A 59829-nucleotide genomic window follows, 5' to 3' on the forward strand; every position below is an offset into this window, starting at 1 on the left:
CATACAGAAAAAAGCTGCTAGCGTGTTATCGCACATAGCATAGCCTCGAGCGTACCCATAGAGACGAGGGGGAAAACTACCTGATGTCCTTATTTGGTCTCGGTGAGCCGAGGCAGACCCGACTTCCTGTGTGTGTGTGTGTGTGTGTGTGTGTGTGTGTGTGTGTGTGTGTGTGTGTGTGTGTGTGTGTGTACAGGCCTATATTAGTCACAGGGTTAGTCCTGATGAGTAAAACACGCTGAGTCGTCTTCTGCTTCATTCTTGTAATAACTGCCTTTACAACCGATGATGTCATGATGTGGTTTTAAAGGCGACACACCTTCACCCAGTCACTTCAGTGCCTTCAGTGTGAAGCAAGGCTGAGGTGTTTAATATAGAACTCATTGTCATCAGTCACCTGAGCCTGTTCCTACAAATGCACACAACTTTCTATCCTCACACAAATGAATAGGGAAGCCAGCAGCAATACTAAAGTATGGGAAGGTATGTTTTGTCCCTGCCCTCTGGCTCCTTGTTGGATTGGCACACATTGTCAGAGCTGGTCACTTTTGCCCTAATTCCACATGATTGTATAGTCTCAAAAAATAACATTTTATGGTGAGAGAGAGCTGGTGTTGTTGTTTCCAGCCTAAATGAAGGTGTGGGGCACTGGGGCTTGGGTTAAACCTCTGCTAAATGCATCCAGCTGTGTTTAACCCTAGAACACTATCGCTCACATTCATAACACCATACACTCCATAAAAAGTACTTCATCAAAATCTATCAAAACATGACAATACATGACTTTTGTATTAAACTGTGTCATGTCTGACAAAATGAAAGAAAAGCATCATGAAAGGACCAGATAAAAATGCTCCAAAATTAAGAATTTGGGAACAAAAATTTCCTAAAAATCAAAATAATGAAGATGGAAACTTGGTTTTTGGTCCATTCATTCCTGGGATATGTGACTTCTCTGGCTGAGTGTCCTTGGCACAAACAGCCACAAGAGAGAGAAACAAAATATGATATATTTTGAATGGGTATAAATGACTAGCTGACTAAAATAACTTTTGTGTTACTCACTTAATGTGAAGCCAGAGACACCGACTCTGCGACTGGAGTAAAGCTGTAGTGGAAGTCGCAAAATAAATGTGGCGGCCCTGAATGTCAACCTGGAAAGGGGCCAAGGTTGCCTGATTAAATACACTAACCTTACCCTACCTTCTATCACTATCGCTGGGTGAAAATCACCCGAACATGTGCCTGTAGGAGAAAGTGTGTTTTGGATTAGGAAAACACCCAGGCCATCAAAGATGTCAAAGACAAAGCTGAAGCCTAGAGACCCAGGACACTCAGTTAAAGCAGCATAACGAAAATCACATAAATGTATTTGCTCCGGTGAAAAACACCCGGCAACAGTGTTCTAGGATTAAGGTGCATTATGCAACTTTTTACGTGTAAACAAAAAGTTGATATTTGTGAGTATTTGACTTTGCAGTGACCCAGCGGCTGTGTGAGTGGTCAGCATGGCGTCTTTACTTTTGATCACAGTGGTCTCCAGGACACTCCAGGATGAATTGTTCAGAAGGTTTTCACAGCTGACGGAGCCTCTCACCAGAAAACCTACCAAACAATTGATCCTGGAGCGTCCTGGAAAGCACTGTGATCAAACGTAAAGACGCCATGCTGACCATTCATACAGACGCTGGGTTACTACAAGGTCAAATACACACAAACATTTTTTTTTTTTTCGCATAAAAGGTTGCATAATGCACCTTTAACCACTGGTTACTGACCCTTGATAATCTTGAATATGCAACCCTTGATTAAAAATGTTTGGACAGCCCTGCATTAACATATTATAAGACGACTGGATGTGATTCCGACCCCACAAGAAGCAGAAATTTAACTGAATTTGAGTGAGCATTTAGCTCAGAGGACACTTTTTTAATGCTAATTTGTATCTTTGCATCTTTTTTCTAACTAGGCCTAAATGTGGTCGATGGGTTCACAACAGCTGAAAACATCTGGTTCATTCATAGTCCGCTGTGTTTGATGGCTAATGCTAACGGCTATAGGAAAAATATATTGAGCAGGCTAACCGTCCGGATACGTCATGATCAAACACTGCTTCTCCTTTTTATTTCCTAGGTTTCCCCTGTTTAAATCCACACATCTATGTCGCAAAACTCTTTCAAATGATCCACCAAAATAAAGCATTTGGAAGAGGATCTACAGTAATGTCCTTTAATCTCACGTTGAGCGACCCGCAGTCAAAGCAGAGCATTTTAAGTATTTCACAATAACAGAAAGATATATTATGACATGAAGGCTTGGATTCATTGGGTCGATAGAGAGGACACTGAAATTTAAAGAACAAAAAGAGCAAAAGAATCCGGATTTTGACAGTTGAGAGGCTAATTCTACCAAAGCATTCATGAACTTCTCAAAAGGACATCATTTCGTCACAAACGACTGTAAAAGTCTCGTGAAATGTGACAGCAGTGACTCGGCAGGGCGGCTTTCGGACAAAACTTCCTGTATGACATAATCCTTTTGTCACCAATTGGTTGCTAGCGGACTGTTAATAGTTACAGGACAATCGGTGAACTTTCAACTGCAGTATGTGACTCACAGATATGGAGGGGTGACGACAGGGTTAGGTTAAGGTAAGGCCCGCTATATTCAGGACAGCACACGTTTATGGCCAGGACTATGGACTGTAAGCTGGAGGGTTTGCTGGAGGGTTAGCGTAAACACAGCAGGGAGCACAGCAGGCATTGAAAGTCATTAAAGGGGCTAGATGAAAGTTAGTCATTTTATGCTCACTACTGCCACCCCAGGTCTTATGCATAACTGCAGCTTCTATATTAAGGACCGAATTAACAACTTTTTGAGTGACAGTGCAGGATTTTAGAGGCAGTTGTGGTGAACAGGCAGGTCTGGGCTCATTCTACACATTAGGCCATGGCTGGGACTTGTAGGGGGAGGAAAGTACTTAGTTTTAACATTTTTAAACTCCATATAGTCCCTTTAAATGAATTGTGCCTATATCAAAAAGCATTCAGAACGATTCCAATAGACATTATTATATCTAAATGTCGGTGAAAAGTTGGGCATGCTTTCTGATGCTTTTTTTTTCTTTTCTTAATCCATTACATCAATTAACCTCTTAACCCCTACCTGAGTCGACCAGTTTGGCATTACCCAAATCTAAAAGCAACAATAAAGTGACAAAACAGCGGCAATCAGGTGACAAAAGAAAAGCTACAAAAGACCAACAAAAATGTGACCAAAAAATGCCACAAAAAAAGCCACAAAAAAGTAACAAAAAAGTGACAGTAAAGCAATGAAAATTTGGAGGAAAATGAAACTTCCCGTCTCCGGTTTTTCAAACAAGCTCCCTCTGAAGAACCTACTGGACATGAATGTTCTGAATAAACCAGCCCTGTGCCTCTAATAAAGCACCTCCACACAGAGAAACACTGAGACTTATTATACACAAAACATTATACACAAAACATTATAAATATTGGCTGTGCATATCGGCATCAGCCAATAATTACACCGGAAAGTAACGCACAACAACGATGGACTGTCACGCACGACCTGGCAGCTCGCTGTGGACTATATTTCTGGGAGGAAAAGGGATGAATTGTGAAGGAACTACCTGCTCTGGAGAACTGAACTAATGCTGAGACCAAGAAGAAAAGCTAATTCATAATAAATGTATGAACTATTACTGGAGTAATTCTCTTCCTCCTGAGAGGAGGTTTGAGAGGTGGACGTCTTATCTCTCCAACGCCGTCAACACTTTTCTTCAAGGCCAAGCCACGAACCTAAACCAGATAAGGACTGAGCTCTCTGGGTCATATTTTGCATAACACAGACTTTCAGACTGTAAATGACCGCACACACACATACCCCTCCCTAACCACGCCCCCGTCATTCTGCGTCTGGTTCAACACGTTTCTTCAGCCCCGCCCCCCTGGTCAATGGCCGGTCATCGTGTATTTCCCATGTGTTGATTTTTCTATGTGCTTTATCTTAAAATGATTGTAATTTCGCATTATCTTCTTTTATAAGGTGCATTGAGTTGCCTTGTGTATGAAATACGTGGTGTAAATAACGTTGCCTTGCCAGTGACCACTAAACAGATCTTAATGATAAAGAAACCACAAAAATCTATCAAATGCCATGAAAAAGACAAAACATTTGTTAGTATGGGTGCCAGGCTTCCCTATTCATTTGTACGGGGATGGAACGTTCAATTTCATTCGTGTCCAGGATTTATCTTTTAACAAAATGTGCATTTGTGAGAACAGACTCATTTCTGTGATTTCTAATGTATTTATTTGATTGGGAGAGTGCATGTTAATGAACAAACATGGAATACATGCTTGTGAACATGCCGGATTGTAGCCAGAAGCTAATTTACATCCGTAGTCCCACGGGTTAGGGTCACACAGGGGTTACGTGTTAGTTCACAACTGAAGCCTCACTCTATACCGCCATCTGCTGCTGATTTGAATGGATTACAATTAATAAAGGAAGTTCATTCTCTTTTTTCTGGTCATATGATTTCGCTTTGAAGCAAACAGGGGCTTGGGACTCTCGTTCGAAATTGGCCCGAAAATCACACAACACAAGCCCAGCTCTAGTGCCTGCCGGGTGAAAAATTTGATGCTGAATGATAAACTGAATCTTGAGGTGGAAGCGGAAATGTTGAGCACCGCCATATTCAAGAACTGAGAGGTAAACTGCTTCAATTACATGTACTTTTTTTTTTTTTTATATACTTTGCTTTCATCAAGTATTTATATTCCGTCACTCATGTCCAGTCAGCTTTTTCCTCTAGTGACTTAGCTATCACTGACAGCATTATATTAAACAAAGTAGCCTACACATTTGGCATACTTAAGCACAGTTTTATTCGGCCATACACAGGGGGAGGTGCAGTCATGCAGTCCAGCTCTTGTTCACATCCACCAGCTCCATGCCGTCACAGTAGGAGCGCGTCCGAGTCACCCTGACCTGTTCGAACACACACAAAAGCAAAATGTAACAGCAGTGTGGGAAGATAGATGTGCCATTGTCTCCCTCTGGTGGCTAAAGGGAGTAAAGCAGAGTAACGCTTCACCAACCCCAGTGTTATGATGGTCCAGGTCCAGATAAGGGGAACATATAACCTCTTACCCCCCACCTTAAGTGCATTTTCTCCAGTATGGTAGAGCAGAGAGAGAAATGTAACCCAGGTCTAAACCAAGACCTATGTAGAAACAACACTGTTTACTGTAAAGCGCTATACAAATAAAGTTTACTTACTCCATGTTGTTTGAGGCTCGCGGCGGAGCTGAGGAACGGAGGATTCAGGGATTAAAGCCATTATAAAGTCAGTAGATTATGCAGATCATGCACCGCGCTGGCGCTGTGATGTCATCGTTTTAGGATTGTTGTTTGGATTGGATGATATGGATGTTTGATCAAATATTTTTGCGTCAAGCCTGAGCCTGTCCTTTGTGTGTAAAGGGCCTCTGTTTATTGCTGGCATGAATCAAATGTAGCAAGCACTTAATCAGGTCTAACCAGATCTAAACCAGATTTATAAAACTGGTTTAACTAGACCTAAAGCATATGAAACCGGATTAGCCAGGTCTTAACCAGAACTATCAAACTTCCTTAAACAAGTCTAAACTCGTATAACGTTCAACCAGGAAAAGCCACACTGTTAACGCCCAGAGGAGCAGACTTACAGCTGGGGGGCGCTGTAGGGCCAGCTGCTGCAGCAGGGGGAAGGGGCTCCACTGGATGGGCTCCCGGGGCCAGCTGCACACCGACAGGTCACTGGCCTTCCCCGAGTCCAGGACACCGTCACCCACGCTCAGCTCACTGCCCCGCCACGCATACTGAGAGCTGCAACAGGCAGAAAGTACTTTATAAATCCTGAATACGTGTGGTTAGATGGGGCGTACCTGTGTGGGGAGACGGGGCGTACCTGTGTGGGGAGATGGGGCGTACCTGTGTGGGGAGACGGGGCTTACCTGTGTGGGGAGACGGGGCTTACCTGTGTGGGGAGACGGGGCGTACCTATGTGGGTAGATGGGGCGTACCTGTGTGGGGAGACGGGGCGTACCTGTGTGGGGCGACGGGGCGTATCTATGTGGGGAGACGGGGCGTACCTATGTGGGTAGATGGGGCGTACCTGTGTGGGTAGTTGGGGCTTACCTGTGTGGGTAGATGGGGCGTACCTGTGTGGGTAGATGGGGCGTACATCTGTGGGTAGATGGGGGGTACCTGTGTGGGTAGACGGGCGTACCTGTGTGGGTAGACGGGGCGTACCTGTGTGGGGAGACAAGGCGTACCTGTGTGGGGAGATGGGGCGTACCTGTGTGGGTAGTTGGGGCTTTCCTGTGTGGGTAGATGAGGCGTACATCTGTGGGTAGATGGGGTGTACCTGTGTGGGTAGACGGGGCGTACCTGTGTGGGTAGATGGGGCGTACCTGTGTGGGTAGATGGGGCGTACCTGTGTGGGTAGATGGGGCTTTCCTGTGTGGGGAGATGGGGCGTACCTGTGTGGGTAGACGGGGCGTACCTGTGTGGGGAGACAAGGCGTACCTGTGTGGGGAGACGGGGCGTACCTGTGTGGATAGTTGGGGCTTTCCTGTGTGGGTAGATGGGGCGTACATCTGTGGGTAGATGGGGTGTACCTGTGTGGGTAGATGGGGCGTACCTGTGTGGGGAGACGGGGCGTACCTGTGTGGGTAGATGGGGCGTACCTGTGTGGATAGATGAGGGGTACCTGTGTGGTTAGATGAGGGGTACCTGTGTGGGTAGATGAGGGGTACCTGTGTGGGTAGAGGAGGGGTACCTGTGTGGGTAGATGGGGCATACCTGTGTGGGAAAATGGGGCGTACCTGTTTGGGTAGATGGGGCGTACCTGTGTGGGGGGGGCGTACCTGTGTGGGTAGATGGGGCGTACCTGTGTGGGGGCGCGTACCTGTGTGGGTAGATGGTGCGGATGTGGGTGGCTGGGCTGGGGTTGGTGGAAGGCAGGGACAGGCTGTCGTCATGGTAACAGCAGGGCCTCTCCAGCGCCCTCAGCTGGAGAATCTCGTCAGAGCGGGAGAAGGCGGGGTTATCCAGGGAGTCCGCAGAGCCCGCCCACGAGCGCAGCCAGAAACGCGCGGACAGCTCGTCAAAATGGTTGAACCTGCGGTAGCTGACCACATGCATTTATTAAATCCATTTCAGAATTCATAATATCCTCTTGGACATTTTTTTCACTCATGGGAGTATCTTAAAAGTTATTTGTGTGAAAGCATCTTGTTCTTTTCTTCTTTGAATCAGCAAATCAAACAGCCCTCCCTACAGTCTGGAGTCTCGCGGCCACCTGAATGAGCTGTAGCAGTGAACTCTCTGAAGGATGAATGAATGATGAATTTATACTTTTTGGTCCTTTCTACTTGAGACCACTGTGGAACTTCTTTGTAATTCTATTGTACACTGTGCAATGACAATAAAGGGATATAGAGATCCCAAGGAGGCCTTTAAATATTAACAATGCTAAATGTTTAAAAGATTTTGAAAAGTTTTGCCGCCTACACTTGTACTCATAATCCAATGTCTGCGTACTGTGGTGTATGAATGAGAGAGTGAATGGGTGAGTGGTTCCTTTCCTGTAAAGTGCTTTGGGCCTGATGAAGGTAGAAAAGTGCTATATAAGTTAAGACGATTTACTATTTACACTTAAAAACACATAACAGTGACAGCGGGCTAAATATTGATTTAAGGTAGCACATATATACATTTAATTGCAAACTCAATATTCCCCCATGTACCTATTTGGGGCCCCCACTGTAGTGCCTCTTAAGCTGTTCTCGTTTTTTTTTCTTGTTTGCTTCTTTTGGGTCACTTTAATCCATTTTTTTTTTTTATTTAAGTATACACACCCACATGATTTATTTATTTTTCTCTCAGAATAAAGACCGGTCAGATTTTTTATTACTATTATTTCCAAAAGTTATTTAATTTCATAAATAAATGCAATATATGTAATATATGTAATAAAGCAAAATAATCAACGTTTGGACCTAAATAGTTTAGTGCCACCTAGTGGGCTTAGCACACTCCTACAATTAAAAAAAATATTTTTCCAGATTCACAACATATATTAAAGTAACAGTTGCTTACTTTAACTTATTTTGAATACCACTACTATGTACCACTACAATTGGCTATGTGCACAATATGAGAAGATATAACATGCACATTATTTTAAAAGCTGTTAAGCATCTAAATTTAATTTCAGTTTTCAGGTTAAGCACGAGGATTCAATCAACCACTGAACCAAGACACTCTCCCAAATCAATTGTGTTATTAACACTGGGAAATGGAGAAAATGTTGCTCATTACACAGCATCTTAAAACATTAGTGCGTTCCCACCTGCTGCGTGTCTGGTCCACTTTGGCCTGGAGAAGGAGAGCCCGGTACCTCCTCACAGCCATACAGGCCAGGACACCCACCACCCCCACCACCACCAGCAGGACGCCCAGACAGGAGAGGACCAGGCGAGCTCGGGTCATCCGCACCTCACACCTCTGCCCCATGTACCAGAAGTCCTGTCCCGCCACACACCTGCCCAACGACACACAAGTCTGTCAGAGTCCAGTCCCAATGCACACAGGCCTTTAGATACGTTGGCACACTTTGTATTTGGAACAGATAGATGTTTTTTTTTCATAAAGTTACTTTATAAGGCCCGATTCTAGAATTTCAAAATGTTTTCCCTAGTTTTCACAAGGGCTGAGAAAAGTAGCACGTTAACCCCTGAACGCCCACCTGAACCGAGCACATTTTATCCAGTTCGGCTTTATCCAAATCTAAAAGCTTCTTGAGAAAAGCGCCAAAATCGCAACAAAAGCAACACATAAATGAGGACGAAAACGTAACAAAAAGCATCAAAATAGCAACAAAAACGCAACAGAAAAGTTACAAAAACGCTTCAAAAAAGGCAACATAAGAGTGATGGAAAAAAAAACCCAAAAAGCATAAAAAAGGCGAATAAAAAAGCAACAAAAATGTGATAAAAAAAAAGTGTCACAAATGCATAAAATATGTGACAATAGAGTGAAATCTTTGACCAGTTTTGTGGGCTTTAGCTTTCAAATGAGGTGTTACTCTGGCCTGTAGGCTGTGAGCTGCAGGAGCTTTTAGATTTGGGAAAAGCTGAACTGAAGAAAATGTTCTCGGTTAAGGCGGATGATAATTGTCAAATTGTCAAATCAATTGCAGTGATTAATTGCATTAAATGTATAAGAGGAAGCTCTTATAGATTTTCTGCATTTTCAATAGTAAACACATTTTGTTGAGGTAACTTTGTATACTTTTACATTTTATAAACCCCTTTGTTGCACTTTCCTGACTTTTTTTTAATCACTTTTATCTTGCATTTTGGTCACATTTTGGCCACTTTTTCTTTCTTTCCCTCGTTTCTGTTCAAGAAGCTTTTAGATTTGGGCAAAGCCAAACTGGAAAAAATGCATTCAGTTCAGGTGGGGGTTAAGAAGTAAAAGAGAGAGTTGGTCTGTCATAATGTAATAGGTAAAAATGGTCTTTACTCCTTATCCTATACTCATGTTGACATACAGGAGAGTCATTTAAACTGCTCCTCAGTAGTGCCAGCAGAGGGCGCTTGCCGCGGGTGCGTTGGGCGTGGCGTACCGGCACACTGGGGGCTGGGCCGGGTGGTGCGTGCACAGGCCGTGGTGCAGGCAGTGGTCGGAGTGGCACACGGACGTGCAGCTGTAGTTGGAGGAGCGAGAATCCAACGCACACGTGAATCCGGACGGGCACTGCAGCAGCCAGCCACACGGCTCCTGGACACCTGAGGACAAGACCAGGAAGGAATGGCTCAGGTCAGAGGGTCAGGAAAAATGTGTCACAACTTTGCTTCTATTTAATGCCTTCTTTTTAGCTTTGGTTTTCAAAAGTGCCTCTCATTGAGTTAAGTTGTTTACGTGCAGCTTCACACTGGAAGTCCCCTGCAACACGAATGAGAGCCGTGCTGTTGGCCATTGTCAAACAGAGGATCATCTGTAGAACGAGCGACCAAAATGTGAACTAAACCAACTAAACTAAAAAACATTCAAGCTACAATGCTCTGGGGTTCTGGGATGGTGGTAAAGAATGTCCCAGGTTTGATTCCCAGACTGGGGAGCTGTGCCTTTTGCCTGAAGTCGGCTGGGTAAAGGTAAATGATTAGGAGCCAGGGCTGGACTGGGAGAAAAAAGTCATACCATATAGACCAGGGGTGCCCAAACTTTTTGTCTCCGAGGGCCAAAATTAAAAAGCGCCTGTGAGTCGGGGGCCAAACACGGCGATGTCAAGCATGAAAAACACTTATAACTGCAAATTATAAAGCTACTTTTTTATTTACTTAACATGCTATATTAAAACAAATGGTAACTATGGCAAAAGCCTAATTTTAATAAAACAAAATCAACAACTGTAGCAATGTAGTGCAACAGCACCTACAGTGACTCAAAGAAAATGCCACATTAGATTATTTTGAAAGTGTCAGTTCAGCATCAATTCTTTTATAAGTCAATGTTTAACATGTACTGTTGTTGATCTCAACAACCTTTGCAATAAAAGTTGGAAAACTGTGAAAGTTGATGCTACAACGCTCTGTAATTGATAAATACCAAGACACCGCAACAGTGTTTCCTTAACTTTGCGAAAGGAGTGAAACAGCGCCCCCAATTTGACGCTGGTGGCCAAAAGGTGTACTGCATCCATATTTACCATGGAGAATGAATGGAAGAGAGTTAGTGTGAACCACACAGCGCAAGTAGGTCACTCTCTGGGCCAAATTTGGCCCGCGGGCCCCACTTTGGGCACCACTGATATAGACGCTGCTTTATGTTCTTCCCAGTGGGTAGGGATCAGGATTGATCTCACAAACTCGTGGATATGAGCCCGGTGCTCTACCCATGGAGCTAAACAAACGGAGCATGGACCCGCCGCCGCACGTACATGAACCGCCCTGCGCTCGTGTTTTCGCAGAAGGGCAAATTCGCCTGGGTGCTGACTGAGGTACCATGCTGACCACCACGTCACTAAAATGTCAAATACTCACTAATAAGGAATCAAAAGTTCCATAATGCACCTTTAACTACTTTTAATTCAGTTTTAGTCTGATTGTAGTCGGCAAAAAATATCAAACTTTCACTTCTCTTACCGAGTGCATTTTCTCCAGTTCAGTTTAAAGATTTTTGAACGAAGCGTAAAAAAAATGACAAAAGCGCAACAAAAGGTTGTCAGAAAAGCAACAAAAACACAAAAAAGCGACAAAAACACAACTAAAAAGTGCTGAAAAAGCCACAAAGGAGTTTCAAAAAAGTGACAAAAAACCTCCACAAATACCGCAACAATAACACAATGAAACACAACAAAAAGACTTGTGACAGAAAAGAGACAAAAATGTGACAAAAACACGACGACAACACAACGAAAAAGTTACGATCCGTTTTGTAGGCCTTAGCTTTCAAATGGGGCGTTGCTCTGGCCTATAGGCTGTCAACTCAAGTCAAGAAGCTTTTAGATTTGGGTAAAGCCAAACTGGAGAAAATGCGCAATTATATCATTATGGTTATTGTAATGGTTATTATGTTACAGTAGTATCAATAGCTTAACAAATTAATATTACTACATGGGGAGAGAAGAGAGGGGTGCAGTAAAAATCAACAAAACAAAGCATCCCAGTAAATAAATAACAAACAAAACGAAAAAAGATAAGACATATTAGACAGTATTAATGAAAGGGAAAAAGGGAAATAAAAATAACAATAATAAAAAAATAAAAATACTATATAGTCCAGTGGCCTGACCAATTCCATCCCTGTGACTTTTTAATGCACCACATGCAGCGATGTTTTTAACACACAAGCACTTAGGAAACAGGACAGAGGCGGATGGAAGGGGCGGGGCTTGCTGGATCTGAAATGTACATAGAAAGGAAATTATATAATGCCTCCCTCACAAACTCGACCCTAATAATTTTTCATATTTATAATATACATACATTAAATACTTAGTATTATTAGAATTGATACAACTGAATTACTATGATTATTGCTATACAATTTAATGTATAAATATATATAGCATATATAACATAGGTCCCTTCTTATATTATATTAAATTATATAGTTTTTCCATCTTATTCATCTTTTTACTATTATTCTTATGAATCCTATTATTACTATGAATGTTGGTTTGTTGTGATGATTATGTCTCCATTTTTTGTTTCTCTTCGCTCTGAAGGTTTTCTTTAGTTTGGTTAGAATGTCTATCTTTGTATTGTTACTGATCAGTTCCATTTATTTTTATATATACTTTTTTGTTATATATTGTTGTTATTTTCTTCTCCTGTCTTTCCCCACTATCTTATGACTATGTATCACAATGCATCCACGCACACATTCACCCAACACACCCCAATATTTCACACACAAAACACTCAACTGTTTGTACATCCTGTTCCATCTACCTCTTGTTATTCGTGACCTCATGTGTTCCCCCTCTGCCTATGTGTTGCATGAATGTATTTGTCCTGTATGTCAATTAAAGCAAAAAAATAAAATAAAAATTACCGCTGTATTCAAGGTTGCCAAAAAACATTTTGCTTTTCCTGGGCATGATGCAGTTTGTGGCATGCTAGGTGTGTGGTTAGCATTCTTGCCCAACAGCAAGAAGATCCCAGGTTGGACTCCCCGAGAATTCAACATTACTGCTGTCAAATCGTAATCACAAATGTTCTTTCGAAATGGTTTCCAGAGGAGCACCAAAGTGTAGCTCATGTTAGCATTCAGCCTGACACTGACCTCCGAGTGTGATGTTGGTGACCGTGGCGGCCCTGAAGCTCAGCCCCTCCCGCACAGCCTGCTTCAGTCCTGTTCTCTCCAGCAGAGAGGAGGCTCCTGTGTGGGGCAGCCACTGGAGCGCCCCCCCTGTGTCGAACTGCACCAGGCACTGCACGGCGTGGCCACTGTCGGAGCACAAAACAAAAACCATGGAGGAATATGGCCATAGTTGTTCATCCTACAATCAAATCGTTTAAAATCCATCCCCCTCCCCCCCGCCCACTCATTTGGTCATTAGTTGTTTGTTAAACTAAAATTTGAACTGAACATGATTACTTACTATCTGACAACTATACAAAAACGCACACAAGAACGTTTAGGCGTTTGAACTCTTTCTGGGCTGTGTCTCACCTGGTCCACACTCCGAGGAGCTCCTTGAACCCCGGAGCCCTCTGAAGATAAGGCTCCAACTGAAGAAAAAAATACAGATCAGTTATTGTCTTCATGTGTTATGTAAATATGTTATACTTACCCAGTGAGATACTTCTTCCTCCAAATCTGCAGTCCACGCTGATGTGGATTTGTCTACCATGATTTGCAGCAGCAACTCAATGGACTCCACTGGGTGAGGAATTTACAAGGACAAAATGAGTGCAAGAGAAGTTTGTGACAAGAGGGTGTCTTGTCCACTGACATTACTGTATATTTATATATGTTTAAAAAAAAATCATAAAAAGCAATATGTTTGTAAAGATGAATTCAGAAACCCCCTCTCTATGATTCAGGTTCTAATGTATGATATGATAAAAAAAACAAAAAAAACAAAAACAAAGCATAAGACAGTAATAAAGACTGTTTATTGTGTTCCGTCTATGCCAAGGGTAGCCAACGTCAGGCCCGGGGGTCTAATTCCGGCCCTCCAGCACAGAACCCCTGGCCCCTAACTTGATTTTGAGAAATGTTATTTTGCAAATAAGAGGTCAAATACCTGTTAAACTACTGTAAAAATGCAAGAAATAGTGTCAGCATTTTGTGTGTATGTAGAACATACCACTTCACATATAATGCCAAACAGTGATTCTCAACTGGTGGGACGGGACTCAAAAGTGGGTCGCGAATCTATAGGGAAGTTTTATTCAATATTCTCCATCGGAAACTGCACGGAAACACTAGCAGAGTCAGTTAAAATTAATGTAATTGGGTTGTTTTGATCGTAATTTCAGTCTTAAAGGCAAATCTTCTGCTCGTTCAACAAAAACGTGTGTGGAAAATACAATATTTTATACGATATATGATAAATTACAGTTTTATTTGGGTCGCGGTTATAAAGATAATGTTGGCTCCCCAAGCCAGACCACCTGAGAACCACTGATGTAAAACATTGGCATTTGCATAAAGTAGTTCGGCCCTTGGTGTTTTGGCGATGATGAAAATGGACCCTTCACGACGCATACTTGCCTACCCCTGGTCTATGCTATATACTCCAGGAAGTACAGATTGGAGCAATTCAACGATAGAAAACAGAAATTACCAATGAGAAATGACGTTTTCCCTCGAAACTGTGTGAATGAACTGAAATACTACTCCAGTTATGTTTTTGATGAAGGAACATTAGGAAATGGTTAAAAGCTCAGAAATGATCATTTTAATTGACATGTCTCCTTTAAAAAGCTTCAATTGCGCGCAATATAGGACATATAGATACAGACGGCATCTTTGGAACTGCCCATTATATGGTCATGTTCGAAACAGCCAGAGGGGAAAAAACAAACTTTCTCCAATTACTCCACAATTAATAACAAATGCTGAATCATTAATATATTTTTTTTTACTAAAGAAAGTTTAAGAGACCGAGAGGAGTAAACAGCCCATAAATACTTACAAAAACAGAAAATGCTAACAAGGAAGCTAACTTTGGCTTCATGCTACATGCTAACGTTTGCAATGAGCGCCGTTTCTCACTTCTAATGAACAATTTGCTGTGAAAAAAACATCCATATGGACCCGATTTTGGCTTGACTCTATCTGTGTGAGATAAATATGTTTATAGTCCGCCAGAAAACGGCCAATAACAGTGAAAAATTGTGATTCCCATCCTATGCTAGCTTTCTTCCCCCTCGGCTAGGCCACACCCCCTTAAATGATCTCATGACCTCATCTGTATTTCTAACAAAAGCCATTACCTCGTATGATCACTGGCTCATCTGGGACAACGTAGTACTTTGGTTTCTGCCGAACTGTGGAGCTGTCAATTTGCATCGTGCTAGAATACGGCTGAGCGGAGGTCGTTGCGCGGTCGACAGGTCCAGTAGTCCAGGATGTCGTACGCCGTGACACTGTGGCTGTAGTAGCACCTTTCGCCCCTTTTTGTCCAGTCACCGTTGTTGCTGAGGACAGACTTGTATATCTACTAGATCGTGCTTGATATGGGATTTGCGATACTTGTGACGCTGTTGACGCCGCAACAGTTTGAGTACTTGGCGTCATATGTCTTGAAGATATAGTTTCTGGAACCATTTCACTATTTACAGTGGTCATTTTTAATGTTTGTTGTGCTGACATCGTGTTGGGCGACGCGGTTGACAAGCCGTCCGCTGATCCGCCATTGGAATGCACTGCACTGCTTTCTCCTGGTGACGGAGTTGACACAGGCTGATTAGGGAAACTTGTAAGTTCATTGCTTGTCACGTGGCCTCTGAAGTAAGAACTAGTCGTCAATAAATCCATGACATTTCTCGGTGATGTTTTCGCTTCCTCTTTTCTGCGTTCTCCAAATGCTGAGTCAGTAGATGTCAAACTTGGAGTGGTAGAAGTCGCCAAATCTTTGTTCAAAGTGTTTGGCTCAAGGCTCGGAGATGATGATGTTCCTAGAGAGGCCAACTGCCTTCTAAGAACGCTTTCAGTGCTCACGGTTTCCTGTATAGACTCTTTGGAGTTCTCTGATGGGTCCAAAGACGTAGACATAGCCTGACTGGAGTCTTGTGTGCCTACACTAAGCAAAGTTTCTGTATGCGTTGCTCCACTTTTTAATGTAACAAGCGGTATTTCAGTCGATCCAATTGCTGATAGGTATTCTCCCAGCTCCAACAAACTGCTAGTAGAATGCAAATAGTTTCTTGGCGTGTTGCCTTCTTCAGTTCGCTCGGTATTTTGCGTCCTAAGACTGTTAGCGATATCCGTACCACTACTTTCCCAATTTTCTGTCGAGATATGATTTGTTTTAGACACTGTTGCACTTTGCGGGAACACGGTTGAACTTATCTCCAAAAGAGGAGCATTACTAGACACGACTAAGCTTTTCTTGTCTTCGTATCTCAAAGTTTGGCTGTTCGTGTACGGTTCAGTGGTAGAAGAAATTCCTCCGCTATTTGCCCCTTCATTTGACACAGAAACTGTTTGGGATTCTGCATTTTGTGATGTGTACAATCCAGAATGTGTGCTCTCCGACTGTTGTGCGCGAAAAAAGTTGAGCCTCCCAGGAATATCAGCGCGATGCAGAGCCCCAGATGCATCCGGCCCATTGTTTGACTCTTCCCCAGGAAATAAAGAAGCTTCCCTATCGCCGCTCGCAGAGGTGGAGGGAGGAGTGGTGGGTTGTGTCAGTCCTGCATAGTTAGTTGAAGGATCCAGAAAACCTTCAGAATGGGGGCCTTCTTCGGTGGAGTTGGTGGCTGGGTTTGGGGAGGCGATGTCGGGGTGTGAGTGTGGGATGGAGGAGGTCTCAGTGGAGCTTGACTCTTCTTCCTGGACTGGACACGACAGAAGGGGAAAGAGATAACAGTCAGGCGATTGCAAAACAACCACTGACCACAGAAAACTTTCCACAAAACAGATTTGTGACGTGGACAAACCAAAACAGTTTTTTTCTTCCATAATAGACAAGAACGGAAACCTAGTATGTCCAGCCATGACTATCTTTTTTCCAGTGTTCTGTTCCAGGCGTTCTTTCTAAAACCTCCCCTTTGTCCAAAACTACTGCACCCACAAAGGTTTTTCATTGATAAAAAACTAATCTTAAGGCCACTCACTTATTTCTGACAAATAAACAGTAATCTGAGTGGTTTAGGCACCAATATACTTCTTTTTACTTCTCAATTTGCACAAATAATAACGTACACACCCATCCGTCCATCCTTCTGCCCTAGTTTCTGTCAATTAGTCCCAGGCTACAGGCTTAAAATGTGACAGAGGAGTGAAAGAACAATGTAATGAAAATAATTTGGGGCATCTTAAGGCAATATACGCACTTATTGTTAAAGATTTAGAAGAATATGTTAAGCAACTATGTACTAAACACACTGTTTTTATAGTTCATTGATCTGTCAATCTGGGGTGTTTTGCCACAGAACAATTAAGTACGTCATCCTTTTGTGTTTTGACTTTGGTCATTTATCATGACCTGGATAGACATGAACCGATAGACTAGTTTTAGAAGAATGTGTGCTTGTTAACATTTTCTAAACTAACAAAGCTTCAGAGGTTTTAGCCTGTTGCAATGTTGATTCTTCTCTAAAGACTTATTTTTCTAACGGCCCCTCTGTCAACGAGCCTTCCATCGTCACGTCAAAATTCCTCAGCGAGGCCGTGTTCCTGAACGCAAGTCGATTTTATTTTGGATGGTTGTCATAGGGGAAACGGCGAAGATCTCCAGAAGAAAGAAAGGACCAAAGAGGACCGCTACAACTCCAGAAAATGTTGAGCCAGTTAGTTTGTCTATCTATGCTGCGCCCTCCCGAGGCTTCTGCTCGGAAACATGCAGTTATCCTTGACATGTTGGAACGTTCTCTTCATCCAGTTCTTCACAATGAACTCCAAGAGAACCCGAGGGGGACGTAAACTGGCCTGCGTACTCGCCTGATTTAGCTTGTGATTTTTTTCCTGTAGGGTGATCTAAAATCCCTGGTTTAAACGATCGTCCGCAGACCTGAAGACCTACAGAATAACTTCAGAACTCAAATCGCCAATTATACGGGTCAACATGCCTGAAAGAGTGGACCAGAACTTTAAAAATCGTCCAAATCAGTGTATTGACGTTCGAGGCTGACATCTTAAAAATCTTATTTTCAAAACTGAGTAAAATTAAACTCCTATGTTGTGTGATGTCCCACCCTGTACCTGCAAAAAGCATAGTACCCACTCTTTAAGGGGGTAAACCCCCGCCTTAAGGGGGCTAGATGCAAGTTAGCCATTTTATACTCACTACTGCCACCTCAGGTCATATATGTAACTGCAGCTTCTATATTAAAGGAATAGGCCACCGTTTTTACATACTGAGATATGCTCTTACCTCACTTTAGACGAGTTAATATATCCCCGTCTGGTCTTTGTCCGTGCGCTCTGTCACGCAAACGGAGCACATACATTATTGACGGAAGTGAGCGGGGGAAGTCTTTAGGAGTTACTGCGCGGACGTTTTGCTCCTCGTATCATTACGCCTCACAATATAGTCCCCCTTTTTATTTGCTTATAAAATCGACATGTTACATTTCTGTGTAAATATACTTCGCATGAAAACACTTCACGTAACTTTATTTAAATAGGGAACACGTGGAAGAGCTTGGTAGCTTCTATCGTGAGCTTTTTTGGAGCTATGTGACATGTGGGAGAGGCTGCGTATGTGCTCCGTTTGCGTGACAGAGCGCACGGACAAAGACCAGACGGGGATATATTAACTTGTCTAAAGTGAGGTAAGAGCATATCTCAGTATGTAAAAACGGTGGCCTATTCCTTTAAGCTCGTGCATGACGGCACTTTGGACCCGAATTAACATTTCTGAGTGACAGTGCAGGATTTTAGAGGCAGTTCATTCTACACATTAGGACATTGTTGGAACATGTAGGGGGAGGATAATACTTAATTTTAACATTTTTAAACTCTGCATAGTCCCTTTAACCAAGTGCAGTCTGGCTTTATCCAAATCTTAAAGGTCACAGCCTACAGGCCAGTGTAACGCCTCATTTGAAAGACCTACAAAACTCATCTAAACAGATCTTTTTCCTTGCGCTGTCGTCACTTTTTGACATTATTTTCTTTGCTTTTTTGTTGCGTTTTCATCACAAATCAATACCTGATCGATAAGAGTTCTGTTATGGTCAATACATAAGCCATACATTGCATATTGAGAGCTGCCCCGTCAGTCCCAGTCCTCAAAAGTGTTTGTATTCCAAGTCTGACTCTGTTTTCGCCAGTCTTCCCTAACAACACTGATAACGCCTCGAAGCCCGTGACCGGCAGCACATGCTCCTCATGAGCCACATTAACAGTTTCTCACCATAATAGAAGAGCTGGAAGGCATTTGAGGAATGTCCCGCTCCGGTCCAAGTGAGAGTGGCCCTGTTTTGGTCACATCCACGGAGCCGTGCGGTGTCCCCCATGGCCAGTGTCCGCTCCTCCTCCTCCTCCTCCCGGGCTCCAGGGCAGACCAGGGACATGTTGGAGCCCCTCTCCAGCCACGCCAGCTTCAGCAGTACCGTATGACCCGTGGGAATCTCCAAAGTTCTAGTGCAAATCATGAGCCCAGAGCTGGGTCGCTGCACCCCTTCCAAACCCAGGTGTCCCGCGGGCTCCTGGGACAAGTTCATGTGTCCGTCGCAAGTGCTGGAAGGGAGGGCCAGTGATGTTTCTGCAGAGAACGCAAAAACAAGAGAGGCATTAAGATTAGGTTCATCGTAACTACGAAAATTGTGTTTCTCATTCCGTAGTGCAGCTCGATGAATGGAAATCAAAACCAAGAGTGAACACTTTATTGTCGTAATATGCATTTTGAAACAGTAGCCAAGTTTAGAGCGCTACTAACATAAATGAAAGTGATTCTTGTGTTAGTTTAGCTGTTCATATTTTCCGTCAAATGCACAAGAAATAGTATGAACGCTTTCACTTTCATCAGTCAAATACTCTAGGGCATTGGTTCTCAACCTTTTGGTACCGCGACCCCCATTATAACAGTTAAAGGGGTTTGTGACCCCTGCTCGGGTCATACCGTGAGAAATAGGAACTTTAGCCTACATAATACCTACATAATTCTTAAAAAACAAAGGAAAAAAATGGCTAAAATGAAATTCATCAAACTACGAACACATAATGGCACTCTGGTAAAATAGCAAACACATGCTACAATAAAATATTAGATTATATGCTAATAAAAATATGGCTATTATTATTATCGAAATGATCTAGCGACCCCCCAAATTTGTCTCGCGACCCCCCTGGGGGTCCCGACCCCCAGGTTGAGAGCCACTGCTCTAGGGTAGAGAACAATAAATTAAAGGGTCTAATACTGTAGCTATAGGTAACAGGGACAGTAAGGATCTTTGTCCTATGTCCAAAGTAGAGTGGTCAAAAATTGTACAATAAAAAAAAAAAAAAAAAGAGTACTCGACGGACAAATATTGATCCATCCATCCATTTTCTTCCACTTTTCCGTTTCTGGGTCGTGGGGGCAGCTGTTGGAGCTGCCCAAATCACATTACACCAGCTCCTTATGGCTCCTCCTGTAGGTGCTGGGTCCATGGAAGGACGGCCTCACGACTCTCAGGCCTGTTGGTCTCTCATGAGGGACTTCTGAACCGGTCTTTGTCTGACCCGTCACCTCGAACCTGTCTGCCCTGGGAGATCCTACCAGGGGCACGAAGCCCCGACAACAGAGCTCCCAGGATCATTCGAGCGCTCAGGTGGCGGTTCCAGGAGGGGACAAATATATATATTATAATGGTATTTTCAAATAATATTTCATGGAAAAGTATCCAATGAAATCATAATGTGAGGTAGTGCAAATGTTCCATTATTTTAGCTTTTGCTTTTACTATGTACAAAGAGAAACCAAAAGTTTTAGCCTAAAACAGCAGTTTTCTGTTACTTCCCCAAAAATATTTTGTCTGAAGCAAGTGAACAACATAATGGATTATTTAGATAGAAAAGGCTACTGTATAGATAAACACATAAATAAATGTGCAGTTTTGCCTGACAGTTGTTTTTAATCATCTTTTACCTCAAATAAAGACACAAAACAATAAAATAAACATCATAAAATAAATATAGATATAGCCTAAAAATAAATAGATGAATCAACAACAATAATCTGCATGACCTATGATTTCATTCACATGTATGTGTTTACATGTGTGGTTTAATCAAAGTAAGTTACAAAGTTACCTGTAGTGATGATCAGCAGCAGCAGACAGGCTTTGAGCTGCAGCATGTCCAGTCCTGAGACATCTCAGAGACAAAAACACGCACAAAAAACACGCAGAGCTCAGGGAAAGACAGTCACGCAGACGGCACCGCAGGCTCTGGTCACTGTTCCTGCGGACAGTCCCTACACACTGACCCGAAGAGGCGTCACCTCTGCCCGCAGCCTCTGCCCGTCCGCCGCATCACTTCCTCCGGGCGGAAACAACCGCGGGGGAGCTGCAGGCCGGAGCAGCTGCAGATACGGGACCGCTGGTTCAAGACCCGCGTTTTTGAAACCGCACCTGTTTGTTTCTCTGTTTATTTATTTATGGTGTGGTTTCATTCAAATGTACAGCCACTAAATGTAGTTTAGTTAATTTATCACATGACTGATTATTGTTTATTTTGGTCTATAAGCATAAAGTATTTTAGTAGCCTAGCAATATTTTCAGTTTAAGTTTTGTTGGCTGTACGGAGGACCAGGCTTGCCAAAATAATAAAAGGCTACATATATTAAAAAATCAATAAATTAATGGTCAATGAATTGTCACACATACATTTAAATAAAGATGCAATATTCAAAGAAATGCAGGCATTTAACGTGATGTATAGCCAATGGGCGAGGAAAGCCCTTCTCTTTGGTCCTCATGGCTGACATAGCACCCCTGGTGGCCAGTGGTGGCACCAAAAGACACTCTTTAAAAAAAATTAAAAATCGCTATGACCCATGTGACCCTGTTATTGTACATCAGCAATAAAAAGCTGAAGCCTTAGTCTTGAGCTCTGTAGAGGCTCGTAGCCGGACTGCCCGCCCCACAAATTTCACAGACCACTCGGGCTCATTACTATGAATGGGGCTGAATGGATTTTTGGAACACTTTTGCATTTGTCCAGTGTTCTCACCACTAGAGGTATCATGAGGAGCATCTACAATCCACAGAAGTCGCTCAGGGAGTGATGCTCATCCAAAATGGCACGTCCATTCCTGCTGTGGCAAGAAGGTTTGCTGTGTTTAGATCTATGTTTATCCTATATTTAGATATTTACTTATTTGTGTGTATTTATTAGTGGTGGGCCGTTATCGGCGTTAACGTGCTGCGTTAACGCAAGACTCTTATCGGGCGATAAAAAAAATATCGCCGTTAATCTATTCGCAAAGCTGGGTTGGGAGCTGGGTCTATACTCTGCTATGATGACTTTCACCGTGATATTTTATGGTCAGCACACACTACACGACTTTTATGCAAAATTTGGGGCGCACAGGAGAAACGTGAGTGAATATAGCGTCTCCAAAGCGAACACACAGAAGCAGCGGCCATGACAGAGTGAAAAAAAGACAGAAAAACAGAAAAACACCGCGGCGCCTCCCTCTTTCAAAACTAATAAATATAAATACTATTTATATTTATTTGTGTAAGGTTGGATCCATATCCGGTGGGCGTGTTCGCCGTGGAGCTCTGATGAGCTGTCTGCTCCCTTTTTGCTAAGTAAGTCCAGTTGTTTCGCTTCACATTTTTGAGCTTGAGTGTTTTCTTTTCTTTCCTTTTCCATTCTGACAAGTCTGTACTGATCATCAATCCATGAGTAAGGAGAAAGATTAACTAATGACCTTTAAGGCATCCCACCCAGCCCCTAGTTTGCAAATAGATAAAAATAAACACATGCATAAACATATATAGTGCCCATATTACTTAACTTTAGGCTGCAACATTCCCAAATTCAAAACTGTTTCATGCTTTTTTTTTAGTTTGTTTAATTTTATTGCATTTCATAACATTGCACTGGATTTTGCAACACTTAGCATTTTGCATCATTTGGGCTAATGTAATTTGTGACATTTCCTGTCATGTATTTCATAAATGATAAGTAATTTCATAAATGCGATGTCATGCTTGTGTTAGGTATTGCAATTGTCCAAACTTTTTTCCTTCAGGGGAGCATTTTGAAGTGAATACAGCGGGAAGGGCCACAGGTCGGTGGTCAGCGAAGTCAAACGTTTCAGCTGCATTTAAAGGAATAGTTCACCGTTTTTCCATACTGAGATATGTTCTTACCTGAGCTTAGACGAGTTGATACGTATCTGTCTGGTCTTTGTGCGTGCCCTTGGAAGAGCGTGGTCGCTTCCAACTTCACCCCGTTTGGAGCTATAGGAATACATTGGGAGAGGCCAAATGCAAACAACATCTTTCGTCTTTTTGCGTGACTGAGGGCACACACAAAGACCAGACAGGTACGCATCAACTCATCTAAGCTCAGGTAAGAACATATCTCAGTATGGAAAAACGGTGAACTATTCCTTTAAGAGTAGTTTAAACCATGCCTCAGACTTAAATGCCAGATCTATCATGTAGAATTACTCAACTTATTGCTGTAAAAAGCACCATCTCTCTGGATCCCTGGCCGCACTGTGACTGCCTATATACTTTCCACAGGGGCTGCAGGGTCATAAATGGTCCTGGATCTGCAGTTGCTCCAGTATGATGCACACTGCTTCCCTGCAACGTGAGGGGCCTGGCAGCAACTGGGCCTGGCACCGTACTGCGGCCCAAATGAGGTCCACGTGTGTCCACCCGACTGTTCGCCCCAGTGCAGACCGACAGACCAAGGACGGGGGGGAGAGAGGAGGATAGGAACAACGCCTCCGGGTCAGCTTTAAAAAAAAAAGGAATAAAGCCACGGGAGAGTTTTCCTCCGGTTTAATGGCACAGGAAGTTTGTTTTTGTCACTTAGACACCATTGAAAGCCTACTCCTGTTTGAAGTCAGAGGTTGACTGACCGGCATCAAATCTGGTTAACCTATGGGTAAGTTAAGTCAGCTTGACTTTAGCTGCCAGTCATTTTGTCAGATGTTACACCAGCTTCTACATAACCTCAATTTTTGCTGTTTGTGATGATTGTTTGTTTGCTCTTCTTTTAAATAGAATAATCACATTTAAGTGAGCTTTAGAGGCCTAGAAAATGTGCACTACAGAAATATATTCCAGTCTGGTACGGTCTGTAGGAGGTAAAGCTTGGGGAGGGGCCCCTGCTGTGCAAAAGAACACCGCTCCCATCTGCGCAAAAGTCCGGTCTACAGTCTGCGTTTAGACACACAAGTTCGAGCCCCAAGATAGTTTCATTCTCGTCACTATTTCGACGCTTTTTTAAAAGAAGCTTTGAGATTTGGGTAAAGCCAAACTGGAGGAAATGTGCTCCGTTACAGTGGGGGTTAAGAGGTTAAAAGGCACTGGGCCTAAAATCGAACCCTGGGGCACACCACCTGTGATTTTCTGGATCTTAGAGGACCTTAGAGATGCACTGTAGAGGGCAGCCCCAACACTTACCAACACACAACAAGCACAGCACGTCCAGCAAGTGTGTTTATGCTTTGGTTTAGGCATGTTGGTTTCAGCCTGTAATTGTTTTAAGAGTCATTTTGAACATAGGCCGGAACCATAAAACAAGTGGTGTTGTTTTCAATCGGCTAACAGCAAATCGTTCCTTTTCATAACTTGTCTGTGTAGGCTCTCAGTCGTACAGGAGTTGTCCATCTTCAATGAAGGTTCTTGAGTCTTCTTCTGTACTCTGTAGTTGAAGTGAAGGCTGAAAGATTGTTTGTGGAAAGTGAGCGCTCACTCTGTATTAGACATTTTTGGTACAGTTTCGGTAAATTATTGGTGGCAGAGTGAGTGCTCTCATTGTGCAGTGTGTTTGGAAAAGTTTAGCTGAAAGAAAACAGGTCTGAAATTTGCACAAATGAAATGGTTAAAAATGTTTTAAAGAGGGGGTATTGTGCTTTTTTCACTCACATAGCACCAGTCTATATCACACTACAATGATGACCAAACCTTCTGTTGGTCTGTAAATGCAGTAAAATAGAATAACTGCCTTGTATAAAATTGCTCTCTCAAAATGGCTGTAGTGAAAGTCTTGAAATAGGCCTCTGTCTCTTTAAGAACCTCTGACTCTTTCTGACACGCCCCCTCCACACGCTGTCTGTGGCATCAGTGGGGAGGGGGTTCTGCTGAGGAGCGGTGGTTGGTTACTCGGCTGGTGACGAAAGCTCGGAGGCGTCTCCAGGAGGTGGGGGCGTTCCTAGGAGGACTCAGGCAAACCTATCCCTAAAATGGCTTTTGAGTTTTTACAGATTACTCAAAAATATGTGAATGTGCCAAGGCGACACTTCAGGCATGTTTTTAATGAGGGAATGACATAATAACATGATGTAAAGCTTGAAAAAGTTGATTTTGCATAATCCCCCCCCCCCCCCCCTTTAAATTGGACTGAGGGGGTGCAGCCTGACTACAGCATGCGCAGGAGGGGTCAAGCTTTTGTCCATATGCAAAGATACACTTGATCTGCTTCTGATGGTTAAAAACCCCCCAAACAGTTTAGTTTTATTTGAGCAAGTTCCAAGTTGTTAGGAAAAAAAAGAAACACAATGATGCCCAAAAGGGAGTCGGCCGAAGCAGACAATGCTTATTTATGCCTACCCCCTTTCGGTGTATTTACAAACTTTACAACTGCTGTTCCTTTACATTCCAGTTTGTTCTCTGAGACCAGCTCAGTATGGTACAATTAAGATATACATAACCATAATCAACACATAGTTTAGGATATAGACACATAACCATAATCAAACATAGGAAATAAGCTTACATAGTCTTCTGATGTATAGAATCAGGTTTAGAATACTGTCTTACATTGTACTGTGCATTCTAAAATATGGAATGGTAACAGGTTATTGCTGCCGTCTGATTCTGCCTCATATAGTACCATCATTGCCATAGTTATATATGCCTGTACATGGACAGTACGTGCATATATAAACAAATAGTTTCCTTCTTGTGTGTCTTAACCTCTTAACTCCCGCCTGAACCGAGAGCACCCAAATCCTGTAGGCCAGTGTAACACCTCATTTGAAAGCTAAGGCCTACAAAACTAAATTGATCTTTTTCCTCACTTCATCTCATTTTTGTCAAATTTTCGTGACTTTTTTGTCACTTTTTCGTCAATTTTTTCTCAATTTTTTTGTCAAATTTTTGTCCATTTTGTGTCCATTTTTTGTCACTTTTTCATCCATTTTTTTCTCACTTTTTTCACATTTTCATCCTTGTTTTCGTCTCAGTTTTGTTGCTATTTTCACACCTTTTTTCCAGAAGCTTTTGGATTGGGGTAAAGCTGGAGAAAATGTGCTCGGTTCGGGTGGGAGTTAAGGGGTTAAATCTGTGAGTACATTTCAATGTGTCCTGGTCTATGCGTTAAAAGAAGCAAGATTTGGGAAGCTGTTGCCAAAAGGGGGCGCCTTCGAGCACCAGCCCACCTCCTGCTCAACCTATTCCTCATTGTACATTTGGAGGAGTGGCTTTGGGTGTCCTGGTCTGTGCATTGAAAGAGCAAGAGGACCAGGGTGGTGTCCCACTCAAGCACCGGTTATTTTGCTGTGTGTATTTGATATATTTGTTTGAGTAGGAGTGTGGTCACATGGAAAAGCAGACAAGAGGCGATAACACCTGCAGCCCTGGCACTTTACATTCTTATTGTATTCTTAAACAAGTAGGTTTTTGTACATACATTTAAAGTGCTTAATAGTCGCACATTCTTTTAGCTTTTCAACCAGTTTATTCCATAATTTTACACATACTCTTTTTGGTGAATCTACTTTTGGGTATTTAAATTTCCATTTAGTCAAATAATATGCACCATCTCTATCTTTGAACCTTATTCGAACATTTTCTGGGAGCACTTTCTGTCTGTGTTATAAAAATCACTTGTGCTGTCCTAAATTGGACTAAATCCTCAAGTTTCAAAATGTGGCTTTTATGAAATAAAGGATTTGTATTCTCTCTATAACCAACCTTGTGAACTATTCTTAGCACCATTTTTGTAAAACAAATAAAGGTAGTAAAGTACTCTTATACGTGTTTCCCCAAATCTCACACCAATAAGTCAGATATGGAAGAATCATTGTATTATACAGGGTGTGCAGAGTTCTTAGATCCTGTATACTTGTATTACTTAAAATTCCAATACTTTTAGCGATTTTTGTTTTAATATAGTTGATGTGTGGCTTCCAGCAGATTCTGCTGTCGACAATCACACCCAGAAATGTAATCAAACATACTTGCTCGATTATTGATTTTTACATTTACTTCGGGTATTTCTTTATTCTTTCCAAAGATCATTAGTTTTGTTTTGCTTAGGTTTAAGGATAGTTTGTTCAGCTCAAACCAATTTCAATTTCAAACCAGTTTCAATTTATTAATTTCTGACGTGATTAGACTTTGCAGCTGCAGCACATTTTCACTAGAACATAGTATATTGGTGTCATCCGCAAAGAGGATACATTTGAAAAATGTTGAAAATTTAACAATATCATTAACATACAATAGGAATAAATAAGGTGCTATTACTGAACCTTGTGGTCGTCCACAGCTTAATTCCAGATAAGAGGATTCATAATGACCAATTTGAACAAATTGCGGCCTGTTCCTTAAATAACTCTTAACCCAATCTAGACTAACTAGCTGAGACCCGGCCATCGGCCGGGCCTCGCTAGTCTCCACATTTGATATTCTGAGATTATGAGTGATTACAAAGAAATGTCCAACCCGTCACACAGTTCAGCTGTAGACCAGTGGTTCCCAACCCATTCCAAAAACTATGGCCACGACAAATGTGTAAAATAATGAATGCTAAAAATAATTTCAAACAAACAGCAATTGGAGTGTTTGATGCACCCGTACTCCTTTCTTATAAACTACAACGACAATATGTTCGCTAAACTCAGGGAATAGAATTCAAGAGACAGTGGAATAATTATGGATAAATATTAGGGGTTCAGCTCTAACGGTTTGGTTCACGGTGCAGGACCCGTGGTTTTATGCATCACGGTAGTGTACAATAAAAAAAATAATAAGTAGGTTTTGAAATGAAATAGCCTAATGATCGTTGTTAGACACTATTCATAACCTTACAATAAAATTGGCAATGCGTTCAAAGCTGCTTTAGAATAAAATGTACCTTTGGGCTCACAATACGTGAAAGCAAAATAGAAAACAAATGGTCCAGCAGCAACGAAAAAAAAAAGAAAAAAACTACGCAGTGCAGGCCATGCGCTCGTTAAGTGGTAGTTTCATTTTCGCTTTTACTCACACAGAGGATAAATCACTCGGAGCAGCGCGTTTGATTAGAGGCTCGTGTTTGAGCAGGTTTTGGGCAATGTTTTGCGTGTACTTTTTTTCGGAGACAAAGCTTTGGAGACGGAATACGGTCAGCACCAACCACGCACAAACTCAGTACTGTCGCCAGGCTTCCTGGTGTTCCCAAACGGTCTCCCATCCCAGTCCTGACCAGGCCCTTCCCTGCTTAGCTTCCGAGGAACGGTCTCCCATCCCAGTCCTAACCAGGCCCGTCCCTGCTTAGCTTCAAAGTCGGTATGGGAAATAAACATGGCGGCGCCCAGGCGGCGGCCATTGAGATTGCTTTTTCTATTATAGATTACAGATACCATACCGGATACCATATCTTTCCAGTTTGTTATATAGAATATTATGATCAATGGTATCAAATGCCTTTTTGAGGTCAATAAATATACCAGCTGCAATCTGTTTATTGTCAATGCAATGTGTTATTTCTTCTATTAATTGTGCCGTTGCCGTAGATCTATGTGTTCTAAAACCATACTGACTGTTGGTGAGAATACGGTGGCTTTCTATAAAGTTGTTAAGTCTTTTAGAAAACAGTTTTTCTAATATTTTAGAGAACTGTGATAATATAGAAATTGGTCTGTAATTGTGATTATCCCCGTTTTAAATAACGGTATGACCTTGGCAACCTTCATTTTGCTAGGAAACTGTCCTGAGCAAAGAGACAGGTTAAAGATGTGAGTCAATGGTTTAACAATTTCCAGAATGACCTTCTTGACCGTTACAATGTCCAAATCATTCCAGTCTACTGATGTTTTATTCTTAGAATCATGCACTATTTCAAAGACTTCTTCAACTACAGGGTTGAAGATTTGATGGTTTCCTCAGATTAGCTCCTAGGACTTCTTCCCACCCACAGAAAATCACAGAAAATAAAAGAATGTTTGTAACTTATCTGGAGCAATGTGTTATTTATGTTCATAAAATCTAATTTGAAAATGCCACATGTGGAAATGGTAGGTCCATAGTGTGCTTGTTTCAGTAGGACGCTTATTTCAAAAATGGTATATTTTAAAAGTTATTTCTTAAAAACTAGCACTCCTATCCACCTTCTATTTCCACATATTGAATATTTTAGCATTGTCTTGATTATTATAAAATTTGAAGTCTGTGGCCTTTATACTTTTTGAATTAATTGGAGTCAAAAATGCCAGTAGAGGCTAAAATGTCAAAAATCAAAATCAAAAGTATTTCCTATTTCCTGGAACAAAAGCACTTTCTGAGAGCTAGCCGATGGCCTATGAGGAGAAAAAAGACCTGACAGCGCCTGTAGATGTTGAATTATTAAACAAACGGACATTTCACGAGGATTTCAGCTTCATCAGAGCAGGTCGGTCGGATGTTTGTCAGTTTACAATCTTATTCTAAACTTCTATCATAATGCTAAACTTTTGGCCGCTAACTGTCTTCTGCTTCAAACTTTTACGATGTCTACACGTGTTTGTGTTTATGGTGCATGTGGGAGTGGGGGGTGTATTGGGGGGCAATATGGGACTGCAACAATGCTGGACTGGCAAAACGGGATTGCGTAGAGTAGCTTTAAGGTAGTTCTATGGCAGGGGAATGCAACATCAGGCCTGAGGGCCGAATCCGGCTCTTCAGCAGAGAACCTCTGGCCCTCAAGATCATTTTGAGAAACATTATTACACTAGTCAGAGAATACTTTTAACATTATTAGAGTTAAATGGGAGGAAAAAAAGGTAGAAATACTGTCAATACACCCAGTTAGGTCATATATTATGTACAACACTGGCATTTGAAGGATGTGCACTGGAAAAAGAATACTCGTTTTAAGGGAAGAAATGACATAAATCTACTTGGATTAAGAGATTACATCTAAGGTTTGAGTAGATTTGGTCTGGTCTTAGATTAGATAAAACCTCTAGTAGTAGTTGTCTGATTTCAAGTGGGTTTTATTCTTGTTCCATTGGCATTTGTATCTTGGATTAGTTCAAACCGACTCAAATTCAACATAGAATTTGATTAATTCAAGCCATTTTAAGTCATTTCTCTCATTTAAGATGGTCATTTTTCCAGTGTTGTGCTTCACTTTGGGCTAATAGTCATAATAATTAGCCCTTGGTCTATTTACAATAAAGAAAATAGAACGTTCATACAAATAAGTGTATGAACGTTCTATTTTGCCTACCCCTGTTCCCTGGGGTGGGCTTGTAATAGTTGCAGCGGGATCCGGTCAGGTGCTTGGCACAGGTGAGAGTGTAGCTGACCTCCACTCCTCCTCTCTCGGCGTAGCAGGTGAATGAGTGTGAGCCTTGTAGACCGGGAGCCAGACCACCTCCTCAGGCACATTTTTGCTACCTTTTCCAAACTAGTATCTTTCAATAGAGTATATCCTGGGTCATTTCCAGTGGGGACCCCCCATTGCAACTCGGCCCCGTTCGGCTGTGGGACCCCAAAAACCACTTTAACGGGACAGGGTTCAGACAAACCTTTGTGACTCTATCCAAAGTAGTGCTGTGGTCTCATACAGAGTCACAGATGAATGAAATTCAGAATAAAGAAAGCTGACATGATGAGGAACAAAGGAATATTACAGTTTTGGGCTTTAGCTTTTTCTTTTTCCATATATTAAACAATATATCTACAAAAATGCTAAATAAATGTCATATAGATAAGAAAAGCGCGTCACAAATGAGTGCATTATTGTCTTTTGTGTTTATTTTTACCTTTTCAAATGTAAATAGAAAACTGCCCCAACTCATTAGCTTCACATTAAGCCCAAGATGAGCTCAGTACCTCTAACGGATCAGCAGCTATAACAGAAAGTGTGTTCCATGTTCCCTCTCAGAGCTGTGGAATTCTCATGCATTTGTCCATATAGGCCTGTGAGAACATTCCATGGTGAAGTTACAGCTTTTAGGACTACAGTTCAACTTCACCTTTTTGGATTTGCTTCAAACTTGGCACAGTTGATGTTGATATACTAAATATTCTGTGAATACAATTTGAGCTGCATATCTTTTTTAATTTATGAGTTTTAGGGGATTTCAAAAGAGGGTAGGGTTCAAAACAGGCCTAGATGCAACTAACAAGTTTCACTAACTTTAGAGATTACAGACTTTTGGGAATTTTAGTACTAATTTCTACTCTTCAAAATATCTTTGACAATCAATACCGAATATGTTGCCAGTGTCATCTCTAAATAAGATACACGATGGTTTAACGCAGGGGTCACCAACGTGGTGCCCACGGGCCCTTTGGGGCGTGCCCAGCAGCCTTTTAGACTTTTTTAAAAGTGTAAAAGACTTATTTTTCTTGAGTCAAATACAAATACAGTTATTTCTGTTTTTGTGACACAATACGAGGTTCAAACAAAACAATTTTGCTCAGTATCCTATAAGTAAACAGTGTATGTTTAAGTCTTTAGGATTAGTTTTTTAACTGGAAGCTCTGATTGTGAGGTTGCCAGTTAGAATCCAAGCTCCCGCAGGTGCAGACTGCCATTGTGTCCTTGGGCAAGAAACTTAACCCACATTGTCCATGTATGAATGTAGTGTGTGAGTGAGAGGTGCTGGTCGGAGAGGTCTAAACACATGGGCAGCCTTGCTTCCATAGCCACAGCTCCCAGGGCACCTGTGGCTACAACAGTAGCTTATCACCGCTGAGTACTGGAGACTCAAGTGTTGGTGGCATTGGTATTTGGTAATATTTTCCTGTCATTTCAATTTGAGCTCGTCCAATCCACTTTAAATCCAATCAAAGCCCATCTATACATCATGTGTAAGTGAGTGTGAGTTGGTGGTCTAGATGTAAGCAGCCACGCTTCTGTCAGTCTGCCCCAGGAGAAACTGGCTGCAGCTGGTATGACATGAATGAAAATCCCCATTCCTTTTGAGGAGCCCTTTGGGTGACTTGTGTCATGAAACGCGCTATATAAAATAAGATACCCTTCCCCTTTACCCAGTATAAAGCTGACCTGAGTCTAGGGTTGCCAGGTCTCAGAAGTCAAACCTGCCCAAGAACCTGGCAACCCTGCCTGAATCAGTCTAATTGGAGCTTGAGTTAACACAGTCTGAGCCTGTGTTTACCTATTCAGAGCCTAAACCTGTTCTTTTAAGGTTGGGTTTAGATGTGATCCAAAATCCAGTCTAAACACACATAAATGTGGTCTAAACTGAAGCTTAACCACAATAGACTCAGAATTTAAAAAGAACACTCAGTTATCCAGAATAAAGAAAAAAATATTATTGTTATTCAGAATAATGAATAACCAGCCATTTTACAATATAGTGGCATTGAAATTCTTTGGCCCACTGAAGAAGTGAAATGGATGATTCCTGAAACGTTAGTCTGTGTAATTCTGGAAAAGGTTCCCTTGTGTTTTGGGGATCCAAAGCTCTAGAAATCAGGCTAGAAATTAGCTTGAATGGTGAACCAAAGACAAATTTAAACGAGGTGGACATTAAAGTTGAATCTAATCTAATATAACCGCACCGGGCAGGTCAGGTTTTTGTGAGTGGATAATGCGTTGCACAAACTTTTAATAATTTTAGAAAAAAAGCCAAAGGTGAAAGTTCACAAATGGTCATTTTAATGTGTGAATTTGGTCCAACATTTACTCTCACAATAAAACTAAGATGTTGAGGGAGAAAACATAAACAAAGAACCTAAAATTGATGACTGTATGAAAAAAAGTCCTCAATTTACCCACAATTTATTACCACACGTCGACTTGTCTGCCAGTAGTAACACAGCAGGTGCAATGAAAATGCATAGAAGAGATGGTAAACCACAAAGCAATACATGCTGCTTCAGTAAACACTGGGTAGTTTAAGTAAAGTGGGATTAGGCTGATGAACAGGTCCCAAACTGTTCTTAGTTGTTGTTAAGTTAATGTTACATATGTTTGAACCGTCGTATATCATACTTAGTGATGACACTGGCAACATATTCTTATATATTGTCAATGCAATGTTTCGATAAAATAATATATAATGTATATTAATATAATAAGTACTAAAATTCCCAAAAGTCTGTCACAAACGTCTGTAGTCTCTAGAGTTAGTGAAACTTGTTAGTTGCATCTAGGCCTGTTTTGAACCCTACCCCCTTTTGAAATCCCCTAAAACTCATGAATTAAAAAAGATATGCAGCTCAAATTGTATTCACAGAATATTTAGTATAACAACATCAACTGTGCCAAGTTTGAAGCAAATCCAAAAAGGTGAAGTTGAACTGTAGTCCTAAAAGCTGTAACTTCACCATGGAATGTTCTCACAGGCCTATATGGACAAATGCATGAGAATTCCACAGCTCTGAGAGGGAACATGGAACACATTTTCTGTTATAGCTGCTGATCCGTTTGAAGTACTGAGCTCATCTTGGGCTTAATGTGAAGCTAATGAGTTGGGGCAGTTTTCTATTTACATTTGAAAAGGTAAAAATAAACGCAAAAGACAATAATGCACTCATTTGTGACGCGCTTTTCTTATCTATATGACATTTATTCAGCATTTTTGTAGATATATTGTTTAATATATGGAAAAAGAAAAAGCTAAAGCCCAAAACTGTCATATTCCTTTGTTCCTCATCATGTCAGCTTTCTTTGTTCTAAATTTCATTAATCTGTGACTCTGTATGAGACCACAGCACTACTTTGGATAGAGTCACAAAGTTCCGTCTGAAGCCTGTCCCGTTAAAGTGGTTTTTGGGGTCCCACAGCCGAACGGGGCCGAGTTGCAATGGGGGGTCCCCACTGGAAATGACCAAGGATATACTCTATTGAAAGATACTAGTTTGGAAAAGGTAGCAAAAATGTGCCTGAGGAGGTGGTCTGGCTCCCGGTCTATTGGCTCAGTCTTTTTGAACAGGAGCCCAGCAGGTCATCCCAGGTCACATCCTTATCCCACACCTCGATCTCCAGAGTATAAGATGTGTCCACCTGCAAACAAATTATAAACACCTTTTATTAGAAAGGGAGACCTGAATTGAGTTTAAAATTGTATTTCTTACTAATGTGATGATAAGCTGTGCTCGCACTAATTATTAGTATTATGTATGATGTGTGTGATGTGTATGTTACTGTTTATTTAGAGAAATAGAACTCTGATCTGCCCTCTTTGTGTGGGCGATCGATACAATGGGCACTCCTGCTGTAGGACAGCAAGTGCTCATATTTCAAAAGATAAATGTTTAACAACATACTTTTACCAGGTTGGCAGCACTGAAAGGAAAATGATCTTTTGTTCTTTATAGTTATACTAGCTGAGACCCGGCCTTCGGCCTGGCCTCACTGTGATATTCAGAGATGATGAGTTATTACAAAGAAATGTCCAGTATTGTCCCTATAACCTGTCACTCAGTATAGCTGTAGACCCGCACTAAGTAGACCAGTGGTTCCCAACCCATTCCAAAAACTATGGACACTACAAATGTTTAAAATAATGAATGCTAAAAATAATTTCAAACAAATGGAGTGTTTGATGCACCTGTACTCCTTTCTTATAATGGATGATTGTTACTCATGACCCTTTGACCAGACAAAGCTCTGAGCCTCTGCAATCCCAGAACCACTGTAATGACTGTGTAGTGTATTGCCAAGTGACCTATTGTGCAGAAAGGAGTGAGCCCGGTGTCCAGAGCACCAGCAGAATAAGCGACTACATCGACAATATGTTCGCTAAACTCAGGGAATAGAATTCAAGAGACAGTGGAATATTTATGGATAAATATTAGGGGTTCAGCTCTCACGGTTCGGTTCACGGTGCAGGACCCGCGGTTTGATTATCACGGTGCAAGTGCAATCTAAAAAATAATAAGTTGGTTTTGAAATGAAATAGTAATGATCGTTATTAGACAGTATTTATAATCTTAAAATGAAATTGGCAATGCTTTCAAAGCTGCTTTAGAATAAAATGTACCTCTGGGCTCACAATACGTGAAAGCAAAATAGAAAACAAATGGTACAGCAGCAAAGTAAAAAAGCATCGCAGTGCAGGCCATGCGCTCGATAAGTGGTAGTTTCATTTTCACTCTCCTCACACGGAGGCTGAAGCACTCGAGCAGCGCGTTTGATTTGAAGCTCGTGTTTGGGCTATTGTGTGCTGCGTGTACTGTTTTTCGGAGACAAAGCTTAATATGGCCAGGATTGGATCTTACGCATTCGTCTGCGCCTCTGACATTACGCAGCACTGGATCTATAATAAACCACAGCCTCGGTCACTGCAGGAGAAACTTAAACAAAGACGCGCAGATATCGTGTATTGGAGGATGTCACTGTACCGGTGCGGAGCGTCTACAGCTGCAGTTTAGCGGTGAGTGACTGTTTGGATGCGCGCACACGCACGGCAGTCAGATCTCGTGCACTCGCGTGGTTGTGACGGCGGGTTGTCCTCGGACAGCAGCACCGCGGTCCATATGGACCCGTGGCCAATGCCCGCGGCCGGTGGGACGGTCACGTGGGGGCCGGCAGCGGAATTCTGGGAAATAAACATGGCCTTATGGAGCTTAAGCCCCGCTCTACTCGCGATTGCGTTTTATATTATAGATGGTTCTTTAAGTTCTGATACCCTGACGTCCCAATATTATCAGAAGTGAATGAAGGAGAGTGTGGACTCAGACCTCTCCCAGCCAATAGCGTGTGTTCCAGGTTGGGTAGTCGGACCTGATGACTCGAGTCCTGCGGTAGTGGGATTCATACCACATCTTAACGTAGCTGGTAAAAGGACAAATCCATATTTGAAAATAGTGCTTCACATTTATTTAAGTACTTTGTAATTTCTTACCTCTCTGTAGGATCACAACAGTCCCCTGCAAGATCCCAGGCCCGTTCAATGGTCACTGTGAGAAGCCCCCTCCACGCCTCTGTGGGACAGCTGCTTGTGTCGTACCCGTTTTCATCTTTGCTGATGCTGTTTTCCTTCAAATAGGAGTAAAAATTATGCTGTGCCCTGTACTTCTTCTGTGTATTTTATGATGAATAGATATGCACAATAAATCATTGTTGTATTATTCCTAACATTACAGTGACCGGCTCTGGACCTCTCTGTGGCTTGGACAAATCTCGTATTCATTTCTTTATTTTTTACGGCAAATCAAGTTCCACGCAAATATGATCTACTCAAGCAGTTTACATCCTTCATTTTGCTTCACTTTTTAAGTGCCTGTCCCCGTATTCTACATCCATCCATCCATCCATTTTCTTCCGCTTCAGCAGTCTCAGCAGAGATGCCCAGACTTCCCGATCCACACACACCTCCTCCAGCTGTTCTGGGGGGACCCCGAGGCGACACCAGGCCAGCTCGGAGACATACACTGCGTTCCAAATTATTATGCAAATGACATTTTTCTAAGATTTTCTAAATTGTCAACTCAAATGAGAGTCAGCATAATTTTCTCGTCTTTACCTGGTAGAGGATCATTTAAATGTGGTGGAAAAAATTTCCTAGTGATTCCTAGTGATTTCCTAGTATTTTTTTCCAAAAATAAATATAGTGAAAACCTCAAAATCAACTGTTCCAAATGATTATGCAACTCATCGTTTCAATACATTTTAAAGCTTGTAATGAACTGAAAATGGTCATTTGCTGTATTTGTGGCATTAGGAGGTCATATTTACTGAAATCAAAAGCTATTTCAATCAAAAAAATATTAACAGGTCAAGTTATATTTTACCAAAGGAGCCCTTGTGTGATAGCAGTTTCTAAATTCTTAAATCTATTAAAATTGTGAGTTTTTGGACAGTTTCTACTTGGATTTCTTTGCAGGATGTCAGAATAACCTCCCAGAGCTGCTGTTTGGATGAAAACTGCCTCCCACCCTCATAGATGTTTTTTTTGTTGAGGCTCCAAAGGTTCTCAATAGGGTTGAAGTCAGGGGAGGAGGGGGTCCACATCATGAGTTTCTCTCCTTTTATGCCCATATCAGCCAGTGATGCTGGTTTTCTTTACAGTATGACATGGTGCGTTGTCATGCATGAAGAGGATTTTGTTAGGGAAAGCACGGCTCTTCATTTTGTAGCATAGAAGACAGTGGTCAGTCAGAAACTCCACATATTTTCAAATCTCATTTTCACACCTTCAGCGAGCCTAAAAGGGCCAAAAGGGACCGACCAGCTATCTCCCCATGATTCTGGCCCAAAACATGACTATGCCACCTCCTTACTGACGTCACAGCCTTGTTGGGACGTTGTGGCCATTCACCAACCATCCACTACTCCATTGATTTGACCATCCAGGGCTACACGGCGCTCATCAGTGAACAGGACTGTTTAAAAATGAGTCTTCATGTATTTCTTAGCCACTGCAGCCGTTTCTGTTCATCAGCATTCAATTAACCGTTTAGGGGAGGCCCTGATAGAAGGTTTATGCACAACTGCAGCCTGTGGAGGGTCCTACACCTTGATGTTCGTGGGACTCCAGAGGCACCAGCAGCTTCAAACACCTGTATGCTGCTTTGTAGCATCTGTTCTCTTAATCTGGGGTGTTTGTCTGGCAGAAACCGTCCATATTGTGCCTTTATCTGCACAAACCGGAGTGTGCTCTGAATCATCCACAAATCTCTTATCAGTATGATGATTACACTTAATCTTTCATGAAATATCGAAGGTTTTCATACCTAGACCAAGGCATTTAACTATTTCGTGCTTTTCATCAGCAGAAAGACCCTTTTTCTTTCCCATATTGCTTGAAAATGATGATCTGCATAATAAAGTGGAACACCCTTTTTCAGTAGTTTTTCCCTTAACTGGCCTTAACCTGAAAACTAATCATCCCAGGTCTCTGAGATTAATGTCAGTGATTCATAGAGCCCCGAGACACGATACCATCCATGAGATTCATTATTATTGGGTTTTTTTTTACCTTTTTGACACAAAAATCCAATTTGCATAATAATTTGGAACACAGTGTAGTCCCACCAGCGTGTCCTGGGTCTTCCACGAGGCCTTGTCCCACTAGGACATGCCTGGAACACCTCCCACGGGAGGCGACCAGGAGGCATCCGAAACAGATGCCCTAGCCACCTCAGCTGCTCCTTTCGACGTGAAGGAGCAGCGACTCTACTCCGAGCTCCTCCCGGGTAACTGAGCTCCTCACCCGATCTCGGAGGGTGCGCCCAGCGTGTCGATCTCACGCTCCATCCGTCCCTCACTCGTGAACAAGACACCGAGATACTTGAACTCCTCCACTTGAGGTAAGGACTTCCCACCGACCTGTAGAGGGGAAACCACCTTTTTCCGGTGGAGAACCATGGCCTCAGATTTGGAGGTGCTGATCCTCATCCCGGCCGCTACACACTCGGCTGCAAACCGCCCCAGAGCGCGCTGAAGGTCCTGGTTCGTTGAAGCCAACAGAACAACATCATCTGCAAACTGCAGAGATGAGACTCTGAGGCTCCCAAACCGGACACCCTCCGGCCCCTGGCTGCGCCTAGAAATTCCGTCCATAAAAGTAATGAACAGAACCGGTGACAAAGGGCAGCTCTGGCGGAGACCAACACGCACCGGGAACAGGTCTGACTTACTGCCGGCAATGCGAACCAAGCTCCTGCTGCGGTCATACAGGGAACGGACAGCACTTAGCAGAGGGCCCCAGACCCCATACTCCCGGAGCACCCCCCACAGGGCACTACGAAGGACGCGGTTGAACGCTTTCTGCAGGTCCACAAAACACATGTGGACCGTTTGGGCGAACTCCCATGAACCCTCAAGCACCCGATGAAGGGTATAGAGCTGGTCCAGTGTGCCACGACCAGGACGAAAACCGCATTGTTCCTCCTGGATCCAAGGTTCAACTATCGGCCGGATCCTCCTCTCCAGCACCTCGGAGTAGACCTTACCGGGGAGGCTAAGGAGGGTGATCCCTCTGTAATTGGAACACACCCGCCGGTCCCCCTTCTTAAAGAGAAGGACCACCACCCCGGTCTGCCAATCCAGGTGCGCTGTCCCCGACCGCCACGCGACGTTGCAGAGACGTGTCAGCCCGACAGTCCTACAACATCCAGAGACTTAAGGTACTCAGGACGAATCTCATCCACCACCGGAGCCTTGCCACCGAGGAGCTTTCTCACCACCTTCAGCTTGGGTGATGAGCGAGCCCACCTCCGAGTCCCCAGCCTCTGCTCCCTCATTGGAAGACGTGACGGCGGGATTGAGGAGGTCCTCGAAGTACTCCTTCCACCGCCCGACGACATCCCCAGTCGAGGTCAGTAGCCCCCTACCCGCACTGTAAACAGTGTTAGTGAAACACTGCTTCCCCCTCCTGAGGCGCCGGATGGTTTGCCAGAACTCCCCGAACTCTTCCCAGACACAAGTTTTTGCCTCTGTGACCGCACGAGCTGCAGCACGCTTAGCCTGCCGGTACCTCTCAGCTGCCTCCGGAGTCCCACAAGCCAACAAGGCCAGGTAGGATTCCTTCTTCATCTTGACGGCATCCCTTACTTCCGGGCGCCACCACAGGGTTTGGGGATTGCCGCCGCGACAGGCACCAGAGACCTTACGGCCACAACTACGAGCCGCCGCATCGACAATGGAGGAGGAGAACATGGTCCACTCGGACTCCATGTCCCCAGCCTCCCTCGGAATCTGGGTGAAGCTCTTCCGGAGGTGGGAGTTGAAGACACCGCTGACAGAGGGATCCGCCAGACGTTCCCAGCAAACCCTCACAACACGCTTGGGTCTGCCAGGTCTGACCGGCTTCCTCCCCTGCCAGCGGATCCAGCTCACCACCAGGTGGTGATCGGTTGACAGCTCAGCCCCTCTCTTCACCCGAGTGTCCGAGACACGCGGCCGGAGGTCAGACGACACAACTACAAAGTCGATCGACCTCCTGCCAAGGGTGTCCTGGTGCCACGTGCACTTATGGACACCCTTGTGCTCGAACATGGTGTTCGTTATGGACAAACTGCGACTAGCACAGAAGTCCAATAACGGAACACCACTCGGGTTCAGATCGGGGAGGCCGTTCCTCCCAATCACTCAGGTCTCACTGTCGTTGCCCACGTGGGCGTTGAAGTCCCCCAGTAGAACAATGGAGTACCCAGTCGGAGCACCATCAAGTACCCCTCCCAGGGACTCCAAGAAGGCCGGGTACTCTGCACCAATGTTGGGCCCGTAGGCCGAGACAACGGTGAGAGACCTGTCCCCGGAGGCGTAGGGACGCGACCCTCTCGTCCACCGGGGTGAACTCCAACACGTGACGGCTGAGCTGGGGGGATATGAGCAAACCCACCCCAGCCCGCCGCCTCTCCCCTCGGGCAACTCCAGAACAATGGAGAGTCCAGCCTCTCTCCAGGAGTTGGGATCCGGAACCCAAGCTGTGCGTGGAGGTGAGCCTGACTATATCTAGCCGGTATCTCTCAACCTCCCGCACAAGCTCCGGCTCCTTCCCCCCCAGCGAAGTGACGTTCCAAGTCCCGAACGCCAGAAGCTGCACTCATAGACCAGGTCGCCGAGGCACCCGGCCTCGATTGCCATCCAGTCCTCTCTGCACCCGACCCCTACGGATCCCTCTGCGGGTGGTGAGTCCACAGGAGGGCGGGCCCACACCGTCTCTTCGGGCTGTGCCCGGCCGGGCCCCGTGGGCAAAGGCCCGGCCACCAAGCGCTCGAGTTCGAGCCCCAACCCCAGGCCTGGCTCCAGGGTGGGGCCCCGGCTGCACCACGCCGGGCGGCGTCACGGTCCGTATTCTACAGTCAGTGTTTATGCTGCTCTGATGGAGCTGAGCGGAACATAAATCATATCGTCCACAAAAAAACACAATATCAAAAAAATGTATCACCGCGATAACGATATGCGATACGATGTAGCCCACCCCTGTTGTGACAAGTTTAGTTACCAGACGAAAGTAAGATGCTGTAGTAAGAATACACAGACTAGGGCTCCTTCCGAAACGAGCAGATTGGTAAGAGCTCTTACGCCACACCGGATGTGCGTCAGCGTCCGCCATGACAAGATGCTTCCGAATTGGGCTGTTAGGAAGGAAAGGAGCCTCGATGCTAACTATCGTAGCCACTTTAGCATAGGGACCTGTGGTGCTAGCTAACCGGTGATTAGGAGCCATGTGCCATCCCATAAGCCACTGCGCCAAACCCCCCACCCCCCTCGCCCCCACCCTCGAGTGAATCATGCACAACCATTGTTGATTGACAGGAGCACATTTAAAAATAAAGATAATAATAATAAAAAAATAAGATTCTGCACAAGCCAAACATTATAAAAGTGACAGAATCCATGTTGTCGTCACCACAGCTCAGTCACATGTCAGTGTTAAAGAGTAAACTCAGTAAACGGATTAAATGCTTTTGTTTTCATTTAGTAGAAACTTAAGCCACATGGATCATTTGCTACTGTAGCTTTAAGAAACAGCTGTTAAAATAAAATAAAAAGGGAAATTTATGGCTCATTTGGATTTTTTTTTTCTCCTTAAATGTCTTTGTTTGGACACTATGTTGTTGTTGGACACTGTACAGTAGGGGGCGACATGCACTTTTGTTTGGCCTGCACTCCACCAATAACTTTAAAGAAGAAGAAAAACAGCTGTTGGTGATGTCACTTCCCCTTCTCCTGGGTAAGGACGGTCAGATTGTGCAAAATAGCTCTAGTTCACTAACTGCATAGAGATCTAACAGTCGACCCCATGAAAGGTTAAGGATTAGTTGTTAGTGTTAGTGCTTAGAGGCTACAATTTGATGGTTTCAGACACAGCCTCGCTCTTGCCGTGTGGTGTAGGCCAAAGACCTGTCCTGAAACAAAGGACTTCCTGCTACTCATCTGCATAAACACACCAAACTGCCATGTTCTTTCCTGCTGTGCTGTCTTGACCTAGGCTATATAGCTGGGTCAGAGAGTTTGCTCTGGGAGGGAGGAATAAAATGGATGGATGGATATTTATTTCAAACTTTGGGCCAACCCTCGCTGGCTTGTACAGACAGTCATGCCCCAGGATGTGGACATTTATTTGATGGAGAGAAGGGAGAGGAGGCGCCAACGCAACAGTCACCAAAATCTAAGCACCACTATAGCATGGTACTTGGATGGGAGACCGTGTGGGAACACCAGGAAGCCTGGGTGAATGGAGTGAGTGAGTGCTTGGCAGGGGTCAGAGGGGCCGATGGCTTTCGTTTGTCTACCCCAGGGCAAATATGGAGTGAATGAATAATGCAGTGTAAAGCACCTTTGAGTGTCCAGAAAAGTGTTATATAAAACCAATGCATTATGACAATTATTAAGTGTGAACCAACTTGAAAATTGTGACTTAAGTAAATGATATGAAGTTTAAAGCTGCTATATCTGTCTCTCACCCATACCTTCAAATAATCTTCAATAGCAGTGTGAACCTGTAAGCACTTCCCTGGGTCTGGCACCAGAACAGAAATTAAGCGCAGTGAGTAGTCTATTATGTCCGGATGGTCTTTGAGGGAGCGCAGCCAGGTGTTGTACCCGTGAGAGTTTTGGAAGAGGAGGGAGAATTCACCCGACCAGCCATTGCCGCCCACCACCTCTGTGCGGTGCAGGTGCATGAAACTGTCGTCCCAGGTGGCCATGTTATTGTTTCGGAGGAAGTTGGAGCATCTCTGGTGCCTCGCAGAGGCTCGTGCCTTTCCTAAGCCAACATCGATGCCCAGAGAGAGACAGGAGTGTGCCTGTATTAGAATAAACAAAAACAACATAGCATAAAGCATACCTCCACTGAGCCTTCACCACACATTCTTCAAAGTCTAAACATTTAAACACAGATTAAATATGTACTACTGATACTAGTTTGGTATCAGATTTTTTCTTTTAAAAAAAGTGACATTCAAACTTACCTCAGACAAAGAAAGCCCGTTGAGGAAGGATAAGCAGGTTCGCACTGCTGAGAGACGTCTGAACTGTCCACCAAGAGTAGACTAGAACAGAAAATATATACAATTATTAAGGGAAATGATTCAGGTACCAGGCATTAATAACCTGGCAAGTGGAAAATTATAGCCCTCTTCTCCACACACACAGGGACAGTATGGCCATGCCCTCGCTCGCTGGGTAATAGGTGAAAAGAGAAGTTGGGTAATTCTTCAACAAAGAAAAACATTGGCCAATGTTTTCACCAGAAAATTAAACATGTATTTTTAGAAATATGTTTCATATGTTGTGGATCAATACATTGTATAGAGACACTTTCTGATAGTGGCTTTACTAAAAAACACTACAAACAGATATTTGTTTTCGAAATCAGAAGCCTACACTGAATTTATGTTCCCAGAACGTTTTTTTTAAACTTCACAGTTAAATGTACAAAGACATAGAATATACTAGGGATGTCACGGTTACCGGTGTAGCGGTAAACCCCGGTAAAATTGTTGACAATAATAATTACTGTCTTGTTTTTGAAAAAATATTTTACCGTGGTGGACTACGGCGCCCACGGTTTAGGCACAGTGAGCCTTATGAGCCGCCGTCTCATCTGCTGAAGTTGCCACAGGCGCCTCTGTAGCTACAACCAAAACAAAACTTTCTCGAAGCTGGAATCATGTCCGAGACGACAGCGCGCAGGATCTATCAGCCTCAAAGACCGAGCCTGAAGTCTGGGCATATTTGGGGCATTTTAAGAAAGCTGAAGGACAGTTGATAGAGACAGTTTTCCTGTTTGCGGAACGTGGAGGAAAAAGTGTCTCCAAATGCAGCAATACTTCGAACCTCTGACTCACCTGCGTGACCGTCTAACATTAGCGTTTTAGCTGAAATGCTGATGTGGGACTTTGGGTTGAGGGATAATGTAACGAGTCGCCCCATAGTGCGGCCGCAGCACCACCGCCAGCATAAGCCGTGTCCGGATACCTCCGCACAATGGCACCAACATTATGGGGCTCCCGGTGGCAGATTGCAATAGATTCACTTTCGCCGCAGTTTTATGAATTTAACAATGATCAGTGTCTGATGGCATTTTCCCAAATCTGCAAAACGAAAGCTCACTGGAAGGAAATAAAACTCAGAACAATTTTCCTGATATAGACGGTTTATCGTTTCTGGCGCTATAAATAGTACATGTAATACCCTCGAAACGATCAACAACACATCGTTATAGTTCCTTTACTTTGATGTGAAAAGTTGCATTTTGAAACTATTTCAGTTTGTGTAGGACTATCAATGCTTTCTGAACATATTAACACACATTAAAAAAAAATACAGCGATAATACCGAAAACCGTGATAATTTTGGTAAAATATTCATACCTGACATCCCTAGAATACACTGTACATATTTTTAAGTTTGACGGTGATAATTTCATGGTGAAATGAGTCAGAAAAAACAATTGTTTTTTCTTTTTTTTAAGTCCAGTTTGAAAACACTAGTGTTTTTGTTATTTCCATTACATTGGCCAATCCGTCACAAAGACAAAAACGTAATGGTAGTGACTGTAATGAGAATGACATTGATGGGAGTGACAAAATGTCATATTTTGGCACTATATTGTGAGGCGTAATAACACCTGGAGTACTTCGACATCCGCGCTGTAATATAGTCAAAGTACTCCAGGTGTTATTACGCCTCACAATATAGTGCCCCTTTTTATCCACTTAGAAAATGTTTAATTTTGTGTAACTAGACTTGGATCATGTAACGTTTAACATAACTTAAATAGGGAAAATGTGAAACAGCTTGGTAGCTTCTAACTTCACCCCCGTTTGGAGCTGTACCTTTGCGGGAAGAGGCTAAATGATAACAACATTTGCGTGACTGAGCGCATGCACAAAGACCAGACAGGTACGCATCAACTCGTCTAAGCTCAGGTAAGAACATATCTCAATATGTAAAAACGGCGACATGTTCCTTTATTTCACCTTCGGAGAGCCTCAGATTTTTGCCCATTTTACATGCCTTTTGTCAGGGCTTCTCATCTCTATTGTAACACATTTTGTTTTGGCCTCTTTTAGGATAAACTCAGACATTTGTGGGAAAAACACTGTCCATCTAATAACAAAGAGTTTGTATCAATTTCATGAATTCTCAGGTTTTCTAGCATTTCTGTGAAAGTGACTCTGAAAAGTGACCCTCAAGTTGCATTTTTGCTAGCCTGGCTAACGCCAGACGAAAATCACAAGTGATTCATTCTGGGGAAAACAATTCATTTTCTCGTAGGAGAGGTGTGGTTTACGATCGTTCATAGGCGTTTATTGGGCTACGAATGTCTATCATGCGTCTGCACGTCGACACAGCCAATCGTATCATCGTATCCGATGACCGGTCCGGCTGTAAACTTTCGAGCTAAACTATTTAGAACATGGGTGTAAAGCTTGATCGAAAGATGGCGTCACTTCTGCTGCTGTCATGTCGGATCCGTAAATAAACTTTTATATTGTTTTTATCCCTAAACAAACTACAAGCTTCCGTATCGAATAGCGCGTCATCGTCTTGCCGTCCCTCGTCATTCTGGGATTGGTTCCCAAATCCATGTGAAGATTTCGACCATGGTCCCCAGACTGTTGTGAAGTTCGAAATGATTCGAGCGAACACAGCAGTCTGGTGATAACCAGGCTACATTTTTGCAGGATAAATGATAAAGGTCACAGCCACATTGAATTGAATATCTCAAAGCTGGACCCAGGGACAAGGGTCTCCAATATATGAACACATTTCAAAGCCAGATTTCATAGATAAAAATAAATAAATACATAAATAATAATAATAACTTAGCTGATAATGAGACTTTCTGTTTTTCTTATTTATGCACATTACTGAGTAACTGTCACCCATTTCTTGACTTACGCCAAGGGTTTGCTCCACCATGAATTCAATTGATGCAGTGGTGACCAGACTTCATTGCTGGTACAAAGGCAATACAATGGCTGGGTCCATGTTGCATTAATCCTGTTATTCAAGGCGGTGATGATTTGATTTAAAATGGAATGATACTGACCTGTCGTATGTAGTGCGTGCCGTAGGTGTCGATGAAGTGTCTGTACTGGGCCTTGGAGTTGGAGTTGTAGTAGGCTGGCAGTCTGGACACATCGGTTTTAAACTCGTGGCTGAGAGATGGTGTGTCAGACACTCTGTACCTAACAATAATGTTAAATTGTATCAAAATCTACATTTTATGATGAGTGAAAAAGCCTGCGCATGTCAAGTTAAATAGAGTAAATCAAACTTTCCTCTTCATGAGCTGATTTAAGTACATTTCTCCTCGCTTCGCTATATCAGCCAGAGGTGTGACCACTGCGTAACATCATGGAAGTGTGCACGTGCGTGCGTGTCGGCGCATTAACAGGTCAATGCCTGTTGTCACGAGAATAAGTTCGTTGAACAGCAGATCGTTGTTATGTGGCTGATGATGTTACATGTCGGACACGGTCCGACATGTGAACACGGACTGAAATAACATTGAAGTAAATACAATTGAAACTAGAGTGGTCTCGGCTCATCCCACAACACGCTCCAACATGTGTGAAAACGGCCTTAGTTTGCAAAATGAGGGAGAGCAGCAACAGAATTTTCAAAAGTAAAAGATCTCACCCCTCTCCCTCCTGACTGGACCTGAGGCTGGTTCAAAGGAAAAGCTTGTCTCAGTGGGAGGATTCTAGACTCGGATTAGTTGCTGAGATCCGGAAAGGAGGGACTTTACAAAAATACTTCACATCAAAATCCAAAACCAGGTGATTTTGAACTAAAAAAATGTATAAAACATACAGGGGGTCGTTTATCAAATGTTTGCTCATGTGCAAATCGAGTAGCATGTGCAAAAGTGGATCAGCAGCAGCGGACTCATTTATCCTTTTTTTACTCACGCAGCATTGTGTTATTTACATATCAGATGCCCAAAAAAGAGCAGATTTGAGTTTTCAGCTTGCACCTGCATTGATAAATGACCCCCTTAGACTTCCAGACTATCACTTTAACAAATGTCAGTATAGGCTTGAAAGGTTTGTGTTGCGTCTCTCAAATACGTAGTGTCGTGTTTAAAGAACATGCAAACATGAGAGGAGAGAGAGCCCACTTGTAGTGTGTGCAGGCAGAACTGTGGATACTGTAGACGAACTTGTCCTCTTTCGCTTTTGCTGAAGCAAAGCCATACAGATAAGAACGTGTCCCTCCGAAGCCCAGACGACCAAACGGAAGGTTCAGGCCAACCTGTAAAAAGTAAATAAGTACATAAATGGATTTACTTTATAGTACTATATAAAAATCATTGGTTTTCAATGAATAAACGATTGTCTCAAGCTGTTACCTTCCAGTGAGAGCTGTCCGTGTTCAGTGTGCTGAGCACTTCACTGTGAAGAGTCACACATTTAGGTTTTTTGTTTGACTTTCATTGCTTTGGGTTAGGGTTATTCTCACCTGACAGAAGATCGTTGTACCGCCTGATGAATATTGGCCTGACAGCTCGTAAATGCTCGTAAATCTACTGCCGATAGGGGGAGCTGTGAATGAGAAGAAGATGTTAACACATTAAGTGCCACGCAGTTTTTGGGATTTAGCTGTTGAGTGCCAACAATCCAGACCATTTTTCATGATATTTGTTGCACCACAGCATATTCTATGTTATAGAATGCTACAGCTCGTTTTAAAGACGAGAATCTAAGCTCTCCATAGGTGAAAACAGTTTAATTCTACGTGGTTCGGTTCCTGAGAAATCCAAAGCTAAACAAAGGCTAGCTTAATCAAAATCACAGCTTTTTTTCTAGATTCGGAGAAAAATCTAGAAAAAATCTAGAGTGTTGCATAATTTATGCAACACTCTCCTTTCTGATTAACGTCTCTCTCCAACTCTCACTTCTATCCTCTCTGAACGGACACTAACGTTATGGGAAGAGGCAAATGCCTAAATATCTCAGTTTCAAGTCAATTTTCAACACCAACATTGTTGACATGTTTTAAAACACCGCGTGTTATCGATCGCCTTTTGGATGTTTCTGTCTGAATCGCACTCAACATCCTATTTTGATGCTGATCACACGGATCACAGGACTTAATGACTACAGGACGGTGGCGCTGACGTCTGTGGTCATGAAGTCGGACGATGCAGTCAATCTGGCCCTCCACTTCATCCTCAGGAACCTACGCCAGGATCCTGTTCATGGACTTCGGCTCTGCCTTCAACACCATCCTCCCTGGACTGCTCCGAGACCAGCTCTACCAGCTCAGAGTGCCCAGCTCCCTCTGCAGGTGGATCACTGACTTCCTGACGGACCGGAGGCACCACCATCACCCAGGACCCTCATCAAGAAGGCCCAGCAGAGGATGTTCTTCCTGCGGCAGCTGAGGAAACTTAAGCTGCCGACTGAGATGCTGGTGCAGGTCTTACACGGCCATCATAGTGTCCATCCTCACCTCCTCCATCACCGTGTGGTTCCCCAGCGCTACAGACCGGGACAAGCACCGACTGCAGCGCATCACGAGTGTTACTGAGAGGCGACTGACTGTAAGCTCCCATCTCTCAAGGACTTGTTCACATTCAGGACCCGGAGACATGTGGGTCGGATCACAGCTGACCCTGAAATTGTTGTTATTGTCCTATCATTTGAACTTTTTATTTTATTTGTTATTATTATTTGTTATTGAATTGCACGAGAACACCGAGAAATATTCCTAGTTTGAGAACCTGTTCTGAGTTCAGTGAGTTCAGCTTCCCAATGGCCCTGTGTACGAAACTGTTCCTCAGTCGACTGGAACTGACCCGTAGTAACATATAGCAAAGCAACAGCAGGGCAACAAAAGCCAAATGAGTGTCAAGAATGTTCAGGAAGTATATTATGCATTTATCTCTAACTATGTAATATTTGGAATTACAATGTCATACAGTATTCCTTTCTTCTCTGCCTTGTTTGGTCCCAGGACCCAGAAGTCTCCTTTATTGGATCAAATTTGTTCCAGACCAATGAAATATGGTACAAAATACATTGAGATGTTGAGGATGAGTAAAAAGTATTTAGTAAATAGTATAGTACTATAGAAGTCTCTTTCGCATTCGGTGTCTTTTTGTCTTGGTCTGGACTGTCTGGCTGTGTAAAAATGTACGTTACCTTTTGCAGCTGGTTTCCCTGGAGAGGATTGGTGAAGAGGTGGCAGGTGCCGTTGGGCCCCATGTATGTTCTCATATCGATCAGGTAGGCTCCTTTCCTCTTCAGGGTGACGATGTCAAAGCCCTCGCCCACCAAGTTGTACCCGGGGAAGAAGGGGGCAGTCCTGCACTCATCGCCCGTCCCAGTGTAGTAGCAGCGAGCCAGGGACGGGAACACGAGGAGAATCAGATGGAGATGCTTCATGGCTACAAACTGCAAAAAAGTGGAAAGATAGATTTCTCAGCTCTATAGTCCAGTGTTTGGTGTTTTGAAAATATATTTGGACAAACTTAATTGATGCACAATTGCATGTTCAGGGATATCATGTGGCCTCTATGTGACGTCACAAGCACGTGCTCCTGACGGGAGGGCAAAGAGAAAGCGCAGCCCTTCCTACTCCATAGTAAATTAGCTGAAAACATTTGACAAAAGATTGAGCTAAATATCATAAAATCAGTGTGGTTGACACACACGCCGCTGTAGGCCACACAAACACACAAAGGAAGGAGCATAACGTTTCATAGATTTCAATTGGATAAACCTCTCAACCCCGCCTTAAAGGAACAGGCCACCGTTTTTACATACTGAGATATGTTCTTACCTGAGCTTAGACGAGTTGACCCATACCTGTCTGGTCTTTGTGCATGTGCTCAGTCACGCAAAAAGACCAAAGATGTTTGTGGGGAAGCCATGCAATGTTGCTAGCATTTGGCCTCCCCCAGTATATTCCTATATACTGGGAATATACTGGGGGTGAACGGGGGTGAAGTTGGAAGCGACCACGCTCTTCCACGGGCACAAAGACCAGACAGGTACGCATCAACTCGTCTAAGCTCAGGTAAGAACATATCTCAGTATGAAAGAAATGCACTTACCCAAGTGCATTTTCTCAAGTTCAGCTTTACCCAAATCTAAAAGCTGGAGTTTAATAATAATAATAATAATAATAATACATCGGTTTTACGTAGGCCCTAGGGCTTTTCTGGACACTCAAAGATGCTTTACATCGCATTATTCATTCACTCTATACTTAAGCCTGCCCTGGGGTAAACTGTCGGAAGCGAGGCAACCAGTCTGCATCATCGGGCCCTCCGATCGATCGATCGATCGATCGATCGATTGATCGATCGCTCGCTTCCTGGTGTTACCAAACGGTCTCCCATGCAAGTACCAACTAGGCCCATCCTGCTTCGCTTCCAAGGTCTGCCGGGAACGGGCAGAGCAAAGGCTACGCCTCATGTTTACGCCTCAGGCACCTCAGGTCTTAGCTTGAAAACTAAGACCTGCAAAACTGATCAAAATTGATCTTCCTCCTTGCTTTGTTGCCGTGATATTGTCACTATTTCATTTTGTTTTACATCTAATTTTTCACTTTTTTTGCCGCATCTTCATCACGTTTGTGTAACAGTCACTTCTTTGATACTTTTTTGTTGCATTTTCATATTTTTATTTATTGTATTTGGCGTCGCAAGGACCTATTGTACAACGCACAGACCTGTCAGTGCGTTGACAGGTTTTTTTTTGCCATGTCAAACATAAACACCGTGTAGAACCCTTTATACTTGTTATTGCAAGAAAATGAATGGGGGTTTATGGTCAACTGTCATACAGAGGTGGATGACGAGAGCGAAGCCCCACGGCTGCATGCGGGTCGTTGAGAGCTTTCCAAAAATGTATAATATGTTGTTGTTTTGTCTTTCTTTCTTTCTTTTTCCCGGCACCAGTTTGGTCCAAAATGTTACGCAGTGTACCTTTAAATGTGTGTTTTATATTGTGGAAATAAAAAATTGCACGACAGCGGTAGTTACAAAAATGAAAAAATACATTGCACCTATGGGGGAGGGGCCAACGTCAACTTTGTCGTAGAGCGACGGGATTCGGTACAGTATATTTACTTTGGAATGGCTAAAATGGCATGATACAGATCCTTTAATGCTGCTCGGTTACATAATAATTTTAAGTTTGTTCCTAAGTGCTGATTTAAACCATGTCTGTAGTATTTGTAGTTGTTTTTTCCTGCCCTTGTCTGGGTATATGTTTTTTAAAACCTTCATTTAATTTTTTTTTTACAAAGTCTCTAAAACATGCCATTGTAGCTGTGCTACTAAGGCCAACAAGTTGATGTGTTTGAAGCAGGTCCCTCTTGCAAATGAGACATGTCTCAAGGGACAAACCTGTACAGTGTAAATAAAGTAAGTGCATAATTGTACAATGAATAATACAAATAAAAATACCCCAAAATCGCTGATATCAGCCAAGGGGGTGCCATGCCATTGGTCTGACAACCCATTAGTCCGACGTCTCACTATTCGGCCAATTTACCATTGAGCAGAGGCGCCATTAGACCGGCCGAGAGTCACACCATTGGCCCTAACCTTAAGGTCAGTGGACTCTTACCTGAACCTAATTTTATTTTCAACCCCTTCTCTGGGACATTTTCGGATTAATGAGACGTCGGACAAATGGGCCGATCCAAGGGATTTGTGAAACACCCTTTAATTAACAACTTACAGCAGAGACCGATGACCGATTTCTGCAGTTTGGAACAGAACCAAAGGCGGATGATCTCACACTTCACATTACAGTAGAATGAATGTGTAATGTGTCAATAATATGTTCATGCTGCGTGACCTGTGTCACGGCTGCAGGAGCAGCACGAGGACGCTCGTGCTCGTGCTCGTCTCCTCTCGCCTCTGCGCTGGTCCCTTTGCTTTAAATGTGTTTATTTCAGCGACTGCCCCCGATGTGCGGAGAAGCTGACCGTCTCTAAACCAAAACCAAACAAACGAAAAAAATAATACAGTATCCAAATGAACTTATGCACATAGTCTAAAGTAGCATTTATAAACTGAGCTACACAAAGTAACGAGCTCGTTTTGAAAATGCAAGGAGAAGAAAGTACAGATACTTGTGTTTCAAAGTAAGGAGTAAAAGTACAGTGTCGCCAGGAAAATAAATACTCAAGTAAAGTACAGATACTAAAAAACAGTGTGCGAAACCCATCAGACCCCTGGGGCCCGTGGTAGGCTAAAGCAAAGGTGCACTCTGCACTCTTAAGGCGGGGTATGTCAGTGATGGGTCAGTCTGAACCAGTCGGTACTAGAGCCGGCTCTTTAAGTGAACGATGAGAGCCGAGTCTCACCTGCGAGACGCTTTTTCTTTGCCTTTCTTCTAAGGTTGCATGTTGCTGTACATGCACCGCTCTCGGCTACATTTGAGAAAAATAGAGAAAGGCAAAGGCTAAATGAGTAAGGAGAATGGGATCTGGGAGAGACGGAGAAAGGAGAACTCTGCAGGCGCAGCCCGTCCACGAGGAATGAACCTGCTGTATACACAAAATTAAGATCTCTACAAACTTAAACTAATCCATAAATGTAGTCAGTGCATCCCTATCCTTCAGCCACTTCTTATTTGAGAAAGATCTGCTTACATATTTTCGGTTTTCTAGTTGGATAAAGTTATGCTGGGTTTGTGGAGTGAAAACAATGTGATCGCGCACGGAGCTGGAATGTCTGGAATCTGTAACTCTCTCCAGCAGCTCGCAGAGGCGCAGCTGACACAGGCAGAAGAGGGACTGGGGAGAAGCTTTGGGAGAAGCACGCAGGATTTTGACTGGAGACCCCCTCCGAATATTACTAAGGCTAAACTAAAACAGCAAATAATGCAAAGTAAATGGAGAGATGCAAATCAAAGAAAACAAGCCATGCAAAGCAAACATTAACCTGCAAAACAAATTAGATTAGATTGGTTTATTTGAACGGGGACAGTGCAATTTCATATAACACAGAGCCTTACAGAGCCTCGAGTGACGCGCTCAGAGCTGTTTCTTTGGCTGAGGAACTCTGCCGCTCACTTCTATTGACGGAAGTGAGCGGGGAAGTCTTTAGGAGTTACTGCGCGGACGTTGTGTGCTCCTTATATCATTACGCCTCACAATGTAGTACCCCTTTTTATCTGCTTATAAAATCGACATGCTACATTTCTGTGTAAATATACTTCGCATGAAAACACTTCACGTAACTTTATTTAAATAGGGAACACGTGGAAGAGCTTGGTAGCTTCTATCGTGAGCTTTTTTGGAGCTATATGACATGTGGGAGAGGCTGCGTATGTGCTCCGTTTGCCTGACAGAGCGCACGGACAAAGACCAGACGGGTATATATTAACTCGACTAAGGTTAGGTAAGAACATATCTCAGTATGTAAAAACGGTGGCCTATTCCTTTAAGTTAAATAAACAAACTAAAGTACTTAATTACACTGGGGCACAGCTCAATTCTAATGGGTTATATTAAAGGATCTATATCATGCTATTTTAGCCATTCCAAAGTTAAGTATAGGCATTTATATGATATATTGTACCTCTACCATTATGGAGCACTCATTTTTGTGAATATAAGTGTTTTCTGGAGGTATTTTTCAAACCCGGAAGACAAAACGCTTTGATTCAGTTAACTCCGCCCCCTCTCTCCGCACATACAACTTTACCGTAATATAAATAAACAGCAATAAGTGAAATTGCTTCACGATGCAGTTATACGGAGTTGTCATCTGCAACACAGCTTCATAAATGGCTAACACACAAGCTAATATGCTAACACACAAGCTAACCCACGTTTGGATTTCGATGGATCTGCTCCATCGCTGTTTACATAGTGGGACTTGCGTTGGTTATAAAAGTGAATCCACTTTGGTTCTGGTGAAGGTTCACCAAACATCCATCAGTGACAGTCACAGAAAAACAATATTTTGGTGATAGTCGCTGAATCCCGGAGAAAAAAAACAGCTAGACGAGTGGCCTCTTCCTGAAAAAGGTTGAATAAACTCCGTAGCCAAACGCGCTTCTTTTTCTCCGTCCGTGACATGATCGTTAGGTAAGAATAAAGAACAGGTGTGTCCAGTTATAACGAGCTCCATCTTCACAGCTGCAGCGCAAACATGACGTCTGTTCAGACGCTCAGGATGTGTTTGTTTTGGCCACAGCTGACCTGGAAGCACCTCGGGCACATCCTTTTTATTTTATTTTATTTATTTATTTTTCCTTTTTTTTTCTCTTTGTTTCTCTCTTACGACAGAAATAATGCAAAAGCTGTTTTACAAATTAAAATCAGGCTGTAAGACTTTACAGACGTCGAGCACTTCCGTTCCGCTGTTACGACACAACTGAACACTCAGTCGTTCACCAGGAGAGGGAGGAGCAGCTGCTCAGAGAGCAGGATTCAGGAGGATTACTGAGAGCTGCGTGAATGAAGCCACAAACCTCTCTGGGGGTGTTTTTGATAAGGAAATAGCATAACAACATGGCTAAAAGCTCCAAAAAAGTCGATTATGCATGATATAGGACCTTTAAGTGCAACAGAATCGAAGAGGGGTGTCTCTCTTTTTTTTTCTTTAAAGAAAAAATCTGCAGAACACTACAGTGTGTTCTTATCTTACAGTTTTAACAGCTTAAAGGAATAGGCCACCGTTTTTACATACTAAGATAATGTTCTTAGCTCACTTTAGTCGTGTTAATATATCCCCGTCTGGTCTTTGTCCGTGCGCTCTGTCAGGCAAACGGAGCACATACGCAGCCTCTCCCACATGTCACATAGCTCCGAAAAAGCTCACGATAGAAGCTACCAAGCTCTTCCACGTGTTCCCTATTTAAATAAAGTTACGTGAAGTGTTTTCATGCGAAGTATATTTACCCAGAAATGTAGCATGTCGATTTTATAAGCAAATAAAAAGGGGGACTATACTGTGAGGCGTAATGATACGAGGAGCACAGCGTCCGCGTAGTAACTCCTAAAGACTTCCCCCGCTCACTTCCGTCAATAACCTTTAGGAGTTACTGCGCGGACGTTTTACTCCTCGTATCATTACGCCTCACAATATAGTCCCCCTTTTTATTTGCTTATAAAATCGACATGTTACATTTCTGTGTAAATATACTTCGCATGAAAACACTTCACGTAACTTTATTTAAATAGGGAACACGTGGAAGAGCTTGGTAGCTTCTATCGTGAGCTTTTTCGGAGCTATATGACATGTGGGAGAGGCTGCGTATGTGCTCCGTTTGCGTGACAGAGCGCACGGACAAAGACCAGACGGGGATATATTAACACGTCTAAAGTGAGGTAAGAACATTATCTTAGTATGTAAAAACGGTGGCCTATTCCTTTAACATTCATTCTACATTGAAGAATAAAATAGGCACTAGCTTAGCCTGCTCTTGGTGCACTGCTAGCCAGCAAACATGCAAATATGATTGATTGATTGATTGATTGATTGATTGATTGATTGATTGATTGATTGATTGATTGATTGATTGATTGATTGATTGATTGATTGATTGACTGATTGATTGATTTGGAGGTTTCCAATCACTACTTACTCTCTGAACTTGAAAGCCAGCAGAGTTAATGGATTCTGGTGCATTTTTCTGGTGTACAGCTAGATCACAATTCTAATGTCACTACCAAATGCTATCTTTTTTTTTTTTTTTTTTTAACATATTCTAACTTTTCACATTTACAGTTTTATTATAAAAAGTCAATTTAGAGTATTATTTTTTCTCAACCAACAGTAAATTAAAAAATAATGCGTATTTTATTAACAGGCTGTTATAATTAAACAGAAATGAAAAGAGGTTTCTGTCAGAAGCAGCAGTAGCTTCAGGCTGAACCACAGAGACTCACTTGGGCAAGAAATGTGCATTACTACTGCACTGCTCATGTTAAAATGAGTAGTTCTCTGCAGGACGTCTTATTTGCTCTTTGCTTAGTGAGGAGCTGAAACTCTAGTCTAACTTTTATGGACAATAAACTAATAACATTAGCGCTTGAACACTACCGCTTAAGAAGCGCTTCATGCGCACTTTTAACTTGCATAACAAGACAAAGAAAGACGGTGATAGATTGTCGTAAAGTTGGAGTGGGGAGCGTGCGTTTATGTTACCTGTATCGCTGCTCTAACCGCGGGCTCGCGCTCTGCTCTTCACGCTCTGCTCTTCACACTGTTCGTGCTCAGACAGAGGGAGGGCGAGTCGCTGCGCACATGACTCCAGAAAGCCTGTGGCGGACTCCATCAAACTACGAGTCCATCCTGACAGCGGTGCGCAGTGCGCACGCTTTAGCATCAACAGCAGCACCAACTTCTGATTGGCTGATGGCGCTGGCACAGCTGCTTCATCGGAGAAGTGTCAGTTTTACGTAAAGCACCGTCAACTTTTATCAGCTTCAGCCCCTGCAGTTTATTTTCACGCCACACGCTTAAAAAAAAAAGAGCAACATTTCGTACATGGTACGTGGTGTCAAAATGCGTAGGTAGTACTACGCAAAATGCGTACAGGTTGGCAGGTCTGGAACAGAGTGGTTTACTGTGTCAATAGCTTTCCTGAGATCCAAGAATACCGCCCCTACTACTCCACCTTTGCCAAGACAGGATTTTATTTTCTCAATAAAAAGTATAAATAACAGGTGACCGCAAACAAACAAATCTGATTGCACAGGCTTGTAGTTTTCTGATGGGCAACGAGGGCGTGGGTCCCAGACTGATATATCCCACTGTACAAATACAGAGGGCGAGCATTTTGATCTCACCAGGCTACACAAATGACTGCAACTTTTTGTCTGCATGTTTTTGCAACATTTTTGAAGTGTTTTTGTTGTGCTTTCATAGTTTTTGTGTCATATTTTGTCACCTTTTTTGTTGTTTTTTTTCATCATTCTTTAGTCGTGCTTTTTGTCTCTATTTTGTCATGTTTTCGTAGGAGACCAAATGCTGGAGGGCGCGTGGCCCTTGTAGTATAGATGGAACAAAGCTGGACAACAGCGCTTTGGGAGCGGCGGCCCTGGTTATGGTCCATGCATATGTGGCAGTATCAGGCAGGCTCTGCTACGTAAATGTTTGTTTTTATTATTGGTTAGGTTACGCACAGTATTCGGTGGGTCCCATCTCCGAATTGTTGACAGCTAGGACAGGGCATCATCAGTCGCATTGTTCAGAACTCATGGATATCCTGGAAAAGTTCACTGGTTTCACGCAGAAAAACGAACCCCTGCAGTAGCTGATTGATGATAATGTCTGGTCTGGCACCACGGTGAAGTTGGATATTGGGCAGATATTCAGTGCAGCGGCTGTGAAGCCGACAGACACACACGGGGAATCGGTGTAGATTCAGTGTACTCGTAGACTATGGCCTGTCAGATTTAGAGACCGTTAGCAAATGACTCTGCTTAAATTGTGGTAGTGTAGTCGGCTTACGTGCCATCTATGTTGAGTATTTTCATACTCTGCACAATAGTCTGCACAATACTCACATACACCGCCGGCAAGAGTGCAGAGTGTGCTTGTGTCTGCATCTTTGCTCTAGTCTACCACGTTTGCCTTCGCCCTCAAGATCTGATGGGTTAATCAGGGGGGTCGCACCCCGAACGCATTTCGCACACTGGTTACGCGCCCTCCGACCTCTCACTTCCGCCCCTGGTCTCCGGGCCATCCGGTTCGAGCACTCCGTCATGTCTGTGCAGGTAACATCGTCTGCAAATGAATGCGTTTACTGCTAAAATGAAGTCCTAATACAGAGCTTTTCCACCACTGCTCTAGCATGTCGGTGCCGCGTCTACCTGATGCGCTGGTTACTTCCTTCGAGCCTCCGATGCTTGTGTGGGAGGTAAGAGTGGCAGCGAGCCTGGAGCTTTAGCTTAACTTTCAAAACAAACCAACTCACGCCATATTGGTGCTATGTCTTCCCTGGTCATGTTGGCAGGTAATCATTTAATCAAAAGAGATATTAACCTTATTTAAATGGTGTCTAAAATATAATTTGTTGTGCAGTATTTGGTGTCTGCACTGCGGAGGTCCGACATCTGCTGTCTTGTCCTATCTTGTCGCTGTGGAGCAAATACAAGTACTGGATAACGAACTGAAACTATGGACAACTGGTACAGAGGTTAAACAAATGTGAGCTAATTGTGCCAAATGGAAAATGGAAAGCAGCAAACATGAACTAATGTCTCTTAAAACTTACCATATTTTTCACACCATTAGGCGGACCTGATTATAAGGTGCATTAATTAATGCTGGTTTACCTGTAAACAAGGGCATGATGAAATTATGAAACTGATACATGGGGCTCACCGGGATATAAGGTGCACTGTTAAAATGAAAGGCTTTTATGTGAGCCTTATAGTGCGAAAAATATGGTAATAATAATCTTAACTTACAGTAAAATAAAGAAACCATTTTGTAATATGAACATTGCCATTTCACATCATACCAAATCTGTGTGCCTTGTACTTTGTCCGTCTGTATTTAGTTAAATCTCCAGGTGATGCTTTGTGGCATTTAAGCTAAAGTTAAATCAAAGTTAACCCTCGCCTTGCCTGCCACACGTGGAGACACGAGTAACAGCATTTTAAAAGCACACGCCTGAATAAAAGCTTTGGACCTTACCTGCCGAGGAAGGCACTCAGGGGCAGCAGGAGGAGGGAGAATGACAGAAGTCTCTAACTCTCGGCGCATATAAAGCTGGAACGCCCAGAAACAGACGCTTGCTCCAAACTAGGAAAATCCCACCTGGTTATCGAATGCCGCAACCTAAACCAAGTCACGTCAAGGCGTGCAGGACACTCCCCATTACTGTTGGCTCTGCTCGGTACCACCATCCAATAAGATGCGCACCGACATGCCACACTGGTAAAGGTGCAAATGCAGACTAGAGTATTAAGAATAATTACGAATTTGGACTCGTTTAACATTACGTGCATGCTGATATTTTTATGACAGTCGTCTCCATGACATTAAACAGTTAGTTCCATAATTATTGGGACATTGACTGAATCCTCATCTTTTTGCCTTTGAAATGAAACAACCAAGATGTTCTTAAACTGGGGAATTTGAGGGAATTAAATCCAAACAGGTGAACAGCGTAGAAACGTTTATATGTGTACCATAAGTAATGGGACACGTGGCTGCTCAGCTGTTCCATGGCCTGGTGTCTGCTCTTCCCTCATTGTTCCATTAATAAGTGTGGTGTTGTGGGCAGTTTGTGGTAGTGTTGTTCCTGCGTGCACCACTAGGGGTGCACTATAAAAGGCCCCGGGTTAGTGCTGCTTGCCCTCTGACCTTGTGTATCTCCTGCTGCCTGTTGTACCCGGTGCTGGCGCTGGTGTGCTCTGTCCTAGATGGTAGAGCGGGTCGTCTCATGATCGGAAGGTCGGGGGTTCGAATCCCACTTCCTGAAAGTGCACACTGTTGTTGTTGGGCAAGACACTTCACCCACATTGCCCCCAGTGTCTGCGTACATTGGTGTATGAATGACAGTGTGAATGGGTGAGTGGATCCTTGCTGTAAAGCGCTTTGAGTGCCTATTGTAGGTGGAAAAGCGCTATATAAGTTGAGACCATTTACCATTTGGGTCTGTCCAGTGGTCGGCGGGGCCTGGATGGAGGACTCTTGCCCCAAATCTGAAATCTGTATCTCATGGACTAAACATACATCTGTGCTAAAGGTTTTAAATCAAGTATACTTATGAAATTGAATACTTATTGAACGAAAAACATTTTGTAACAAATAAATCCTATTTAACCCCTTAACTCCCACCTGAACCGAGCACATTTTCTCCAGTTTGGCTTTACCCCAGTCCAAAA

The 59829-nt window shown here is 43.1% G+C and overlaps 2 protein-coding genes across 3 annotated transcripts; both read right to left on the reverse strand.

Moving 5' to 3' along the window:
• Nucleotides 1–4839: 4839 nt before the first annotated feature.
• Nucleotides 4840–15666, reverse strand: LOC306960259 (uncharacterized protein). 2 transcript variants are annotated; one of them, XM_079552636.1, is made up of 9 exons: nt 15030–15666; nt 13379–13467; nt 13258–13316; nt 12868–13031; nt 9704–9866; nt 8426–8617; nt 6980–7192; nt 5736–5895; nt 4840–5016 (listed from the first exon to the last, which is right to left on the reverse strand). In XM_079552636.1, the coding sequence occupies exons 1-9, from the start codon at nt 15571–15573 to the stop codon at nt 4942–4944; spliced, it is 1659 nt and encodes a 552-aa protein (XP_079408762.1). In that variant the 5' UTR covers nt 15574–15666; the 3' UTR covers nt 4840–4941. The 2 variants fall into 2 exon arrangements, with proteins under 2 accessions (XP_079408762.1, XP_079408761.1); XM_079552635.1 differs by having other exon boundaries at nt 6980–7201.
• An 18342-nt stretch (nt 15667–34008) lies between these two features.
• On the reverse strand, nt 34009–58752 carry LOC306961021 (perforin-1-like; the record flags this gene model as incomplete). Its single annotated transcript, XM_079553629.1, has 11 exons — nt 58634–58752; nt 49158–49409; nt 47473–47555; nt 47363–47405; nt 47132–47265; nt 46058–46196; nt 42969–43049; nt 42468–42803; nt 35948–36081; nt 35784–35877; nt 34009–34104 (listed from the first exon to the last, which is right to left on the reverse strand). The coding sequence occupies exons 1-11, from the start codon at nt 58700–58702 to the stop codon at nt 34009–34011; spliced, it is 1461 nt and encodes a 486-aa protein (XP_079409755.1). The 5' UTR covers nt 58703–58752.
• Nucleotides 58753–59829: the final 1077 nt, after the last annotated feature.

This window comes from Gobius niger (assembly GCF_951799975.1).
Source record: "Gobius niger genome assembly, chromosome: 3".
In the NCBI taxonomy this organism is placed as follows: Eukaryota; Metazoa; Chordata; class Actinopteri; order Gobiiformes; family Gobiidae; genus Gobius; species Gobius niger.

Coding starts and splice junctions, on each gene's coding strand:
- LOC306960259 (XM_079552635.1), bottom strand. CDS start 15,573: ATGGATTTATTGACGACTAGTTCTTACTTCAGAGGCCACGTGACAAGC. Junction 13,317..13,378: donor AGGAAGAAGTATCTCACTGG/GTAAGTATAACA, acceptor TTTTTTCTTCAG/TTGGAGCCTTATCTTCAGAG. Junction 7,202..8,425: donor GTGGACCAGACACGCAGCAG/GTGGGAACGCAC, acceptor GCATGTGGTCAG/CTACCGCAGGTTCAACCATT.